The sequence below is a fragment of the Schistocerca cancellata genome, chromosome 1 (assembly GCF_023864275.1).
Source record: "Schistocerca cancellata isolate TAMUIC-IGC-003103 chromosome 1, iqSchCanc2.1, whole genome shotgun sequence".
In the NCBI taxonomy this organism is placed as follows: Eukaryota; Metazoa; Arthropoda; class Insecta; order Orthoptera; family Acrididae; genus Schistocerca; species Schistocerca cancellata.
Window position 1 is genome coordinate 336,814,127 of NC_064626.1, and position 72,089 is coordinate 336,886,215.

A 72,089-nucleotide genomic window follows, 5' to 3' on the forward strand; every position below is an offset into this window, starting at 1 on the left:
ACCTACTTAACGTTTTTGTTCTACACAGTTATCATCCTGTCTGGTACATAAAAATAAACTATATTTATAGTAAAATTGAAAGCGTCAATGTTTAATTCAGCTTAATTCGAAAATTCTTGATTTGTAACGTGAAGTAGAGGGATGACGTAGTAAAAATAAACGAAACAATACTAATATATAATATAATGCCAGAAAAAAGCAATTTTCTACAGAAAAGGCTACAAAACCGCAAAGCAACATTATACCAAACATTGTTTCAAAACTTCGTCGAACTTATATAAAACATGTTTCTTATATTCATAAACAACCATCGCATTTATCAACAATGACAGTAAACTCTGGTCTTTGATCATTATGAGGAACGTCCTACTGGATATACATACATTCGTGCACGTAAATTGCACTTGCATCAAACTGATTGCTTTGCTTACGGAAAAGCGCAGAACTCAGGCGATCAACAAATTTTCATTACGCATTAACTGCTATTTATATATTGTAAGTATGTAAAATACATAATGGACTAACACTGAAAGATGCACGGTTCCAATTGTGTGCTAAAGAAACAAACTAAGAAACAAACAAACAAAAATCAGAGAAGTTGTCGGTTCCCAGTTTCTGTCTTACAGTCATTTATGCTTGTTTTCCTACCAGTGCTACCAATAGTACCGATAATTCCACCGTTTACTACGTCACTTATGCAGTGTTGGTAATAAGCCACTCTCGTCTTGTTGAGCCCTCCCTTGAGGAACTATATTGAGCTGCAAGTTATCTTTTGTTTAGTTCTCATATCTCTACTGTCAAGAAGAAATATTCAATGATTAATCAATTCTTTGTAGAACTGAGCCCACGCAAGCACGAACCACAGCATAAACCCCATCCCAACAAAATCCTATAATGTCTACAATTAATTTACTTCCAACCAGCAAAGCTGGGAAAGATTGTCGTGCATACAGAAACATTACACATATTACCGTATGCATAAATGCTTTATGACGAGAAAAGCATGCTGCAAATGCGTTACCACATGTTGAAGTTAAGATGTGACCGGGTAACAGAAAAATGCAAATAATAGCCTATGTGCTGTATTTCTAATTAGGAACTGTTGGGTAGGTACATAAGTTCATAGCTTTTCTCCGTAAGTGTAATATGCAAAATAGATACAATTACACAGACTTCAGTCATCAATAATATATTCTCCTTCACAGTTTACAACAGACTGCCAACGGTAAGGTAACTTTTCGCGACTGTAGAAATCACGTGGTTTTGAGGTAAAGAACTCGTCATGTTCGGAGTGCTTTTTCATCCCGAAAGGAAGTTCCTTGACGGATGTTCTCTTGACAGAGGAAAAACTGAACATCTGAGCGCGCAAGATTAGGTGAATGAGCTGGGTGCAGAACGACTTCCAAACCCAACTCCTGTCCAGGGCTTTTTGTCAATGCGGGCGGGCGTCATCGTGGAATAGCATCACTTCAGCAGTCCTTCTGGTCGTTGTCCTTTGATTGTCTCTGCAAGTCATCTCAGTTGTTGACCATATATATCAGATGAGGTGGCTGAAACGCGGGGAAGCAGTTCATAGTACACCACACCGTCGCTGTTCACCATACGCGTAACACACTATCTTTTATGGATGCACACAAGAACGTTCTGCGGGGAGTTGCTGCTTTGTTTGGGTTAAACCATACCATTCATTTCCTTACGTTAGTAGAATAAATGCAATTTATCGTCACCTATACGATACAGGATTGGAAAGCTCGGTGTTGTTCACGAGCCAGTTGATGGTGAGTATGCGGAGATGCATACATGACAACTCGCAAATTTTTGTGATTTTGGCTTAGTGCATCTCCATCATTATTGAAGCTTCCTCACTGCATGAATATGTCACGCGATGATGAAATGATGACAGTTCATCAAATTTACCAGTTCTCTCACTGTATCCCGATGGTCGTTTCTCCTTACGTAATTAGGGTGAAATATTTTGGCTTTCGGAGGTGATGTCTCAAATTTAGTGAAAAGATCTTGTCAAACGGAAAACGCCTCAGTTTGAATGATTGGCACCACAACTGGCTAATCATATCCGTGACAGACTTTTACCTACCTACTTTCTCTGTAATTCTCCGATATCCTTTCGCATCCCTATCGGGGAAGGACGGAAAGATAGGCAACTTACGACACTTTGTGATGTACACTGAAGTAACAAAAGTCGTTTGGCACATCCTAAAATCGTGTCGGACTTGCTTCTGCCCTGCGTAGTGCTGCAGCTCGTTGTGACATGGACTCAACAAGTCGTTGGAAGTCCGCTGAAGAAATAATGAGCGATGCTCACTTATAGCCATCCATAACTGCGAAAATGTTGCCGATGCAGGATGTCGTGCACGAACTGACCTTTCGACTTCATCGCATTAATGTTCGGTAGGATTCAGACGCCGCGTGGAGTGGCCACGCGGTTTGCGGCGCCATGTCTACATCTATATTTACATTTATACTCCGCAAGCCACCCAACGGTGTGTGGCGGAGGGCACTTTACGTGCCACTGTCATTACCTCCCTTTACAGTTCCAGTCGCGTATGGTTCGCGGGAAGAACGACTGCCGGAAAGCATCCGTGTGCGCTCGAATCTCTCTGATTTTACACTCGTGAATTCCTCGGGAGGTGTAAGTAGTGGGAAGCAATATATTCGATACCTCATCCAGAAACGCACCCTCTCGAAAACTGGACAGCAAGCTACACCACGATGCAGAGCGCCTCTCTTGCAGAGTCTGCCACTTGAGTTTGCTAAACATCTCCGTAACGCTATCACGCTAACCAAATAACCCTGTGACGAATCCCACACTGATGAGCAATACTCAAGTGTTTCGTGAGCCACCTCCTTTGTTGATGGACTACATTTTCTAAGGACTCTCCCAATGAATCTCAACCTGGCACCCATCTTACCAACAATTAATTTTATATTATCATTCGACTTCAAATCGTTCCGTACTGATACTTCCAGATATTTTACAGAAGTAACTGCTACCAGTGTTTGTTCCGCTATCATATAATCATACAAGAAAGGATCCATCTTTCTACGTATTCGCAGTACATTACATTTGTCTATGTTAAGTGTCAGTTGCCACTCCCTGCACAAAGTGCCCATCCGCAGCAAATCTTCCTGCATTTTGCAGCAATTTTCTAATGCTGCAACTTCTCTGTATACTACGGCATCATCCGCGAAAAACCGCATGGAACTTCCGACACTATCTACTAGGTCATTTACATATATTGTGAACGGACTGCGCGGCCCCTCCCACCGGAATTCCGAGTCCTTCCCAGGGCAAGGGTGTGTGTGTTGTTCTTAGCATAAATTAGTTTAAGTTAGTGTCATTAGTGTGTAAGTCTAGGGACCGATGCCCTCAGCCGTTTGGTCCCTTAGGAATTCACATACGTTTGAAAATTTGATCCATGTCAGCCGATCTGGATGGCAAAATCATTCCCTCGAACTATCAAGAATGTTCTTCAGAACATTCAAGAACGGTTGTAGCCCGGTGACATGCCGCATTGTCATCTACAAATATTTCACCTATGTTTAGAGCATGGTGTCCATGAATGGCTGCAACTTTCCTCCAGGTAAATGAAAATAAGCATTTCCAGTCAATGGGTAGTTCTGTGGGACCAATAGGGCCACTCCATTCCTTGTAAACACAGACGACACCATTATGGAGTCACCACTAGCTTGCACAGTGCGTTGTTGACAACTTGGGTCCATCGTTTCGCTACACTGGAACCCCTCCATTAGCTCTTTCCAATTGAAATACGGACTCAACAGATCAGGCCATAGTTTTCGAGTCGTCAAGGGTCCTACCGATATGGTCACTAGCCAGGAGACGCACTGCAGGCCCACGACCCAAGGCGACGTGCTGTTGGCAACGGCATTTGAGTTGGTCGTCTCCTGTCGTGGACCATTAAGGCCACATTTCGCCACACTTTAGCAACGAATACGTTCCTCGTACGTCCCAAATTGTTTCCTCAGTTTATTTCACGCATGATTGCTTGTCTGTTAGCACTGACAACTCTCGGTCGTTTAGTGAAGGCGGTGAGACACTCCGTTGTGCGTGGTGAGAGGTAACACTCAAATGTGGTATTTTCCGCACACTGTGGATCTCGGGATACTGAATTCCTTAACGACTCTCGAAACGGAATGCCCCATGCGTCTAGGTTCAACTTCGATTCAGCGTTCGATCTCTATTAATTCTCGTTGAGGGGTTCAAAAAATGTTCAAATGTGTGTTAAATTTTGTGGGACTCAACTGCTAAGGTCATCAGTCCCTAAGTTTACACACTACTTAACCTAAATTATCCTAAGGACAAACAAACACACCCATGCCCGAGTGAGGACTCGAACCTCCGCCGGGACCAGCCGCACAGTCCATGACTGCAGCTCCCTAGGCCGCTCGGCTAATCCCGCGCGGCTCTCGTTGAGTGGTCATAATCACGACGGAAACCTTTTCATACGCATCTGAAATGACAGCACTGCCTTCTTATGCCTCGTGTACACAATATCTGTATATTTCCATATCGCTATCCCGTGACTGTCGTCACCTCAGAGTATTGTGTGACCGAATAACGACCCTACACAATATCTGGTGTGTCTGACCGTTCCGTCTTAGTTTCGTACATCAGTCGCAAGAAATAATGCTTTGAAATTAGCGGTGTTTGAGCTGAAATCAATGTGCATGAAGTTGCCGCAGATAAAAAAATGTTATATTGATATACATGTGTCTCACAATTCATGTTACGCAATCCTAGATGTCATAGAGGGAGGTGAGTACATAATATTTGGAATAGGGACGCATGTCCGAAAACGTCATTCACCTACGCTCCGCTGCCTGGGGTAGCTGCGCTATCTAAGGCGCCTTGCCACGGTCCGTGCTGCTGACCCCGTAGGAGGTTCGAGTCCTCCCTCGGGCATGGACGTGTGTGTGTGTGTGTGTGTGTGTGTGTGTGTGTGTGTGTGTGTGTGTGTGTGTGTGTGTGTGTGTGTTTTGTCCATAGCGTAAGTTAGTTTAAGTTAGATTAAGTAGTGTGTTGGCTTAGGGACCGATGACCTCAGAAGTTTGGTCCCATAAGATCTTAGAACAACTCTCCATTTTTCCTACTCCACATAGCGTCAGAGATACAGACGCAGGCGCCTGTAAATGTATGCATATGCAGGTTGATTCAGTAATGGTGTTGCGAACTTTCTGGGGTAAAGGAGTCAGATAAATACATCAATTTGAGGTAAGGGTCCCTGGTTCGGGAACAAACGAATCGAAACTACGAGTGAAAATAATTGTGATACCTCCAACACTGTAATACATGTACCGCCACTGTGGTTGCTAACAGTGTAGAGTTGGTAGTATGGATGAAGACAAGAAAAATGTCTGGTAAACAAGGGCTCTGAAATACATACCTGAGGATCTATGAAGACTTATTCATCTTCGCTAGTGTGAAACACATCTGCTCTATTGAAAAAGTTCTCATAGAGCTTAAGATATGCATTATAGATCCAACGCTTAATAGACATTTTTTCTTCGTTTGGGCAATCCGTACTATTTTAACAACAACGGTACTAGTGGATGTAATTCCACTGTCGGAAGTATCAGAACGCTTTTCAGTTATAACTTTCGATTCGTTCTTTTCCGGTATACGTCACTTGCCTCAGGTTGATACATTTTTCTTCTTCTCGATCATCCTTGGAAGTTAATAACTTCATCACGGAATCACCCCGTGTATATACATGCATTTACAGGTGCCAGTACCAATATATTTGACGCTCTGAAACGTCGTTCGATTTCCGGACATGGGTTTCTATGTGAACCTCGATCTACTACGTTCCCTGTACAACTTCTGGAAGTGTGTAACATGAACTGTGAAACACAGTGTATAATAAAGAATTTCATTTCATTTACTTTTTTGGGACCTCTTGACAGTATTCGGTGTCTCGCAGTTCCTGTCTGACCCCGCGTACTCAAGGCAACTGTAACTTTTGGCAGCTACCCACGACCAGTATAGCTTTCTGCAGCTAAATCTGACCTACAGGCAGTGTGTACGTCCGCCGTGTACGTTGCATGTCACGGCAGCCTCGCCGAATTAAAAGTGTAGGCGGTGTGGGAGCGAGTCTAGCGCAGAGTAGCGCGGCGGATCAATCCGGCGCAGCGGGCGTCCGTCTGGCCGACGCCGGGCGTCGCCTAACTGCCGACGCTCACGGCACGGCCACGCCGCCAGCTGCCGCAAAGTGCGCACCGCCGCGGCGCCGCGTGGCGCGGCCCTGGCCGGGGCAGGGCGGCTGCTGCTGGGGTCCCAGCGTCCAGTGGAACTCGTGTCAGACCGGGTGACGCAAGTCGATGCACCTTGGTGGTTCTGGCGTCAAGGCAAATCGGACGTACCTTGGGTCAGTGGTTTTTTCAGGCTAAAGTCGCATGACCGACATACTGATCGACACTGCGGGATCTAGCTGCATTTTCGCCGAAGCCTATCAATCCCCCCCTCCCCGTCCCCCGCATGAACCACGAACATTGCTGTTGGGACGTTGGTGGCGAGGCTTCCTTGCCTCAGCGACACAGATAGGCGTACCGTAGGTGCAACCACAGAGGAGGGATATCTGTTGAGAGGCTGACAAACATTTGGTTCCTGAAGAGGGGCGGCATCCTTTTCAGTAGTTCCTGGGGCAACAGTCTGGATGATTGACTGATGTGGCCTGACATTAACCAATACGGCCTTGCTGTGCTGGTACTGCGAACAGCTGAAAGCATGGGCAAACTACAGCCGTAATTTTTGCAGAGGGCATGCAGCCTTACTGTATGAGCATGGCGAGCTGCATCAAACCAGTCTGTGGACTGAAGACCACTACAACAACAACCTTATCAACACACAAAGCCCACTGTGAAGTGGTGAGACAGCCACCATAATGTTAGGGGTGGGTGACTACCAGAATCTGGACACACGTCCAGTACACCCATCACTTATTGCTGTTGATGGACAAGCGATGCGCTTGTATACGTAACGTCTTCAAGCCTTTCAAGCTCGTAAATATGTGGCATATACCGTATTTGAATTTTACGTGAACAATTAGCACTTATTCACTGTGTCACGCGAACGTTGTTCCGTTACCAGTGGAACATTAAACAGCAAAAAATGGTTCAAATGGCTCTGAGCACTATGGGACTTAACATCGGAGGTCATTAGTCCCCTAGAACTTAGAACTACTTAAACCTAAGGACATCACACGCATCAATGCCCGAGGCAGGATTCGAACCTGCGACCGTAGCGGTCGCGCGGTTCCGGACTGAAGCGCCTAGAACCGTTAGACCACCGCGGTCGGCCATTAAACAGCATGAACGTCTACATCTACTTGATTGCATTTCACAATGAAATGCCTGACACAGGTAAAACGAACCACCTTCAAGCTCTCTCTCTACCGTTCCACTCTCTAACGGCGCACGGGAGAAACGAGCACTTCAATTTTCCTCTGCGAGTCCTGATTTCTCTTATTTAACGTGATGAGCATTTCTCCTCTAGGTGGGTGGGTGCCAACAGAATGTTTTCGCATTCGGAGGGGAAAACTGGCGACTGAAATTTCATGAGAAGATCCCGCCGCAAATTTAGCGGATTTCTTTAAGTACTCAAGGGAATATCTTCACATTTGTCTTTATTCAGGGTCAATTGCCACTTTTTCCACAGTTCACATATCTTATCCAAATCATTTTGCATTTCGTTTTTGGTCATCTGATGACTTTAAAAGACGGTGGATGACAGAATCGTCTACAAACAATCTAATAGGGCTGCTCAGATTGCCTACTGTATCTTAATATAGATCAGGAACAACAGAGGGCCTGTAACACTTTCTTGGGGAATTCGTCTCTTAACTTTGCTCGTTCGAACAGCATTATGTCTCTTTCACACAGCGACACTAATTTTTATTCCTTAATTCACTTCCTCTCCTTAAGATCTGTCGAAAAAATGAATTAGAGTGCACCACTCACGTAAACATGTAGCTATTAAAAACATAACACGAAAGTGACTTTCACTCTCCTGTACTTGCACGAAGCGCAGGAAACATAAGGAAAAGGACAGGAAACGTAGGAATGCGTAGGAAACATGAGGAAATGGAAACATACGGAAAGTGTTCACCAGCCACTCAGTCAACCACCTTTCGTTGATAGTTCGTCTGAATACAATGTACACCAACGAAGAAAGGTTACGATTGCCACTCTTCTGTGGGCAATTTATGTTAATGGAACAGTAATTGCAGTAACGTTTCCTTATTGATATGCAAAATCATACTTGACTTCTTAGCAACAAGTAACCGTAAGAAAACAGGGAGCATCATGTAGGATACAGGGATTATGGACCTCAAGATCATTGTAGCGAGACTGAATACTTTGACCTCCACACTGACCAAAAACAAACGCAAAATACATATATTTAAGAAAAGCAAATGAACCTTCGCTTGACGTGTTCCTAACAGAAAGTCTCAATTCCTTCTGAACTAGTTTTGTAAGACAAATGGGGCTTTAATTCAAAAAATAGTTTCACCAGCAATTGAGAGATGTACACCGACGAAATTAGTAAAAAGCAGAAGTGAAACCCCATGATACATTAAACACAACGGAAGACTTTTGCAGAAACAACGAAAAGACATGCAAAGTTTAAATGAACATAAAATCCCAACATTGGTGACGTCCCACAGTAGCTCCTAATTTAGGGCGGACTACTATGTGAGATGCTTTTACCAATTTCCGCAACGAAACTCTGTCTAGAAATCCAGCAGAAAACCCACTGATATTCTGGTCGTATGTAAGGTGCTCCAGCGACAAGACACAATCAAAACCTTCACTGCGCGATAGCAATGTAAAGTTACAGAATACAGTGCAGCTAAAACGGTGTTACTAGATGCAGTGGTGAGAAATTCCTTCACCAAATAAGACGAAGTAAATACACTGATGTCAAAAAGAAAAAAATCGCAACGTCATGAAGGAGTTGTGCGACATAAACGAAAGATGTTTGTTTGTCTCTTCAGCCGAAAGATGAAGTCTACTCAAATTCCGCGCCAGTCACGTGAGAGAAGTGCCAGTAGTGCCGCTATGAGGATGCAAATCAGGTGTGCTTTAAATTTGCGCTGCAACCATAGTGAGCGTTAGTTTCCACTGTCTTTAACACGTCACAGACGCCATTATCAACACCTCAGTGAGTTTCAAGGAGGTCGTCTAATAGTACTACCAGAAACTGAACGTTCCTTGTGCAATATTGCGGAAACAGTCTGTAGGAATGTAGCCGGCAGCGGTGGTCACAACAAAGTACCGTCATGAAAAAACAGGGCAGCAGACAGTCACTGAGCACCACCGAGAAGGAAGACCACTATTTACGGCATAAGGCTCCGGCATCTGCAACAACAGCCTGAGCTGCAGCTGGCGTCACACTGGAACGACCAACTGTTACAAATCCGTTATAACAATGACAGCTCCGTCCCAGACGTCCTGTAGCGCGCATTCCATTGACCCCAAACCATCACCATTTGCGACTTCAGTCGTGTCAACCGAGAGTTCATTGCAGTGCAGGATGGAGGTCTGTTGTGTTTTATGATGAAAGCTCGTTCTGCCTCGGTGCCAATGATGGCCGTGTTTTGATTAGAAAGAGGCTAGTTGAGAGGCTGCTCCCAACGCGTGTTCAAAGCATTAGACGTACACCTGGAGATGTGAACTGGGGAGCGATTACATGTGACAGTAGGAGCACCCTAGAGGTTATCCCAGAACCCTGGCTGCAAATTTGTTGGTCAGTTTGGTGATTCTGCCTATTATTCTGTCATTCATGAACAGCAATCCAGAGCGTTTTTCCCAACAGGGTAACGCTCGCCGACATACAGCTACTGTAACCCAGCATGCTCTACGGGGTGTTGACATGTTGCCTTGGCTGACTCGGTCGCAAGATCTGCCTACAATCGAGCACATATGGTACATCATCGGACAACAACTTCAGCGCGATCTAAACCAGCTTTAACCGTCCATGTATTGACCGACAAAGCGCAACAGGAATGCAACTCCATCCTTGAAACTGACGTCCGGCACATGTACAACGCAATGGATGCTGCACTTCTACATGCTTGCATTCAACATTAGGGCGGCTATGGTCGTCATTAATGTATCAGCATTTCACAATTGTCCAGCGTTTAAATTGACCTATGGTTTTGCAGTTAATAACTAACATGCGTTACCTAGACAAATACATTCTCGAAATTACATTACTCTACATTAATTATTGTTTGCTCCGGCGATTTTTTTCGGTCAATGTATTCCAGAATTCGAATCGGGAACAGCTGGCGACTTGAGTAACTCAAAGGTAGGTAACTTCGGTGTAGCGAATCAACTCAAATCATTTAATAAAGCTATGTCTTCCGGCCTAGACTGTATAACGTTTAGATTTCTTTCAAATTATACTGATTCCGTTCGACGAAGGATCCGTATCTAAGGACTGAAAAGTTGCACAGGCCACACCAATACTCAAAAGAGAAAAAAGAAGTAATTCGACAAATTACATACCAATAGCCTGCTGTTGTGGCCGAGCGGTTCTGGGCGCTTCAGCCTGGAACCGCGCCACCGCTACGGTCACAGATTCGAATCCTGCCTCGGGCATGCATGTTTGTGATGTCCTTAGTTTAGTTAGGTTTAAGTAATTCTAAGGTCTAGGGGACTGATGACCTCCGATGTTAAGTCCCATACTGTTTAGAGCTATTTGAACCATTAGAACAAAAAAAGGGTTCAAATGGCTCTGAGCACTATGGGACTTAACATCTATGGTCATCAGTCCCCTAGAACTTAGAACTACTTAAACCTAACTAACCTAAGGACAGCACACAACTCCCAGCCATCACGAGGCAGAGAAAATCCCTGACCCCGCCGGGAATCGAACCCGGGAACCCGGGCGTGGGAAGCGAGAACGCTACCGCACGACCACGAGATGCGGGTTGAACCATTTGAACAGACCAGTATCTCTGACGTACATTCGTAGGTGGATTCTGGTACATATCTAGTGTTAGAAATATTATGAATTACCTCAAAGAAAACGATCTATTGACACGCAGTCAGCACGGTTTCATGAAATAGCGTTCTTCAGCAACTCTTTGACCTCATTAAGTAATGAGTGCTATGGGCAGGACTCTTAAATTGACTCTATGTTTCTGGATTTCCAGATGGCTTTTAGTAGCATTCCTCACAAGCGGCTTCTAATGAAATGGCGTTCCTGTGGAGTACTGTCCCAGTTTTCAGTTGAATTCATGGTTTCCTGTCACTATGATCAATGTTCGTAGTAACTGATTCAAAGTCATCGAGTAAAACGGAAGTGATATTTGGCGTTGCCCAAGGAAGGTTATACGTCCTCAGCTGTTCGTAATATGAGCTGCGTTCTTAGGTCACTCGCAGATTACGTAGTTATTTGCCGTCTAGCAAGATCATCAGAAGATCGAAAACAACGGCAAAATTACTTATACAATATATCTGTATGATGCGAAAGGTGGCAATTGACTCCAAATAGTAAAAAGTTAAAGATAATCCACATGAGCGCTCAAAGGAATCCAATAGATTTCGTTTACACGATAAGCGACAGAAATTCAGAAGGTGTCAAATGCTGCAAAATACCAAGGGATAACAATCACGAAAAATTTATACTGGAACGGTAACGTAGATAATGTGGAAGGTGAAGCAAAGACTCCGTTTTATTGGCAGAACACTTAGAAGATGAAATAAAACCACTAAGCCGGCCTGGGTGGCCGAGAGGTTCTAGGCGCTTCAGTCTGGAACCGCGCGACCGCTACGGTCTCAGGTTCGAATCCTGCCTCGGGCATGGATGGGTGTGATGTCCTTAGGCTAGTTAGGTTTAAATAGTTCTAAGTTCTAGGGGACTGATGACCGCAGATGGTAAGTCCCATAGTGCTCAGCGCCATTTGAACCAAAACCACTAAATAGACTACCTACACTACGTTTGTCTGCCCTCTGTTATCCCGGTATGTTATGGGATCCTTACCAGGTAGGAATTACGGCGCATATCGAGAAAGTACAAAGACGTGCAGCTCTCTTGGTATTATCGTGACTTAGTGTAGACTGTGTCGCAGGTATGATATGCAAGATTGGGTGGGAATCATTAAAACATCATTCGACGGGACGGAATCTTTTCACGAAATATCAGTCGCAAACTAAGATTGAAATTAGGCGTGCAGTGCGTTAAATGTAGACCCATATTTAACATACTGCATAGTGCTGGATGTGTTTACACGACACCTCTTCCAATCTCCAACTATAGATGAACATGACCACTTATAATCGATGCAGTATAATTACGCTTACGTTTGTACACAGTAATTTTAATTTTGACATGACAATTTGTAGTGATCTTCAGGATAATGGGAAGTGTATATGTAATGTGGAATGACTTTCAACACAGATGGACAATACACTGAGGCGAAAAAAGTCATGGGTTACCTCATAATATCGTGTCAGACCTCTTTTTTCCCGGCTTCGTGCAAAAGTTCGATGAGGCATGAACTCAACATGTCGCTGGAACTCCCTTGCATGAAAATTAAGCCATGCTGCCTCTATAGCCGGCCATAATTGAGGAAGTATTGCTGGTGCAGGATGTTGCGCATCAACTGACCTCTCCATTATCTTCCATAAAAGTTCAACGGGATTCATTTCGGGCGATCAGTGTGGCTAAATCATTCGCCCGAATTGTCCAGAACCAATCGCGAACTGTTGTGGCCCAGTGACCTGGTGCACTGTTATCCATATCAATTCCATTGTTGTTTGGCAAAATGTCTTCCACAAATGGCTGTAAATGGTTTCGAAGCAGCCAAACATCCAGAGAGCTCCGTCCTTTCCATGTAGTCACAATCCACATCGTTATGGAGCTACCACCAGCTTGTATATTGTCTTGTTGACTACTTGGATCCCTGGCTTCGTTGGGTATGTGCCACCATGGAACACTACCAGCAGCTCATAATAATTGAAATCGGCCGGCCGCTGTGGCCGAGCGGTTCTAGGCGCTTCAGTCCGGAACCGCACTGCTGCTACGGTCGCAGAAACGCAGAAACTCGGTCATGGACGTGTGCGATGTCCTTAAGTTAGTTAGGTTTAAGTAGTTCTAAGTCTAGGGGACTGATGACCTCAGATGTTAAATCCTATAGTGCTTAGAGCCAATTGAAATCGTGACTTATCTCATCAGGCTACGGTTTCCCAGTTTCCTGGGATCCAACCGATATGGTCGAGAGCGTAGGAGAGGCGCTGCAGACGATCTCGTGCTGTAGGTAAAGGTTGGTTGGTTGGTTTGGGGGGATTAAAGGGACCAGACTGCGACGGTCATCGGTCCCTTTTTTCAAAAAAAAGGTAAAACCACCCAAAGAGAATAAAAAACAAAAACGAACAACAGGAAAGACGTCAGACGACACAGGACAAGAAATACTCCTACAGAGATCAGACGAAACAAATTAAAATCACACAGAGTGTGACAGTGGTTGGCCGACCATAGAGATAAAAAGGAAAAGCCAACCACCGAGAACACATTAAAAACCCAGCGTAAAATCGTAGGCCAATGGCCAGAATCAACACAAAAGAACAGAACAAACACTCAGATGAAAGAATAAAAACTCCCTGCCCTAATAAAACGTAAAACTAAGGCAGCCATACCAGGGTCATCACATAAGAGGGCAGGGAGCGTATCGGGCAGCGCAAATGTCTGCCTGAGCACAGCTAAAAGGGGGCAGGCCAACAAAATGTGGGCCACTGTCAAAGACGCCCCGCAGCGACATACAGGAGGGTCCTCCCGGCGCAGTAAATAACTGTGTGTCAGGTGGGAGTGGCCAATGCGGAGCCGACAAAGGACGACAGAGTCCCTGCGGTTGGCTCGCAGGCATGACTGCCACACAGTCGTCGTCTCCTTGATTGCACGGAGTTTATTGGGCATGATCCGATTGCGCCATTCAGCGTCCCAAAGCGCAAAAACTTTTCGGCGGAGGACTGCCCGCAAATCAGTCTCTGGGAGGCCAACGTCCAGAGACTGTTTACTCGTGGCCTCTTTCGCCAGGCAGTCAACATGTTCATTGCCCGGGATACCGACATGACCGGGGGTCCACACAAAGACCACAGAGCGGCCGCAACGCGCAAGAGTATGCAGGGACTCATGGATAGCCATCACCAGACGAGAACGAGGAAAACACTGGTCGAGAGCTCGTAAACCGCTCAGGGAATCGCTACAGATAACGAAGGACTCACCTGAGCAGGAGCGGATATACTCTAGGGCACGAAAGATGGCGACTAGCTCAGCAGTGTAAACGCTGCAGCCAGCCGCCAAGGACCGTTGTTCGGAATGGTCCCCTAGAGTTAGCGCATACCCGACACGACCAGCAACCATCGAACCGTCGGTGTAAACAATTCCAGAGCCCTGATACGTGGCCAGGATGGAATAAAAGCGGCGGCGGAAGGCCTCTGGAGGGACCGAGTCCTTCGAGCCCTGTGCCAAGTCGAGCCGAAGGCAAGGGCGAGGAACACACCACGGGGGTGTACGCAGAGGCGCCCGGAAAGGAGGTGGAACTGGGAAAAACCCAAGCCCGCAGAGAAGCTCCTTGATGCGTACGGCGATCGGACAACCCGACCGGGGCCGACGGTCTGGCAGATGGACGACTGACTGCGGGAACAGGACACGATAATTTGGATGCCCGGGCAAGCTAAAAACATGGGCAGCTTAAGCGGCCAGCAAACGTTGGCGTCGGAACCGCAGTGGAGGTACACCTGCCTCCACTAGGACGCTGTCCACAGGGCTGGTGCGGAAAGCACCAGTGGCAAGGCGTATCCCGCTGTGGAGAATTGGGTCCAGCACCCGCAACGCAGATGGGGATGCTGAGCCATAAGCTAGGCACCCATAATCCAGGCGAGACTGGATTAACGCCTGGTAGAGCCGCAACAGGGTAGATCGGTCGGCGCCCCAGCGGGTGTGGCTCAAACAACGCAGGGCGTTGAGATGCCGCCAACACGCTTGTTTAAGCTGCCGGATATGAGGCAGCCAAGTCAACCGGGCATCAAAAAGGACACCCAAAAACCTGTGGGTCTCCACCACAGCTAGAAGTTCGTCGGCAAGATAAAGCCGCGGCTCAGGATGGACCGTTCGGCGCCGGCAGAAATGCATAACGCGAGTCTTGGCTGCCGAAAACTGAAAACCACGCGCTACAGCCCAAGACTGCGCCTTGCGGATTGCGCCCTGTAGCTGACGTTCAGCTGCTGCAATGCTAATAGAACTATAGTAAAGACAGAAGTCGTCAGCATACAGGGAAGCGGAGACAGAATTTCCCACTGCCGCAGCGAGACCGTTTATTGCAATTAAAAACAGGCAGACACTGAGGACAGAGCCCTGGGGTACCCCGTTCTCCTGGACGAGGGAGGAACTATACGAGGCCGCGACTTGCACGCGGAAGGTACGATACGACAGAAAATTTCTGATAAAGATCGGCAGAGGGCCCCGAAGACCCCATCCATGAAGCGTAGAAAGGATGTGATGACGCCATGTCGTATCGTACGCCTTCCGCATGTCGAAAAAGACAGCGACCAGGTGCTGACGGCGGGCAAAGGCTGTACGGATGGCCGACTCAAGGCTCACCAGATTGTCGGTGGCGGAGCGGCCTTTACGGAACCCACCCTGAGACGGAGCCAGAAGGCCCCGAGACTCCAGCACCCAATTTAAGCGCCGGCTCACCATCCGTTCAAGCAACTTGCAAAGAACGTTGGTGAGACTAATGGGACGGTAGCTGTCCACCTCCAGAGGGTTCTTTCCAGGTTTCAAAATGGGGATGACAATACTTTCCCGCCATTGCGACGGAAACTCACCCTCGACCCAGAGACGGTTGTAAAGGTCGAGGAGGCGTCGCTTGCAGTCCACTGAAAGGTGTTTCAGCATCTGACAGTGGATGCGATCTGGCCCGGGAGCGGTATCAGGGCAAGCGGCAAGGGCACTCTGAAATTCCCACTCACTGAATGGAGCGTTGTAGGGTTCGGAAGCGTTGGTGCGAAAAGAAAGGCTCCGACGTTCCATCCGCTCTTTAATGGAGCGGAAGGCCTGGGGGTAATTCGCAGAAGCGGAACTCATAGCAAAATGCTCTGCTAAGCGGGTTGCAATGACGTCGGAGTCAGTACAAACTGCTCCATGCAGTGAGAGCGCAGGGACGCTGGCAGGGGTCCGATAGCCGAAGACCCGTCGAATCTTGGCCCAGACCTGCGATGGAGTGACATGGAGGCCAATGGTGGACACATACCGCTCCCAGCACTCCTTCTTGCCTTGGCGGATAAGGAGGCGGGCCCGCGCACGCAGCCGTTTGAAGGCAATAAGGTGGTCCATGGAGGGATGTCGCTTGTGACGCTGGAGCGCCCGCCGGCGATCTTTAATCGCTTCAGCGATCTCAGGCGACCACCAAGGCACAGCCCTCCGCCGAGGGGACCCAGAAGAACGGGGAATGGCAGACTCGGCGGCAGTGACGATGCCAGCGGTGACCGATGTAACCACCGCAGCAATGGCATCAGTTGAGAGAGGCTCAATAGCGGCAGTGGAGGAGAACAAGTCCCAGTCAGCCTTATTCATAGCCCATCTGCTAGGGCGCCCAGAAGAGTGACGCTGTGGTAGTGACAGAAAAATCGGAAAGTGGTCACTACCACACAGGTCGTCATGCACACTCCAGTGGACAGATGGTAAGAGGCTAGGGCTACAGATTGAAAGGTCAATGGCGGAGTAGGTGCCATGCGCCACACTGAAGTGTGTGGAGGCACCATCATTCAAAATCGAGAGATCGAGCTGCGACAATAAATGCTCAACGGTGGCACCTCGACCTGTTGCCACTGACCCACCCCACAGAGGGTGATGGGCGTTAAAGTCGCCCAGTAATAAGAAAGGTGGCGGCAATTGGGCTATCAGCGCAGCCAGGACATGCTGCGCGACATCACCCTCCGGTGGAAGGTAAAGACTGCAGACGGTAAGAGCCTGCGGCGTCCACACCCTAACAGCGACAGCCTCTAAAGCTGTTTGTAGAGGGACAGACTCGCTGTGAAGAGAGTTAAGGACATAGATGCAGACGCCACCAGACACCCTTTCATAAGCTGCTCGGTTCTTATAATAACCCCGATAGCCACGGAGGGCGGGGGTGCGCATTGCTGGAAACCAAGTTTCCTGCAGAGCAATGCAGAGGAAAGGGTGAAGGCTGATAAGTTGGCGGAGCTCAGCTAGACGGTGGAAGAAACCGCTGCAGTTCCACTGGAGGATGGTTTTGTCCATGGCTGAGAAAGGCGTGCCGGGACTGGGACGGCAGATTACGCCGCTGGGTCACCTGCTGCCTCCGATTGAGCACCTGTGCTAGTGCTATTGCTATTCACGGCGTCTGAGGGACCGGCGAAATCGAGGTCCTCAGCGGACGCCAGAATCTCCACCTCGTCCCCAGACGCAGAGCTAGAAGGTTGCGATGGGGTGGCTACCACCGCGCGTTCCTTGGGCTTAGAGCTGCTCTTCTTTGATTTCTCACGCTGCTCCTTGGGTTTAACTGGCTGGGAGGGCTTCACCGATTCAGTCTCCGGGACTGAGGAGGATCGGGAAGCCCTTCGACCTGCAGATTGTGGGCACTTACGCCACTGTCGATCGTCAGCCTTCCCGCCGGTGGAAACCTGGGAAGGGAGGGACCCAAGGGACCCCTTGCGAGCGTGAGAAGCCGAAGAAGTTGGACACTTCTCCGGCTTAGCAGCGGGGACCAACGTCCCCGATGGGGGGGATGGTGTTGCTCCTGAGGTAGGTGGCACAGGAGCAACCCGGTGGGTAGAGCCCCCCACTGGCAAGGGGGCAGGAGGAGTTGTACCACTCGTCGATCCGGCCGGAAGGCCTGAAACTGATGGGGCTAGCACAGGTGTTGTAGCAGCGGCGTAGGAAGTTGTCATTCGCACAGGATGTAAGCGGTCGTATTTCCGTTTGGCCTCAGTATAAGTCAGGCGGTCCAGGGTCTTATATTCCATGATTTTGCGCTCTTTCTGGAATATTCTGCAGTCTGGCGAGCAAGGTGAATGGTGCTCCCCGCAGTTGACGCAGATGGGAGGCGGGGCACATGGAGTATCGGGATGAGATGGGCGTCCGCAATCTCGACATGTGAGGCTGGAAGTGCAGCGGGAAGACATATGGCCGAACTTCCAGCACTTGAAGCACCGCATCGGGGGAGGGATATAGGGCTTGACGTCACATCGGTAGACCATCACCTTGACCTTTTCCGGTAACGTATCACCCTCGAAGGCCAAGATGAAGGCACCGGTAGCAACCTGATTGTCCCTCGGACCCCGATGAACGCGCCGGACGAAATGAACACCTCTACGTTCTAAGTTGGCGCGCAGCTCGTCATCAGACTGCAAAAGGAGGTCCCTATGGAAAATAACACCCTGGACCATATTTAAACTCTTATGTGGAGTAATAGTAACGTTAACATCCCCCAACTTGTCACAAGCAAGTAACCTGCGTGACTGGGCGGAGGATGCCGTTTGTATCAGTACTGAGCCAGAGCGCATTTTAGACAAGCCCTCCACCTCCCCAAACTTGTCCTCTAAATGCTCGACGAAGAACTGAGGCTTTGTGGAGACAAAAGACTCCCCATCAGCTCTCGTGCAAACTAAGAATCGGGGCGAATAACTGTTACCTCCATCCTGGGACTTACGCTCTTCCCACGGCGTGGCCAGGGAGGGGAACGTTTTCGGATCGTACTTCTGAGCATTAAATTGAGCCCGAGAACGCTTAGAGACTGCTGGCGGCTGGCCGCCAGCGAGAGATGATGGACCACGCTTCATTGCGGGTCATCCGCCCTGATGCCACCTACTCCGACCAAGGGCCCTCCCCACGGGCGCCACCCAGCCACAGCAAAGGCCACCTGGCAGGATGGCCGTTGCCGGGAGTCCTGATACCCCAGGAGGATAGGCATCTACTCCTTGGCATACGTGGGGAGTTAACGGCGCAGGCATCAGTAGAGCGATCCCTGTGTTGTCAGGGGGCTACAACCAAGAGGGTACATGGCGGCCCCACCACAACGGACTGGCTACCGTGCTGGATCTTAGGTGCAAAAATGGCCAAGGTCGTCGTCGCAGTTAAAAGAAACACTGCAGAGTGCAGTGTGGTAATCGCCCAAGAGATCGAAAACGAGCGGGACACCATTGCAACGACGAGAAAGACGGCTAAAGGTCTAATTGCACGACGGATACAGTGCACCATGTAAGGCGCCCTTCCCCAATTGGCTCGCTCTTCGGAATAATTTAGAAAGATGGAGGTCAAACCCGAGAGGGGACAATCACATAAGGCCAAAACATGTGAGACTCCTTTTAGTCGCCTCTTACGACAGGCAGGAATACCGCGGGCCTATTCTAACCCCCGAACCCGCAGGGGGGGCTGTAGGTAAAGGCACTAGCTTCGGCCCTCTGCTGTCATAACGCACTAACGCAAAATTTCATAGCTCTGCCCTCACAGATATGTTCGTCGTTTAGTCAGACTAAATCTAATGCCGTTATTTCACGCAATGTTGCTTGTCTATGAGCACTGACAACGCTACACAAACGTTGCTGCATTCGGTCGTCGTTCATAGCGAGAGGTAATACCTGATATTCTTGGCACGCTCTGCACACTGTAGACCTCGGAATATTGAATTCCCTAATGATTTCCTAAATAGAATGCCCCACGCTTTTAGCACCACCTACCATTGCGCGTTCGAAGACTTAATTCCCGTCGTGCTGCCATAATAACGTAGGACTTTTCACATGAATCAGCGGGAGTACGAATGAAAGCTTCGCCAACACACTGCCCTTTCATACCTTTTGTGCGCGATACTACCGCCATCTGTATATCTGAATACCACTATCCCATGACTTGTCACCTCATTGTATGTGTAAACGATTGTAAATTTGTTATCATTATTAAATTATTTTATTGACCTTGACGTGTTACATATAATTTACTTGCTGGACTACAAAAGCTTAAAAATGCTGAGATACAAGTTTTGGGAAAGTTAAATTGTATTCATAGAATTCGTTGGAAAATTTGAACACAAACTTAATACAAATGGAATAGCTTACAACGTACTGTCAGCAGTTATCTCAAAAGAAACGACAAAGATTCACGATTAATTTTAAACAATCCACAACAATTTTTAGAACTTCATTACGAAATCAGCGTATTTACTTTAATAAGAAGGTTGCCTCCAGAGAGCCGAATGCGTTAAAGAGCCACTTCCGGGACGTGAGGAGGCGAGCCATTCGCGGAACGAATTAGCCTCGCGAATTTACGACGGCCAACATGGATGTGGCTTTTAGGCGGTTTCACACAATCGCTTGGATCAATACCTGACTGGAATCCACATCGAGCCTCAGATACACGCTACTTAGATAATTAAACTGAGTTCTCACTCCTACACGTCAGTCACTGTAAACGCAGACATAAGTGGTAAGCAGATAATAATACCGCCCCCCCCCCCCAAATCAGAAACGGGAAACGGGAAACGAAGGGTCAAAGACATATTTTTTAATTTCTTATGGCGCATCTCTGCGTTCCTTTAGGGACTATACCTCATCTTTAATACGATCTCATGTGTCCACTATTCTTCTATACACTTCTTTCATCCATCTTCGTAAATTAGTATCTAACAATTGTTCGGCTGGAAATTTTGTTAGCACTATGGCGACTTGTCTACCAGCATTAATATGTAATACATTTGTTCGGACGACGATTTTCGTTGGCAAATAAATGGTTGAAATGGCTCTGAGCACTATGGGACGTAACTTCTGAGGTCATCAGTCCCGTAGAACTTAGAACTACTTAAACCTAACTAACCTAAGGACATCACACACATCCATGCCCGTGGCAGTATTCGAACCTGAGACCACAGCGGTCACGCGGTGCCAGACTGTAGCGCCTAGAACCGCTCTGCCACTCCGGCCGGCTTTTCGTTGGCACTGGTAGCTGTTGTATATTAACAATTTCTTTATCTTCGTTTTAAGCATAGTGAAGTTTAAGAGAGTTTTGCACCAGTCGTGAATCTCTCTTACTTACAAAGCATCCTCAGCGATGGTTCATCTTAATTACTCATTTCTTCACGCCGAGTTCAGACTATCCGAAAGAAATGATAAACACCATCCATTTGCTGATGGTGCTTTGTAAGCAAAAACAAGAAGTGGCTGCTGCTCTTAAGTTTCTGAAGATTTAAGGCGAAAAACAAAAACAAACAGGGGTGTAAATGGTTCAAATGGCTTTGAGCACTATGGGAATTAACATACCGAACAGTCCCCTAGCACTTAGAACTACTTAAACCTGACTAACCTAAGGACATCACACACATCCATGCCTCAGGCAGGATTCGATCCTGTGACCGTAGCAGCAGCGGGGTTCCGGACTGAAGCGCCTAGAACCGCTCGGTCACAGTGGCCGGCACAATGGTGTAAATTTATTCTGCACTTCACAATCTCAATACCACATTTATTTTTTTGGGTGACTAGTTTTGTTAGCTATTTGATCTTTTTGATATCTACGTGTAGTTCTGTACGGATATAGCAACCTGCTTACACAACTGCATGCGTGTGACGTTGATCAAGAAGTAACAGAAGGAAGCAACTTTGTTGCGGAATCCGCCAATAATGTTACATCCCTAATCTATAGGGTGTGTCAGAAGGAATGGTCAATGTTCAGGGATAAGAAAGGAGCAATAATTTGAAGCAAGAAGTCTATTAAACATGGGCTCTAAAGCGCATACCGTAAGAGTTATGAGTGATTTTCATCTTCTGTATCGTGAAACAAACTTCTTCTAATGCAATTCCTTAGGTTTCCATATTTTGAAACGTCTCCATATAGAGAAAAACAAGAAAAGATATCAAGTAGATATGGGTTCTAAAATGCATACCTTTAAAGCTATGAACACCTGTTTACCTTAGCCACTGAGAAATGCATCGTTTCTAGTGAGAAAAGGGCTCCTAGCACTTAATGTGTGCATTTTAGAGCACATGTCTGCTGGGTATTTTCTGTTGGTTTACTCCATACTACCACCTCTCAAAATATCGAAAAAAAAGAGCAGTAGAAGGGATCTGTTTCACAGTTATCAAATATGAAAAACTGCTCACAGTTCTTAAGGGGCCAAGTTTACTAGACTTCATTGATTTGAACGTTCGTTCGTGTTACATCTCTGAACATTGTCCGTTCCTCCTCGGGCACCGTGTATAACACGGAATTGTTAAAACAGTCATTAGACGACAGTACAGGCTGTTGATGTAATGACTTCCACTGAGCACTAATATTTCATTTTCAGTATTTCGCACAATTATTGATGCATTTAAAAATTTAAAATGCTGTCGTAATCTACTCATAATCTTCCGCTAAGGGTTGAACACATTAAACAACTTATTATTAATTTTTTAATTTTTTATTCATTTATTTATTGTTCCGTGGGACCAAATTAAGGAGAAGTCTCCATGGTCATGGAACGAGTCAATAGATGAAATTATAACACGATATTAGAAACAGATAAAATGAAATATAGAAAAACATATTCAGGTGACAAGTCGTAAGTTCAAATAAAGAAAATCGACAATGTAACACTGGAATTTGCTTAATTTTTTAGCTCTTCCAGGAGCTCCTCGACAGAATGGAAGGAGTGAGCCATGACGAATCTCTTCAGTTTAGACTTAAAAGAGTTTGGGCTACTGCTAAGATTTTTGAGTTCTTGTGGTAGCTTAATGAAAATGGATGCAGCAGAATACTGCACTCCTTTCTGCACAAGAGTCAAGGAAGTGCATTCCACATGCAGATTTGATTTCTGCCTAGTATTAACTGAGTGAAAGCTGCTAACTCTTGGGAATAGGCTAATATTGCTAACAACAAACGACATTAAGGAAAATATATACTCCGAGGGCAATGTCAGAATTACCAAACTATTGAAAAGGGGTTGACAAGAGGTTCTCCAACTTACACCACATATAGCTCTAACAGCCCGTTTTTGAGCAAAAAATACCCGTTTTGAATCAGAAGAATTACCCCAAAAAATAATACCGTACGACATAAGCGTATGAAAATATGCGAAGTAGACTACCATTTGTGTTGAAGTGTCACTTATTTCACATACTGTTATAATGGTAAATAAAGCAGCATTTAGTTTCTGGACAAGATCCTGGACATGGGCTTTCCACAACAGCTTACTATATATCCGAACGCCTAGGAGCTTGAACTGTTGCGTCTCGCTTATAATATGCCCATTCTGTCTGATCAAAATATCGGTTCTTGTTGAATTGTGCGTTAGAAACTGTAAAAACTGAGTCTTACTGTGATTTAGCATCAAGTTATTTTCCACAAGCCACGAACTTATTTCATGAACTACATTATTTGATATTGTTTCAATATTACACACAAGATCCTTCACTACCAAGCTGGTGTCATCAGCAAACAGAAATATTTTTGAATCACCTGTAATACTAGAAAGCATATCATTTATATAAATAAGAATCAGAAGTGGCCCCACACCGACCCTTGGGGAACGCCCCACTTAACAGTGCCCCATTGGAACTGAAGATCACTATCACTCTCAATATTGCGGAGTATTCCCTTCTGCTTTCTGTTGTTAAAGTAAAAGGCGAACCAATTGTTAGCTGCTTCCCTTACTCCACACTTCTGCAGTAATAATGTGTGGTCAACACAGGCAAAAGCCTTCGTTAAATCAAAGAAAACACCTAGCGTTCGCAACCTTTTGTTTAATCCGTCCAAAACCTCACAGAGAAAAGAGAATATAGCAATTTCAGTTGTTAAACCATTTCTAAAACCAAACTGAACATCTGACAGCAAATTATGTGAATTTAAATGCTCCAGTAACCTTGTATATACAATCTTCTCGATAACTTTAGCAGACACCGATGGCACAGAAATAGGTCTAAAATTGTCAACATTATCAATGTCTCCCTTTTTATAAAGTGGCTTCACTACCGAGTACTTTAATCGGTCAGGAAACCGACCACTCCTAAAGGAAAAGTTACAGATGTGGCTAAGACTGGGCTAACATACATAGAACAATACTTCAGTATTCTGCTAGATACCCCATCATATCCATGAGAGTTCTTGGTCTTTAGTGATTTAATTATTAACTCAATCTCCCTCTTGTTAGCATCATGGAGGAGCATTTCAGGTAAAAGTGTCGGAACATCTTTTTCTAAGAGCGCTATATGAATCCCTGTTGGGACTAGGTTTCTATTTAGTTCGCCTGCTATATTCAGAAAGTGATTATTAAATAATGTACATATATGCGACTTATCAGTAACACGGACATTCCCACTACGCACTGATTCTATATCCTCGACCTGTCTCTGCTGAACAGCCACTTCCTTTACGACTGACCATAAGGTTTTAATTTTATCCTGAGACTTAGCTATTCTATCTGCATACAACATACTTTTTGCCTTCCTAATAACATTTTTAAGCACCTTATAATACTGTTTGTAATGGGCTACTGCATTTAGATTTTGACTGTTTCTAACGTTTTGATATAATTGCCACTTTGTTCTACAAGATATTCTTATCCCTCTAGTCAGCCACCCAGGCTGCCTGTTTGTGCTAGTACCCTGTTTTGAACGTTCTAACGGAATGCAACTTTCAAAGAGCACGAGAAAAATCTTGAGAAAAGCATTATATTTATCGTCTACTGTATCAGCGTTATAAACATCTTGCCACTCTTGTTCCTTGATAAGGTTCACAAAGATCTCTACAGCAACTGGATCAGCTTTCCTAAACAGCTGATGATTATATTTAACACGTGTTGCAGCACAAAAATATTTTAGAGTTAAAATTTGTGCATCATGATCTGAAAGGCCATTCACCTTTATGCTAACAGAATGCCCTTCTAGTAATGACGAATGAATAAAAATGTTGTCTATGGTTGTTCTACTGTTCCCTTGCACTCTCGTTGGAAAGAATACGGTGTGCATAAGATTATATGAATTAAGGGGGTCGGGCTTCCAGCATTCTCTTCCTTGCACAATCACTTATACAATTAATATTGAAGTCACCACATATAACTAACTTTTTGTATTTTCTATAAAGTGAACCAAGAACCTCCTCTAGCTTTAGCAAAAATGTTGTGAAATCGGAGTCTGGGGATCTATAAATAACAACAGTTAGAAGTTTAGCTCCATTAAATTTAACCACACTTGCGTACATTCAAACACCTTTTCAGTGCAATACTTTGAAACATCAATTGACTCAAATGGGATGCCGTTTTTCACATACATGGCTACTCCCCCACACCGCAAAGAGCTCCTCGAAAAGCTGCCAGCCAACCTGTATCCTGGTAAAGGAAGCCTCTGAATTATCTCCTTATTTAAGAAGTGTTCAGATATACCAATAATTTCAAAGTCATCATCTATAAGCAGTTCACTAACCTTACCTCTAATTCCTTGTATATTTTGATGAAATATACTAATTCCCTCATTACTCAGATACCTAAGCTTTGTCAAAAGTGGTTCCTTTGTTAAAGAGACTTCCCTTAAGCAGGAATACCTATTAGCTGACTTCAATCTAAAAAAGGTGCAGCTCTAACACCCACTACTGCAGGAATTTTCCCATGAGTGATCCCACCAACCCCACCTATGCTGTCAGCTATAAGATTTGCCAACCTCCCCTTCCCATACCTGTTGAGGTGCAGGCCATGTCTAGTGAAACCCGTCCTGCTGAAAAACTCCACCGACACCAATGAAATGTGACCCATGCTTTCTGTCATCAGCGCACCCCCAAGTCTCATGTTATTACGCCTGACGGCTGTACTGAGATAAGACCGATCGTGACGCTGAAACAGTTCCACGAAATGCACATTCGTGTTGCCAGTCTGAGTGGCTATCTTTTCCAGGTCACAATCTATGTCATACTCCCCATCCCTATCAATACTATTACCAGCCCCACCCACAATCACTACCTGATCCTCTTTAGTAAAATCCCTACATAACCCCTCTATGTTAACAGTCACCTGAGCCAATCTTGCATTTGGCTTCACAATGCTGGTGACCTGATATTCACCCCCCCCACCCCCAGCACTTCCTGCAACTGCTGGCCTACACCTCTACCATGAGAACCACCTAACAGCAGAACCTTCTTCTTCCTCTTCGACTTTGCAACTGTTCTAGCCACCGTAACTACGGAGGTCTGCTGCATGCTTCCTACTACAGCTACTAGAGATTCCTCTCTACTAGACTCTGACAGTTGGTCATATCTATTGTAAACACCAATAGTAAAACTATCTGAAAATCTTCTTCTCCTAGCAGATCTCTTGCCAACAGCCAGCTCCCATTCCCCAACCACCTTCTCCCTCCTCATCCTATCTAGCTCCTCCTGTGCGTTTTTCAACTGCACCTGAAGGGCACAGATCTTACGCTCCTGCTCCTCTGTCAATTTACTCTTGCTAGATAACCTGCAGTTCCAGGAGAGGATCTCACCAGAATGCCCACTGGCTTCCCCACTGCATTCCCCCCAGTGAAAATACTTCGAACAAGTCTCACACCGCAATCCACTACTCACGAACCTACGGCAAAGCCCACACTTCTCACTCATGGTAAAATTTTACTTTTTCTAAGTTCCGCTACTACAATAAGAAGATGTTAAAAACCTGAATACAATAATCACAAACTTATTATACAAGGGAAATAACTGCTATTATTAACAGTATTAATAAACAACAAATGTGAATATAACAAAAGACTAATACAGAAAGAGAATCAAACGTCTAATGACACAGTAACGAAGCTGAAAACAATTCCCAAAAGGTTCTTCTGAAATTATTTCACCAGAAAACACAAAAAACACCGGTTGAAGACTACTAAAGTTCCTAAATATACCACTATACATAAACAATTAATTAGTACTCAGCTTTCGATGCGCCGCTACAGCTGCAACTGGTCAGCGCGGAATGTAAACACAGGTAAGAGGTTACGTTGCTCGATACGAAACACTCACAAATATCAGGTCACAACACAAGAAAGGCAGAGGTGAATGAAGAAACCACTAATAAGTCACTTATATAGTAAGTATAATCACAAAAACCGTTAAAATATGTATCTGAAACCTAAAAATATATAAAAACTTAGAGAGCGATCTCACACGCAGTCACTCGCTTATGACGTCACACCAAAGACAACCCTGTATATGTCTTGAGGCTGCGTAACTCGAGGCGCCGTATTCATGCAGTATTTGAAAATAGGAGGACTGAGCGACTTCCAGGAAACTTTATATGTAATTTCAAACTCTTTCGAAACGTTTTCTCACTGACACGCACCACTAAATAACGAAAGTACAAAAGTTTATTCTTCATTACATTTTCGCTCTTTGTGGAATAAAACATCAGCAACGGGCACGGCGTTTTAATTTATTACTTCTTTACTACTAACTCTATTCTCAACACATTTGGAACGCTATAATAAAATATAGTGCTCAATGTATCTGCGAAATTATATCATTTTACGAGACATACTCTTCATCTACGTGGATACTCCGCAAATCACACTTGAGTGAATGGCAGAGGGATCCTCGAACCACTTTCACGATAATTCTCTATAATTACAATCTCAAACAGCGTGCGATAAAAACGAACGCCAGTATCTTTTCGGGCGAGCTCTGATTTCCCGTTTCTTGTTATGATAATAGTTTTTCCCTACATAGGTCGGCGCCAACAAAGTACTCTCGCATTCGGAGGAGAAAAATGGTGATGGAAATTCCGCCGGAACGAGAAACGCGTTTTAATGATGTCCACACCAAATACTGTATCATATCAGTGATACTCCCTCTCCTACATCGCGATAATGCTAAACGTGCTGCTCTTCTTTGAACTTCCGCAGCTCGTGGTCTCGCGGTCGCATTCTCGCTTCCCGAGTACGAGGTCCCGGGTTCGATTCTCGTCGGGGTCAGGGATTTTCACTTGCCTCGAGATGACTGGGTGTTTGTGTTCTCATAATCATTCTTGAAGGACACGAGACTGGGCTGAGGAAAGGTTGGGAATTTGTAGGGCGCTGATAACCGCGCAGTTGAGCGCCCCACAAACCAATCATCTTCATCATCTTCTTTGAACTTTCTCGATGTGCTCCGTTAGTCCTATCTGGTAAGTATCCAACAGACCGCGCAGCAGTATTCCAAAAGAGGACGGACAAGCGTAATGAAGGCAGTCTCTTTAGAAGGTCTGCTGCACTTTCTAAGTGTTCTGTCAACAGAACACAGTCTTTGGTTGGACTTCTCCACAACATATTCTTTGTGTTCTTTCTAATTTAAGCTGTTGGGAATTGTAATTCCTAGGCAATTAGTTGAATGTACGGTCTTTAGATTTGACCGATTTAACATGTAACCGAAGATCTACTGATTCTATTTAGCACTCATGTGGAAAACCTCACACTTTTCATCGTTTAGGATCAATTGCCAATTTTCGCACCATACAGATATTTTCTTTTACATCTTTTGCAATTTATTTTTGATCTGTTGATGGTTTTACTACATGATAAACGACAGCATTATCAGCGAAGAACCTAAGACGGCTGCTCAGATTGTCTCCTAAATCATTTTTAGAGATAAGGAAAAGCAGAGGATCAATAATACTACCTTGGGGAGCGCTAGAGATCACTTCTGTTTTAATCAATGATTTTCTGTCAATTACTACGAACTGTTACCTCTCTGACTGGAAGTCACGTAACTAAGGCGATATTTCATAAGCACGAAATTTCACTACAAGTCGCTTGTATGGTACAGTGTCAAAAGCCCCCTGGATATCTATAAATGCGGAATCAATTTGAAATCCCTTGTGAATAGCACTCAGCACTTCGTGTGTGTAAAGAGATAATTATGTTTTACAAGAACGATGTTCTCTATATCTGTGTCGGCTGTCTGTCAATTCGTGTCCTGTTCGACGTAATCCTAATCTTCGAACACAATATATGCTCCAAAAGCCTGCAGCATATCGACGTTAATAATATGTCCCCATAATTAAGTGGATTACTCCTACTACCTTTCTTACAATTGGTGTGACATGTGCATCTTTCCATTCCATGGGAACGGATCTTTCTTCGAGCGAGCGATTGTGTGTGGCTGTTATGTATGGAGCTAACGTCGAGAGATGTGACGTCATAAACATCGAAATGCATGAAAAATTACGAGAGAGCTACGAAATATTAGTTAAGCATTATTATGGCTGCCTAGTACCATTTATCGCATGCTCCAGTACACATCAGTTTGAGAAAGATACATGAGACTATTTTTCAACATAGTCACCAACTCTTTGTAAACACAGATCAAAACGTTTTCCGAATCGTTCAATTCCTCCACGAGAAAAATCCACTTCTGTGTCACGGAGGCATTCAAGAACTGCTATGTGAACGTCCTCATCGTTGGAAGTCTCTTTCCCACAGACGTTCTCTCATCTCTCGGAAAAAATGGAAACCGCATCACCCACCTCTGTGCTGCTTGGTCGAACTGTTGATGCCCTTGAGACGTCGCATTGACTACCTACATCGCCAGAATTTCACAGTGAACCTGTGTACATTTAATATCTTTCGCTCATAAGAATCGTACTGGCATGCGTCCTTCATCTTTGAAGTACGTTTCCAGGTGATGATCCATACCACTCTCACACTGTGATACGCGTGTTACGTGTACCGCAGCAGAACTGTACGTGCTCTTTGTTGACGTTACACAAATCTTGTTTCGTAATAGTCTGAGCATGGGGCGACATACGTAGTTTACTTTCTGAAGTCATTAAATAGCTTTCCTTAAAACGGAGAGCAGACTTTACTCATCTATGGGAGTTAGATTCTTTAGACAATCCAATATTTGGGGGAAAGGGGGGAGGGGGGAGGTTACAGGTAATAAGTGATTTGTTGAAGTGCGGTTGAAAGGCAGCCGCACGCATGTGGTGGGATGTGAGTAGGAGCAGTCAAGACAGATGTACGCTGTATTCTGTATAGCCTGAGGAACGTTTCCAAGTAAAAGAAAACTACAAATAATGATGTCCTGCCATTGATTCCATTTCTTTCAAGCGGAGGAAATTACTTAGATAACCTGAAAAATAGAAAAGAACGTATTAATAAGCAATAAAATGAAATTGTTTCGTAACTGCAACAAGTACTTGAAGATATAAGAATAGAAATTGGCTTCAAATACCCATTCTTGTCAGCATTCAGATTCCTTATTTATTGTCTCTGGACATATCAAGTACGAATGTAACAGCTTAAACGACGCAATACACTAACTGATCAAAAGTGTCTATTAGTGGACATTAATATGGGGTGAGTCCAGTCTTCGCCATTATGCGGGCTTCCTCAAGATCCTAAACCAAAGAAAGTGGTTATGTTGGACGGGCAGGTCTATAGCAAAGTCGAAGTTCTAACTGATCCGGCCGGTCCATTTCAGGAATGTTATTATCCACAAACGATTGCCTCACAGATCCAACTGCCTCACAGATGCTCCTCCTTTGTGATACGGTGCATGCCACGATAGTATAAAAAAAAACAACGTTCCAGAAGTGTTCGTCTATTGTAAGTTGTACACAATGCTGTAAAATGTGTTCATATCCTTGCACATTTATCATTTCCTTAAAAGCAATTAGGGCACCACAACCTAAGAGCGAAGAATACCCCCGTACCACTGCACCATCTTCTCCGGACTTCACCACTGTCACCTCACATGTGGCAGGTAACGTTCTCCAGGCATTCGCCATATCCAAACCATTCCATCGGACTGCCGCAAGGTAGATGGTAATTCATCGCTCCAAATCCCTCGTTTCCTGTCATTCATTATACAGTCGCGTCGCTCTTTACGTCACTTCGAGCGCCGCTCAGCACTGATTACGGAAATGTGAGGCTTATGAGAATCTGTTCGACCATTCTACCTCAGAGTTTTTAACTCTCTATCTGCAGTAACTGAACTACCTGGACCAGTGGTAGTATTTTGGGCTTCGCGACTGGCTGCTTACGCTGATGTCGCGTGATTCTTTATGAGCATCCTCTGGAGTGCCCGACGATACCCGTATGTCAGTCCATGAGATACGTGTGGTCTTATCTGAGCTGTGATTGTTTCTTCACAGACACGTCACAGGGTGTTCATTTGGGCAGCTTTATGGGTGATGTGTCAGCACATCATGTAATTCAACCTTTTACACAACGACAGAAGCTCAGCACAATAGGCTGTGGGGTGGTAGGACTGGACCAAGTGACACATCGGGCAACCACTGGACATTTATTTGGCACATTTAAACAAGACAAATAATAAATAAAACCATCAGCACATATTTAAAATTACCATTTATGAGCAAGTTACATCAAAATTTAAACATTCGTAAACCACGGCACTTATGGCCTATTACAAATTTACTGAAATGAGTTAAAGTTATTTACTTAAAAACTATGATCAATCTGAAGAACAATTTACTAAAATTTAACTAGGAAATGTAGTCTTTCGTTACTGCATTGATTAGTATTAGCAAAGTAATTCAGCGTACAGGCAACAACAAATCAGATACCATGGCACACAGCCACGTTACTTAAATGGCAGGCACCCTACAATGCAGGATATAAATAGCATGTGACATAGCAACCTCGTGGTATTCAACAAACTATGACCAGAAGCGGACACCCGCTCACTCAGCTGTTTCCAATACAAGCTCGGCCTGGACCGCCAAAAGGCAGCAGCAACGGTCACGGACAGGCACGAAAAATCACAGAACTAGTGGGTATTTATAACAGATTGACATCTGTCTTACGTAACTAAAAACACAATAATTCACTACAGCACATCATCTGTAGAATTAAACAACCTATTAATGAACGCCAGCTAAGCAGTACAAATCTATTATCTTATGTGCGTAAGACCAACTATACGTTAAGCCGAGAATGAATTACACTCCTGGAAATGGAAAAAAGAACACATTGACACCGGTGTGTCAGACCCACCATACTTGCTCCGGACACTGCGAGAGGGCTGTACAAGCAATGATCACACGCACGGCACAGCGGACACACCAGGAACCGCGGTGTTGGCCGTCGAATGGCGCTAGCTGCGCAGCATTTGTGCACCGCCGCCGTCAGTGTCAGCCAGTTTGCCGTGGCATACGGAGCTCCATCGCAGTCTTTAACACTGGTAGCATGTCGCGACAGCGTGGACGTGAACCGTATGTGCAGTTGACGGACTTTGAGCGAGGGCGTATTGTGGGCATGCGGGAGGCCGGGTGGACGTACCGCCGAATTGCTCAACACGTAGGGCGTGAGGTCTCCACAGTACATCGATGTTGTCGCCAGTGGTCGGCGGAAGGTGCACGTGCCCGTCGACCTGGGACCGGACCGCAGCGACGCACGGATGCACACCAAGACCGTAGGATCCTACGCAGTGCCGTAGGGGACCGCACCGCCACTTACCAGCAAATTAGGGACACTGTTGCTCCTGAGGTATCGGCGAGGACCATTCGCAACCGTCTCCATGAAGCTGGGCTACGGTCCCGCACACCGTTAGGCCGTCTTCCGCTCACGCCCCAACATCGTGCAGCCCGCCTCCAGTGGTGTCGCGACAGGCGTGAATGGAGGGACGAATGGAGACGTGTGGTCTTCAGCGATGAGAGTCGCTTCTGCCTTGGTGCCAATGATGGTCGTATGCGTGTTTGGCGCCGTGCAGGTGAGCGCCACAATCAGGACTGCATACGACCGAGGCACACAGGGCCAACACCCGGCATCATGGTGTGGGGAGCGATCTCCTACACTGGCCGTACACCACTGGTGATCGTCGAGGGGACACTGAATAGTGCACGGTACATCCAAACCGTCATCGAACCCATCGTTCTACCATTCCTAGACCGGCAAGGGAACTTGCTGTTCCAACAGGACAATGCACGTCCGCATGTATCCCGTGCCACCCAACGTGCTCTAGAAGGTGTAAGTCAACTACCCTGGCCAGCAAGATCTCCGGATCTGTCCCCCATTGAGCATGTTTGGGACTGGATGAAGCGTCGTCTCACGCGGTCTGCACGTCCAGCACGAACGCTGGTCCAACTGAGGCGCCAGGTGGAAATGGCATGGCAACCGTTCTACAGGACTACATCCAGCATCTCTACGATCGTCTCCATGGGAGAATAGCAGCCTACATTGCTGCGAAAGGTGGATATACACTGTACTAGTGCCGACATTGTGCATGCTCTGTTGCCTGTGTCTATGTGCCTGTGGTTCTGTCAGTGTGATCATGTGATGTATCTGACCCCAGGAATGTGTCAATAAAGTTTCCCCTTCCTGGGACAATGAATTCACGGTGTTGTTATTTCAATTTCCAGGAGTGTAGATACACGGCCAGCCGGCACGCGCGGGCAAAGGGGGCGGAAAATACACAACAGCACAAGCAGGACACAACCCAGGACCCTGCACGCGCTACTAACACCAACAGCAGAAGTCCCAATAAAACGAAATCAGAATGCAATTAATTAGCGTGCGGTATATCGAGTTAGCCCCCCCCCCCCTCCGACGCAAAACACAAAGCGACTTAAAGCAAATAGTCACACTTAAATTTGTGATTAAAACAGAATTAATTACAATATCCACATACTGACATTGAAGGAATTCTTCTACTTTCATTAGTAGAGTCAGTTTCCAACTATTTAAACAGAAAATAACAACTGACCTCTCAGTAACTCGTAAGAATTTATGAAACTACTCATGTGGAATTAGACACGTGTCTCTCAGACACACTATTACTTCAGGTAGAAACGTAACAGTAATGTTATTGCAATTCACGGCAAAATATATCCAGGGAAAATTTAATCCACGTATATCTATAGCAATTGGCTAGCTTAACTCCGTCGTGTGATGTAAATACAAAACCAGGCGGCACTTAGACAAGGACCAGCCAAACTGTTTTCAATGGCGGTTAATACTGACGGTAGAAATCAACAAACAGAATGTATCAGCACTCCAGGCCCTAGTAAATGTTAATAATCACATCACATACAGCTCACACTAGAAAGTTGCGTACTAAGCAAGATGAAATTAACACATTCGAGGACAGACTCAGTAGGAGTAGGAACGGCCGGTCAAAAGAAAGGTGAAGTCAACAACACTGAACCCAGTAGTCGATGCCGGCCACAATTCACAGCGCAAGCAAGGTCCTTACCCAGTTGCTTGTTCGACGAAGCCAGCCGCGACAGATCCCGGTGCCAGAAGACATGCATGAAGCGAAATACAACAACGGCTTCCCAGTAACGTGATTGCTTCCACGCCGGTGATATTTGCTACGGCGCCGTCACCTGGGCAAACAGCCCCTTTTAGATGTGCTCTTCCTGCTGCCTCGCACGGCGCCTGTACTCTCCACCACTTCCCAAACGACGCTACTGCTAGGCGTCCCAAAGCAAAATCCTCGCTACTTGCTAGAGCTTACCCCTCGCTTCTGTCGGCCCCCGGTAACTGTGTGGTCATCGTGACGGATTGTCTATCCACTACGCCCGGGTTTGATTCCCGGATGGGTCGGTGAATTTTCTCTGCTCAGGGTCTGGGTGTTGTGCTGTCCTCATCATCATCCTATGATCCTCATCGACTGCTGGTCGCCGAAGTGGCGTCAAATTGATGGACCGGCACCCGACGAACGGCCTGCCCGAGGGGGAGCCCTAGCCGTACGATTAAATAAATAAACCCCTCTCTCCCCGATCGGCCCGGTAGGTGACGCCACCGCGCGTTCTGCGCACACCATCGGAAAGATGACCCATACCTGCGGCGGGAATATCGCTGATCGAGCCACGTGGCTCAAAATGGTTCAAATGGCTCTGAGCACTATGGGACATAACATGCGAGGTCACCAGTCCCCTAGAACTTAGAACTACTTAAACGTAACTAAGGACACCACACACATCCATGCTCGAGGCAGGATTCGAACCTGCGACCGTAGCAGTCGCGCGGTTCTGTACTAAAGCGCCTAGCATCGCTCAGCCATCTGCCGGCCCACACGGTTCACTAGAGGCTTTATATACCCTGCGTATTTTTTACTTATGTGACATCCAATCATTGGTCGACCCATTCTGCTCTTACTGCATCTCTATTATCAACACTATACACCCGCCTCCTTTTATACAATGAGATGACAAAAGTCTTAGGACACTGACACGCACATAAACAGACAGCGAGGATACCACGTACACAAGGTATAAAACGGCAGTGCATTCGCGGAGCTGTCATTTTCACTCAGGTGATTCAAGTGAAAGGCGACGATGGTTGTAGCCGCACGATGTGAATTAACAGACCCTGAACGCGGAATGGTAGTTTGAGCTAGAAGCATGAGACATTGCAATTCGCAAATCATTAGGGAATGAGTGCCAAAAATACCAAATTTTAGGCGTTACCTCTCACCACAGACAACGAAGTGGCCGACGGCCTTCACTTAATGACCGAGAGCAGTTGCTTTGGCGTGTAGATGTTAATGCTATCAGACAAGCATCATAGCGTGAAGTATTAATTTTAATTTTAATATCCAACAGCCTCAGTTTTACCGTTTACCTAGAATATACCTAGGTTTCAGTCGGGAAAACCCAACCTTCTTCAGAATAAAAGTAACTACCGTCTGCCCATAGTGGACATCGTCAAGCTAAACCTACAAATGCATAAATTACTGTCAGACTGTAAAAACTTATCAGAAACTGCCTCGGTCCCACTTCGCGACCGCAATGCGGCAGCCACGAGTGATGTACTGGAACTGACTGTAGCGTCATGAGGCCCGCCTAGGGGGACACAATACCTTGCGCCTGCGCATAAACTGTATAATAGTTACTTGTTGGGACAAGACGCGAACCTAACTCCTGACCTTGAATTTACTAGTGAAGTGAAATAAAAGATATAGCTGAGCAAAAGGGCGTATATGTTATTCTGTGCAGAACGTACTTAGATCGACTGTCTTAACGTACTTAGATCGACTGTCTATGAAGTATTCGTTGGTCATAATATGTGGAAGACAACCTGTGCTTACAAGGTACGGCCAGTCTAGGAAAATTTTGTGCTTAAGCACAAAGTTTAATCACCCAAAAAGAACTTAGTAGTGCTAATTTATGGATTTGTAGTTTTAGCTTGACGATATCCACTATGGATAAACGGTAGTTGCTTTTATTCTGAAGAAAGTTGGGTTATCCCGACTGAAACCTAGGTAAATTCTAGGTATACGGTAAAACTGAGTCTGTTGGTTATTAAAATTAAAATTAATATTTATACAGTCGCTGACATGGCCGCGAAATACTGAACATATTCATAGCGTGAAGTAATTGCAGAAGTCAATGCGAAATGTATCCGTTTGGACAGTGCGCGAAATTTGGTGTCAGTTGGCTATGGCAGCAGACGAAAGACGCAGATACTCCTGCTAACAACACGTGACAGCCCACGGCTCCTCTCCTGGGCTCTTGAACATATCGGCTGAACCCTATACGACTGGAAGACCGTGGCCAGGTCAAATCAGTCTGTTTCACTTGGTAAGACCTGACGGTAGGGTGTAACTGTGTCGCAAACCCAACGAAGCCATGATCCCAAGTTGTCAACAAGGCATTGTGCAAGCTAGTGCGACTTCACAATGGTGTGGGTTGCGTTTACATGGAATGCCGTGGTCGTCTTTTCCATCTGAACCGATAACTGACTGGAAATCTTTATGTCCTGTTACTTGGGGACCATTTGCAGCCATTTTTGGATTTAACGTACCAAAACAACGATGGGATTTTCATGGATGGCAATACAGCATGAGGCAGAGCCACAAATGCTCGCGACTGGTTTCAAGAACAATGAGAGAGTTAGAGCGAATTATTTGGCCACCCAGATCGTCCGATATGAATCCGATTGAACATTTAAGGGACGCAATAGAGAGGCCAGTTCGTGCACAAAATCCTGCGCTGGCAATACTTTCACAATTATGGGCGGATATAGGGGCAGCATGGCTCAATATTTCTGCGGCAGCTTAAAAACGACTTGTTAATTCCTTGGTACGTCGAGTTGCTGCACTATGCCGGGGTTATGTGGTCCTAACGATATTAAAAGATATCCGATGATATTCATCACCTCAAGTGCACTGACAGGTTCACCTTTCTTGACATCCAGTGGTCAATCACACATTACATAGAGGTGTCCAGATGCTGTTGATCTGACAGTGTATAAGCTGTAGATGAAGGTACAAACCAGTGCGGTTAGTAATGGCTGGCTGAAGGGTTGGAGCCCTCTAGCAGCAGGTACTGCAGTTGCCGCTGGCCTCCAACTGATGCGCCGCTGAGACACGAGTCGTGGCGTGAGCGGGCCAGCGAGGCACGGCGCGGCGGGGCAGGCCCAGTGCGGTTAGTAATGGCTGGCTGAAGGGTTGGTGCCCTCTAGCAGCAGGTACTGCAGTTGCCGCTGGCCTCCAACTGATGCGCCGCGGAGACACGAGTCGTGGCGTGAGCAGGCCAGCGCTGCCCCGGCGCGGCGCGGCGGGGCACGGCCTGCTGTTGACTCGCGTGATTGGTTTGGCTGGCTGCTGGCTGGGGCGCCCGCGTGACGCGAATACCGCATCACCCCCGGCTGGCGCCCACGCGGCAAATTCTATCTCGCCGTCCCAGGGGCGGGAATATAGGCCCACCTGATATTTCTGGCCTGCGAGGTGAAAGGCCGGAGGTTATCGTTTACTGGACTGATTGGTCAATTCCATTCCGTCACCCTAATCTAAGCCGCTCAGCATACAGCAGTGATCTGCCCAGGAGCTATTATACGGAAACATGATTCTTAACACCGATTGTTGTCACCACATTAAGGAGATATCTCTCAAGAAGTATAGAGTGTCCATAAATTATCTTTATAACTTACGTTACAGTTGCCTACATTACAGTCAGTTTGGCAGTCGTCATCCTGGATTCAGCTCATATTTTTCATATGGGAAGCGAGTTAGGCGACATTTCAAACAGGTAAAGAGTTGCATGAGAAAGGACGGTTCCAAAAATTTCCTCAAGGATGCTGATAATAGTCTTGGCAATACACAGCCTTCTCTTGACTCCACCGTGAACACGGAGCTTTCTGTCATGCAAATTAAGTCAAATGAAAATTGTACCACAGCTTTCATGTTTTTCAATACACTAAGAAAGTTTATCAGTGCCTTTGCAACCTCCCCGTTACTAATCGGCCTATCCTGCTTGCGATATAAAATGTGACCTTGGATCACGTGTGTGCCTAATGGATTTTTATTATTCGGATAAGGCTGTCTTTCCCGAAGAAATAATACCAATAAGTAGGAGGAAAGTGTGCAGATCCTTCTGATGGAAAAGTCTACCAGAATTAAAAGTACTTAAACCGAACAGGGTTATAACTTGGAAAACTGAAAGTTATTTTGTGCATTCACTCACGAACAACACTGGACAGAAAAGGGGCATCACTGATCATGAATCCAAAAATTTCACTAATGGTCGCCATCCCACTAGGGCAATTTACATCCAAAATCCTGTACAAGATGATGGGAAAGAAAAACATGTATTGTAAAACACGGACCTGGCAACTGAAGGCTGTCAAATTTTTTTTACACTAATTTTAAGTGAGTATGTAATGATAAAGGAAACTGAGAAATCACTCTTATGTTACGTTTGTCATTAAATTTTGTAAAAAACAAACAATCGAGTAATGATTTGAAAATATGCAATTAAACTGTATGTTAGTATTGAACTTTATTACGTGAACAATGACTTTCAGTGACCTCAACGTAAAGTCATCAAAGAAATTTAGAAAAAAACAAGCACTTTTTTGGCAGTTACGTATTTTGCAAGTTGGATTTCATATTATAGTCTGAACACCTGAGCCTTTTTTACTGACTTGAACAGAAATAAATAACAGAATACGTGCCAAACCAAACAGCCATGTGCTCCCAGATATCTGTAAAATAAATAAAACTCCCACACTCTTCATTTGTGCCTTTCTTTAGATTTGGATTTTTTTCAGTGATTGATTCTCAAACTTGAAAAATGAAATTGCTTTACTTAGCTCTTAACTGAAACCTCTGTTGTACAACAGTTAATTGAAAGCAGACTGAAGCTAAAATTCTTAAAAGTGAAATTATTCCTTAATTAACTGGCTATAACTATTCAATTTGTTTCTTATGACACTCGGTTAGTATATAAGGGGGAAAAAATGGAACAAGGACCCAGCTTGGTAACAGCGTCTGAGGACAATGAGGACACAATCGCCCTGAGTTTAACTGATTATTATTTAAATAAATTTCATAAATCAAATCACATTCAGTTGTGCTGCTAGGTTAGCCGTTAAAACTTTCTACCAAAGAACAGTCTTACCTCAGTGCTGTGCACATCACGAAACTCGGAGCCAACGACGAATCTGTGTTGCTGGAACTTCTGCTGTTGTTTAAGTTGGTAGCATCTTGTGGAGCACAGATAATTACGGGAACAGGCAATCGTAATTAATATCGCCTCTTCCACCCATCCACTGTCCCTACTCCTGCTACTAGACATCTGGCCGGCGAGCGTACATGATGCCACCGAAAATGGTACTCTCTACTGCGAGAGCGAAACACCACACTTCCGCACACTACCAGTGCTGGATCCAGTCTCCTCCTCTCCGGGTGCTCGGCGCAACAACTCTCTGCCCAAAGATTTTACAACGCACAAGCACTGATACTACCGTTGCTAATCGATGCAAATAACAATTCCTTTCACTTTTTCCCAGAGCTTCTAAGTTTCACAGTAAGACACAGATAAATGCAATGAAATGTCAACAGAATTCTACCAAAATTTACAGATACAGTGAAGCAATGTCCTTACTTTTGAAAAGAAAGCATTTAAATTACAAATATTTACATACAATTCAGCAAAAAAAATTTATACCGGTAGCAGGTGCCATGCTTCCTGAATTTTCGCAAAAACTACTGAAACTGAATCAATTAATGTTTTCACTTCTGTTAATCCCTGAAAAATAAGTAATTCATACTCGTCAACCCGTTCAACAGTTTCGCATTGAACTCAGAGACGGCCCTTTCTGAGGTAACCATATCTAAAGCTAGCTTTTACAATATTTTAATTAGAATACAATGGCCGGCCGGTGTGGCCGTGCGGCTCTAGGCGCTTCACTCTGGAACCGCGTGACCGCTCCTGTCGCTGGTTTCGAATCCTGCCTTGGGCATAGGTGTGTGTGATGTCCTTAGGTTAGTTAGGTTTAAGTAGTTCTAAGTTCTAGGTGACTGATGACCACAGATGTTACGTCCCATAGTGCTCAGAGCCATTTAGAATACAATGCTTTTAGTGTGACTGTTGTTAATTTTAGTGAATATCACACCAGCGGAAAATGGCTCCTGTTGAAGAAAATAAACGCGAATATGTTCCTCTTTGAAACGATTATGACAAAAAAGTGGCGAATCAGATGCCTCAAACCTCATTCCGCCTTCCTCACCAAAAATTTCGGCATGCGGACGTAGTCGCACTCTTTTACACATAACCTTCTAAATCGTTTTACCAACACTTATTTCGTAGTTAAGCCTTCCTAGTCTGTATCTACCACTCTATACCACTGTCTGTACAGGTCTCTATCCTACTATGTCCTTTTTACGAGACTGATTTACAGTAAATCCCACCGCCACTGTCTCCTCTGCCTCTTACACAGTATCCTTTTACCTCTCTGTCCCACTGCCATGGTCTCCACCATATCTTGACAGCATGAACAGATGGAGATTTTAAAACCCACGTAGAGTCCACACTAGACCACACATAACGCAAAACAACCAGTCATCTTGTTCAACTGGTCTGGGCTGTAGAAAGTGTGTGACGTTTAAATTTAGAATCTGTACTGTAGGTTATTTCTTCCAGGAGGTCTACAAAGTGTTTGTAGGCCAAGTGCTACACAAAACGTGTGCCTCCTTGTCTCTGTGATCAATAGAATCAAAAATATGACGCACCTGATAAATCACATTTTCGCGAGCGGCATTTTGGACGGCATTCCTATCTTGCACTGTCATGCACAGGCTGATCGATTACGGCACATTTGTCCATGGATTTCTATTTATTATGCCTCCCAATGAGGGATTTGGCATTCGAGCTTACATAGAGGCTAGTGCATTATTTTACTTGGTACGTCTGGATCTGTTTTCCATTGGCTTCGACCACCATCAGGTTCAACTGCGTTTATGTTGTCACAATTAAAATGGGTTTCTTCATTTCGTTATGACCTCTATAATTCCATTATTTTCTTTATTAACCACTCCTGCCACTGAATCATATTTTGAGCTACACTAACAGTCAAAGGAATCTTCGAAAATTTGGGCAAATTTTTCTGCTGTTATTATTAGCTTCGACGACAGTAGAAGCCTTTTCACTCTTTCACCAGTATCAGCAAGTTAGTACAGGAATTTCAACTATCTCAATAGGGTATTTCTCCTATTTAAAACAGGTGTTACAACTCTTCATTATACAGTGATGAGCCAAAACACCTACAAAATAGGGAGTTGGTTCCCACTTTTCGATTGCATTAAAGCGATAGTCCTCGCATTCATGAATCTAACAACTTCTTGCTAGGTTTTCGAAGTTATGTGGCACCTTATGTTTACGCATAGCAGTAAAGCGACAGTCCACCGTTTCATGAATTTGACAAGTTCTTAGTAGGTTTTCGGAGGTATGTGGCACCAAACGTCTAATCATAGTTTAAACAATTCTCATAAATTATGGGGCTGTGGGATTTTGGTGTAAAGCTAGCACCCGATAGTGTACATACGTGTTCCATTGGAATTAGATCACGAGAATTTGGTGGCCACGACATCAGCGAGAGACCACTATCATGTTTCCCAAACCACTGAAACACTATTTAAGCGTTGTGACAAGGACAGTTGTCATGCTGGAGAATGTTACCACTATCGGGGAAGCTCTAGCCACTATCTTCCGCTGTTGCACAATATTGACCCCTCCTCCCCGCCTTGCAAGTACGAGGCTTCGAGCCACTGTTCGTTTCGATGACGGCGTACACGTAGTAGATGTAGTGTAAATTAAACATGTCTCATTCCACCACACGACATGTTTCCTTTATCAGAAGGGTTCTGTCTCAATGATCCAGAGCCCCAAGGTAACTGCCGATGACGTTGGATCACTATGAAACTATGTAGTGGTCGCTTGCTGCTAAGCCCCACGTTCAACAATGTGCCACAATCCATCGTTACAGTGCAGACAAGCCTCCGGCCTCACATTCCGTTATAAGGCGCACATATTACAATTTTTTTTGCCACACGTTATTGGGTCATCCTTCTACTGCTTTCAATAAATTCTCACTAACAGCCGACGGGCGTCGCCATTTCCGAGATGCTCGTTCCCAGAGTAAAGGAAACTGTTCTAAGAGCTCTAAGTAATTTTGCCCATCAAATCTAATTATTTGGACTCAGAAGGACCTGCTTTACTTTCAAAGTTAATAGGATAAAACTTGTCAGAATTAGGAAATGAACTCAAAGAAATACATATCTTAAAAAAAAATCCCGCAACAAATTTCACAAAGAATGATGGCAGAGGCAGTGATTATGCTCAACTCTACACTGATGAGAAAAAAATCGCAGCACCAAGAAGCATAGGTGAGACACAAACGAAAGTTGATAGACATGTTTCTATATCTGAAAGCTGACGTCTATTTTAAATTTAAAGCCAGTCGCTTAGGAGTAGCGCTAGTAGCGCCATTACCAGGATGCAAATCAGATTAGCTATAAATAGACGCTCTAAAGGTCGTGAGCGTTAGTTACCTTTAATATAGGACGTTATGAGTTGCTATTAGTCAAGAATACCTTCAAGTTAACAAAGACTCCTCACTGAGTTGGAACGACGTCGTGTAATAGAGTCTACGAAAAGTGGATGTTCCTTCTTCGATACTGTAGAAAGACTTGGCAGGAATGTAGCCACTAGACGTGGTTGCTGGCAGCGATGGCCACAGTAAGTTACGGTTGCAAGAAGAGCGGACTTCTTCAGCCACTTGGCGCTACCGAAAGGGAAGCGTTCAACGTATAGCTTCAGCGTATAGTTCTGACATATCGTACTGCATCCGCAGCAGCAACTTGAGCAGCAGTTGGCACCATAATGATACAAGAAACGGTACTTCAAAAAACGGTTACTTCAAGAACAGCTCCGAGCCGGACGCCCTGTAGTATGCATTCCACTGACCCCAAACAACCAACATTCTCAACTTCAGTGATGTCAAGCGAGAGCTCATCGGAGAGCAGCGTGGATGTCTGTTATGTTTGCTGAAGAAAGCTGGTTCTGCCTCGGTGTCAGTGATGGCCGTATGTTGGAAAACACGAGTTGTGTGCCTGCAACCAGCCTGCGAGCTAGACACATTGGAGGTACATATAATGTTATGATCTGGGGTGCGATTTCGTGTGACAACAGGGGCACGGTCGTGATTGTCCTACACACTCTCACTGGTAATTTGTACGTCAATTTAGAGATGTGACCTGTTGAGTTACCATTCATGAACAGCAATCCAGTGGGTGTTTTCCAACAGGATAACGCTCGTCCGCATACCTCTGTCGTGAATCACCATGCTCTATAGTGTGTCAACATGTTGTTTTGGCCTGTTCAATTAAAAAACGGCTCTGAGCACTATGGGACTTAATTTCTAAGGCCATCAGTCCCCTAGAACTTAGAACTTCTCAAACGTAACAAACCTAAGGACCTAACACACATCCAGGACTCTAACCTGCGACCGTAGCGGTCTCGCGGTTCCAGACTGTAGCGCCTAGAACCGCTCGGCCACTCCGGCCGACGCATGTTGAATCATCAGACCTCCAGTCGAGCACATACGGGATATCATCAGGCATGAACGACAGTGTCATCTGTAACCAGCGATAACCCTGTCTGTATTGACAGACCAAGTGCATCAGGCATGGAACTCCCATCCCACAAACTGACCTCCGGGACCGGTACAACACAAAGCATGCACGTTTCCATGCTTGCATTCAACATTCTGGCACTTACAACGTTTATTAATGTACCAGAAATTCGGGAAGTAGTGTATCTTGGTTTTACATTAATCTGTGCTCTTGCAATAATAGTCCTTTAAATATGTTACCAGGACAAATTAATTCCAGAAATTTTATTACTCTAGATCAGTTATTATTTGGTGCTGGTATTCTTTTATAGGTGTAACTGTCAAAGCGAAATAAAATCGCACTTGGTGATGAGTGTACAGTAATTTGACGTTCTATTGAATTTAAACACTGTTTCCGCGGTTGCATAGCTTGAAACGTCTCTGTGAAGACATTTGATAAGACGCTTGTCGAATTCAGTACAACTTATTCACTTTGCTACCTGATTTTAGCTCAGCTCATGAACTCTTCCAGAAAGACTGAGCACTCAGATAAGACCTCTTGAATATTATATGTGTGTTTTAATGCGGGCTTTCTGTTTTGTTTTGTGGGAAACGCTGAGCAGACTATGTTGTTTCTTGTTCGAAGGAGAGCACAGGATGACCAACTTAGGTTTCCTATACCTGAACAGAGAGGTTTACCCATCTTAATCCATGGCTATGTCGAAGGCTGTTTTTGTGTGTGAGGTTGGTGACGGAGGGCTACCCCTCTGGTAGCTTCTGCTGCATGGGGAGCTAGGTAATCTCAAAAGAGAAAGGGGCACTCTTGGGTGAACGCTTGGTGAGTACGGATCGTAGCTCTTAAGGGGGGTTTCAGGTGATAGGAAGCAGGTTGAGTTAGGACTTCGTTATGTTTAACTGTTGATATATTTAAGAACTTCAGCTTAACTGAAGTGTGTGAAGCGAGTTTGATTTTTAATGATTTTAATCTTATATTTTGTGGAAGTTGCTTTTGTCTTTGTTTGTCGATTTTGTGCCACGTGTTTGGTAATCAATGACCCTTCTGGTCCACCACGGCACCGTAATGGGCTTTATTTTAACAGTTTGCTTGTTTCATGAGCTATAATTTCCGCAAGAATATCTGTTCTTTCGTACGCTTCCTACAAAGCTGCACAACAGTTTGATTCGGAACGCACCACGTGCCCTAGTTCGGCCGTTTGCAAGCAGCAGACGCAGTTAGTATGTTGAATAATTATTGCACGCTCTCGTACATTGGTTAAACCTCTGTCCAGGATAGTGCACGCATAGAATCGTAACGCGAATCTCACTGATATTTTTTATGGTATTTACGCAAAGCAGATGGTAGTATCATTGTCTCCCACCCCCGTTTTCTGTGTTTCTTCTTGCTGTAGTTAAATTTTGCTCTGTTACATTCTCACGTAATTCTTACTTAAATATTTCTAGTCAGGCACCAGTTATGTGTAGTTAGAATGTCCAACCAAATACTGAGATACAATAAATAACCTACGTGAGAGTTTATACAATAGTTGTGCATACCTACATTCAGTATTATACGGTGCATTTAACAAAAGCATTACAAAGACGATCAGACATATGCTCAAATTTTGCATACTTAATTAATGAGAGATTAATGTATCAACCCAAATAAAGCAAAAATAGATACGGTATATTTCATGCTGTAGAACAAAACAAAGAGTATTTTAGACCATGACGTTGATATATGTTCAGAGTAAAAAGAAGCAAAAGAAATTTGTTCATCGCAGGTAGCAACACCTCACCAGGTGCCTAGCTACAACAACGTGCACTTTTTCAGGTTCGGTTATTTCAATGGATTTCTCCGTTTTGGGCAGATACTGTCACTAGAACGATTCCTCATTTTCCTCTGCTCCTCTTATATACCGTCAACCGCGGTGACTTTACACAGCACTGGTTACTTAACACGTTACCTGTGTAAGTAGGCTGTTTATGTTTTCTTATTGGCAACGTTACGTAGCGCTCTATATGAAAATCACTGGCTGTGCTGTGTGCAGTCTGTGGCTAGTTTGGATTGTTGTCTCCCATTGTAGTGTTGGGCAGCGGCAGCTGGATGTGAACAGCGCGTAGCGTTGCGCAGTTGGAGGTGAGCCGCCAGCAGTGGTGGATGTGGGGAGAGAGATGGCGGAGTTTTGTAATTTGTCATGAACTGCTATATAAATTATGACTATTAAGGTAAATACATTGTTTGTTCTCTATTAATATCTTTCATTTGCTAACTATCCCTATCAGTAGTTAGTGCCTTCTGTAGTTTGAATCTTTTATTTAGCTGGCAGTAGTGGCGCTCGCTGTATTGCAGTAGTTCGAGTAATGAAGATTTTTGTGAGGTAAGTTATTTGTGAAAGGTATAGTTTAATGTTAGTCAGGCCCATTCTTTTGTAGGGATTTTTGGAAGTCATATTGCGTTGCGCTAAATAATATTGTGTGTCAGGTTAAGCACAGTCGTGTATAAATTTTCCTAAGGGGATGTTTCACCTGCTAAGTTCTTTAAGCGCCGCATGTGGCCGGTTTTGAAAGTTCTTCGTAAAATGGCAGCTTACAATTAGGTACGACAATCGTGAGAGAGTTGTTCGTACATCACCCTGCTGGATGATACCTGTAGTTAACTAAACGGGAGTATCGTTACGTATTTTACGTTGCCGAAAGACATTTATTGCTATGTTACAGTTTTTTTCCCCCATGAACTTTATTGGTCAAACAGACATAGTGATATGTTGTGATGCGAGACACGTTAAGTTTGTGAAGATGGCAGGTGCCTCAACATGCAAATTTTTATGGCCTGATGTTGAAGATATCTCCGGAATCATTTACCACGACACTGTAGACCTACAAGATGAAGCAAGGTATTATAAAGAGGGTGTCTCAAGCTGAAACTACAGCAATCACGTATGTAAATAATCAGTCTATACTGAAGTGAAATTAGGTTTAGTGGTCAAATGGTTCAAATGGCTCTGAGCACTATGGGACTTAACATCTGAGGTCATCAGTCCCCTAGACCTTAGAACTACTTAAACCTAACTAACCTAGGGACATCACACACATCCATGCCCGAGGGAGGATTCGAACCTGCGACCGTAGCAGTCTCGCCGTTCCGGACTGAAGCGCCTAGAACCGCACGGCCACCGCGGCCGGCTGTTTAATGGTCACTCACGCTCTACAGAAGTACCATAATTGTGAGGAGTGACTAAATCGTGCTCCGGACACAGCAGAAAAATAGTTTTCAGTTTACTTCACAAAAATTGAACATTGAAATGACTCGTCATATTTCATATTTTCTTGTAATTTTGTTCCGAGAAGTCAATAAAGCTATGAAAAGTGTCACGCCACTTCACATTTCAGCATTCTCTTCATTTAAAATTTCGAGACGTGTATAAATTTACCCATAATGAGGCAAAACAGTCGAAGAATATCCTGCTAAGTAACGGTATGTTTGTGTAAAGTTAGTCCTTGGACAGGGTAGCTTTACGCACCATCTTTTATGTTTAAAACATGTCATAAACATGATTTTCATTCGTTTTGAGGGTGTAATTGTCCTTAAGAGCCCTATATATTATATAACTTATACAATTACACTTTATATAATCAAGAAAACACATTGATTTTAGTTGTCATGGTTGTAATGAAGCCTGCACCCCAATTTCTTCCCTGCTGTACCGCAGTTCTATCCATGGATTACCTGCGGCCACCATCACATCCCACATACCGGTCGCCATCAGTTTCTGTCTTCCCACGCTCACTCGTGTTCGTATATTTCTCACTTTTCAATGGCCACTTTACTCCATCGAAACAGGCAACGTTTCTTTCCCTTCCCTTTCTTCTATGAGGATGGTACGTCAGTGTCTTCTTTGGGCATATGTGATATGAATTATACGAGTACGCCCATACCAAGAGAACTGCCGTTCTTGTGTTTCTATCCGTAATAGTTTACTGAGTCTGGGTCATTGCCCTAATTACATTATTTCTTACGTGACCTAACCAGGATATTCTACACGACCTTCCGAGATACTCCATTTCTGTAAGTCACTTTGTCTTTAATTTTTCCCATAAGCTCCAATCACTCGCATCAGTAAGTTGTTGTAAACTCTATAATACTTATATAGAGCTTTCCAACTTATCTTATAAGATTATAACAGACGGTTTAGATTCTGGATTCCATTGTTCCCATGGACTACTTGTTGCTGTATTTTCCAATTACTTGTTCCGTCTTCCGATACGATCCCCCAAAATATTTTAATTATTTACATACCTTGATTTGCTAACTATCTACTACTATATTTCCTACACTTCCTCCACTCTCTTTTGAATAGTTATTTTATCATATTATTCTCATTATATTCTTAGAATGAAGCAGACATCATCCTCTTCAGTAGCCACCACTGCCTTGCCTTCTGCGGACAAGAAGCTGTACATACATTGGTCCTGTCTTATCAGAATACCCATTCGCATACATTTCCTACTCCAGAAGTCTATCTCTTTCCAACTGCAAATTTTAAACAATGTAGGAAACACAAAATTCCTTCTTCAATCCTTTTGCAATTTAGAAAGGATGTGACGAGATTTGATTCTCCACATTGACTACAGATTTTGAAAACTTGTACAAGCTGCTTATATCTTCAACGTTACGTCTTTACAAAACTACTCCCCCTCAGGACTTCAGTTTCTACAGTGCCAACTGTGTGGTACGCATTCTACGGATCAATAAACACTATTCCTGTCCAATCTCCTTGCCACTAGTTGGCTTAAAGAAATTTTATCGTTACAAGATCTTCACTTCCGGAATCCAATTTGCTCTTCAGCGTCCTTCAGCATAACCTCTCCCCTGCCTTTTCAGACCCGACTACATATCCCGCTAACTGATTCTACTATTCATTTCACAGAACTTCCTACAAGCATTTTTATAAAATGGACTTACATGCGCCAAATTGCATTCCGTGGGTACCTCTAGTAAGTTTTATTAAACAACTTATTGAAATGTTCCCATAACACTCTCTGCCGATACTTCGCTAAATCTGTTGGTATGTTTCCCCGCCTGGCAGCTTTTTCATTCTCTATTTGTTTCACAGATTTTCCTACTTCTGCTGTAGTTACTACGTATCCATTTCGTTCTCGAAATCCATTTCTGTGCCCTTACACGGTTTCTTTCTTTTGTAAAAGTGTCTTTAAATAATCTACCCCTTCTCTCAAGCTAATAATATGTATATTCCTTCATTCATATCTCTTCTTCAATTTCAATTTTTTTCCGTGGTTCTGATACCTTTGTGGCTCCTATATATCTATATTTGTTCGCATCTTTTCCCAAACGTAGTTTTTCCTACTAATAAATTCTTTTTAAATCTCATTCTTTATTTTCACATACGTTTTTCTCTCCTCTGGGTCTCTTGTTCTCAGCCAACGGTTACACAACTTCTTCTCACTTTTATCTGTTCCCCAGTGCAATCCGTTAACCACGCTAGGCTTTGGATTCTTTCTTCGCTTTGTTGACTCAGCTTCCTGTGCTACCTCATAAATGCTTCTTTTGATATTCTGATATTTTTCTTCAACATTTCCGCAATCATAAAAACTTGGCAACTCGCGAGCCAGTCCATATTATAAATAAATGGAACACTTTCATTTGTGACACTATTTGCATTATATTTAACAGCGTCCCGAATTTTAATGGGGACTCATCTTCCTGAGATACTATTTTTTCAATGGCGGAGAGACGATCTTTGCTCCAGGCAGGAAGTGATGAAGTTACATTTTCGGTCGCTGTATATCCTTACGTTATGCACCCTTCTATAGAATTTTTCTTTTGCATGATGTAATCTATGGTTTTCCTCAGATCTCTTCATTCACTTTGTATGAGTGTTTATAGCATAAGAAACCATTTTAAAATTTAAAATCAAATGGAAGGCATGTATTTTCGTTTATGATATCTTCTCCACATCTTCCAATTTTTTGTCATCTACCTTTATACCTACGCTTACAGTAAAATCTCCCATGAGGGGTAATTCCTTTTAAGGGTGTATCTTCCTTAAGACACCTGTCAGGTCATCATGAAACTCATCTTTGATTTTACTACTAGCGTTGCTTTTTTGGGCATTGGGCATATATTCCTACTAAAGCGCATTCATGTCCATGGTTGAAAAAGTCCAGACATGATTGTATCAATTATTTGTTCCCAGCCCTTCATGCCCTAATGCTCTTGATTGTAATTCTATTTGTTATTTTTGCGTTACGCTTTTGGTAACCGAACTATAACCCATTTCGTGTTACCAAATTCTGTTTCCAACTAAAGCAATGTTTCCAACTAAAGCAATCTGATCCTAAGGTTCTTTAACTTTTTCCTCCGTGGGTGAAGAGTAGTAGAAGCAGTTGTGTTTGTATGACCCAAGTTGCAGCCTTTTTACCATTTTGTCATTTAGTTGTAAGTAGGCTGTTCAGGTTTTTATATTAGTAACGCCACGTAGCGCTCTGATGAAAATCACTGGCTGTGCTGTGTGCAGTCTGTGGCTAGTCTGCATTGTTGTCTGCCATTGTAGTGTTGGGCAGCTGGATGTTAATAGCGTGTGGCGTTGCGCAGCTGGAGGTGAGCCGCCAGCAGTGGTGGATGTGGGGAGAGAGATAGCGGAGTTTTGAAATTTTTAAGACTGGATGTCATGAACTGCTATATACATTTTGACTTTTGAACACTATTGAGGTAAATACATTGTTTGTTCTCTATCAAAATCTTTCATTTGCTAACTATGCCTATCAATAGTTAGTGCCTTCAGTAGTTTGAATCTTTTATTTATCTGGCAGTAGTGGCGCTCGCTGTATTGCAGCAGTTCAAGTAACCAAGATTTTTGGTGAGGTAAGTGATTTGTGAAAGGTATAGGTTAATGTTAGTCAGGGCCATTATTTTGTAGGGATTTTTGAAAGTCAGATTGCGTTGCGCTAAAAACACTGTGTGTCAGTTTAAGCACAGCCATGTACAATTTTTCTAAGGGGACGTTACATATAGTAATCAGTCTTTGAGACACCAACAGCATAATCAGTCCACTGAGTAGCACGTGAGACTGAAATACGACCGAGCGGGGTGGCGCAGTGGTTAGACACTGGACTCGCATTCGGGAGGACGACGGTTCAATCCCGCGTCCGGCCATCCTAATTTAGGTTTTCCGTGATTTCCCTAAATCACTCCAGGCAAATGCCAGGATGGTTCCTCTCAAAGGGCACGGCCGACTTCCTTCCCTAATCCGATGAGGCCGATGACCACGCTGTCTGGTCTCCTTCCACAAACCAACCAACCAACCAACTGAAATACGGTTGTGAGCAGCTGATGTACATTTATTGATCATAGAATATTCCGTCAAAGTTGTCACCTTATCAGGATTGAAAATTGAACTTCCCCATGCAATCTCTGTGCCGTGAACTGGCCATTCACGGCACAGCTCAAGTCCCACACCGCTTGGCAGTTGGCGCCGGTGACAGTGTTGGGCATCAACCATCGTGGAGAATCTGTTTCCATCTGTACATAAAAATATTTTTATTTGATTGCCAGTAACCTATTTATTCTAAGTAAGTCTTCGTTTCGAAATATTTTATCTTATTTTGTACAGAAAATTATTGTAAAGTTCATTTACTTTTAAGTCATTTTTGTAAGAATGTGAGCTAAAGAATTTGAGAGGAAAACTAAAAAAGTTTAAGAGTAGCGGGAGGAAGGGAGCTACATTCGCGTCACAACAATAGTCAACAGAGAAACAGTGTCTTTCATAAATGAAACTGTTTCATACTATGTTGATTACGAAGAGCAAGTAGCTAAATCACGGACATATCGACTGTCTCCTTTTTTCAGTGTACTTTGAGATGTTTGTATCGATATCATTAACAGTAAGCTCCAACACCAGTCAGCCACAAACGGCTTTCCAAATCGTGCATAAGCCGAACGGAAAATTAGTCACAGATTTTTAAATTCTATTTTATTTCTCAGCAACAGTCTGCAATGAGATGTACTAAAGGAATCTATTATATACACTTGGAGTTAAATTGCAAGATTGATGTTACAGCCTACACCATCTCATGAAGTAATAATAACAGAAATATCAGAGAAATTTGTTGATATGCAGTGACTCATCAATAGCGACAATTCTTCCTGCACATCAACTGTTGGTGTAATACCAAGAGACTGAATTTGTCAATTTAAGACATACAGTCTGGAGAATGAGTCCGTGACCATATTTTGGCACTCCATTTTACAGGTTGGTCTTGATCACACGAACTTTTACACTTCACTATTACCTGTTTCGGAAACTGCCATCTTCAGATCATAAAATATTCTAATGTAGTATCAACGACAAACTAAACATGTAGGTACATAGTAAGTGGTCTTACTATGTACCTACATAGTAAGTGGTCTTACTATGTACCTACTTGTTTAATTTGTCGTTGATACTATGTCAGAATATTTTATGATACGAAGATGGCAGTAGCCAAACCCGGTAAAAGTGAAGTGAAAATTTTTGAGTGATCAAGACGGACCAGTCAAATAAAGTGACAAACAGACTGAAATTATACGTTACATAAGAAATACTGACAGTTAGTTTATGGATTTCAAGACGTAGAGGTCATGATGATCTTTAATGATTCTTAAGATCGCAGTATGAGGAAAACTATCCTTCGAAGGCTGTCTCTGGTGCCGCCTGTACCACGAAATACAACACCTAAGGAAAGTTAGATTTTGAGTGGGAAGAGATCATGATTTAGAATTAATTAGAGTATTAATTGAGTTTACGTCCTCGGCCCGACTGCACACTCGCTCATCGGCCCGCCGGGCTTCCTCCTTCAGCGAGCAAGCGGTAAACAAAAGGCGCTCCAAATCCAATTTCCGGGGAACAAGAGATTAAGTCTTAAGTGATTAGAGGCCTCTTCTGGCCTCCTCCCAGGAGGCCCGCGCCTCCGCTAATGCGCTGCCCGCGTCCTATTTCCAAAATTAAATGCAAACAACACCGGAGAGCGCCCGCCTCGGCCAGCCAGGCGTGTGCCTTTCCGGCTCATTTGCTCCGTATCGTCTTCGCGGTTGATGACTGCGACTCACACCTCAGTGGAGTACTACCAGGTATTTCCGTTCATCACTATCTTTCCAACAGTCTCTGTCGCACAATTGTTGGTATGTGTTTACTCTTACGTTCACGGTGTAAAGAAATATCTTCCAGAATAGATATTATATTTACAATTGTCTGTAATTGTTTGATGAAAAGTTGTAAACAGTGTCTGAATTCTTGCACCAGTGAACGGTTGAGTAATCACATTTCCCGTCGACATTAAGGCCACTAGTAAACTCATACCTACATCATCTAAGGAAGCTTCATCTCCGACAACTAATTACTGTCAGATGACGAATGGTTGCCACTTGTGATTTTTATGGTTCGTTCAGACCGATCTCGGTTAATACTTGATACCTGACCCAGCTGAACCTCTAGTGTTAACAAGTATACAAGGTGTCACTTTATCGTCAGCACCATTAGTAACCTTTTCCCCACAAGACTATATGTTTGGGGATGTGCAACGAATACCAACGAGAAGGAGATAGAAAGACTGTCCGCCTCCGGTAGCTGAGTGGCGAACAGTCTGCGTTCGGAGGGCAGCAGTGCGCACCGCGCTCGGCCGTCCACGCCGCTGCGCGCGCGGAGTGTTTTGTTTACTTCCTCGTCACCGCGCATCTTAGTCGAACAACATACACTCCTGGAAATTGAAATAAGAACACCGTGAATTCATTGTCCCAGGAAGGGGAAACTTTATTGACACATTCCTGGGGTCAGATACATCACATGATCACACTGACAGAACCACAGGCACATAGACACAGGCAACAGAGCATGCACAATTTCGGCACTAGTACAGTGTATATCCACCTTTCGCAGCAATGCAGGCTGCTATTCTCCCATGGAGACGATCGTAGAGGTGCTGGATGTAGTCCTGTGGAACGGCTTGCCATGCCATTTCCACCTGGCGCCTCAGTTGGACCAGCGTTCGTGCTGGACGTGCAGACCGCGTGAGACGACGCTTCATCCAGTCCCAAACATGCTCAATGGGGGACAGATCCGGAGATCTTGCTGGCCAGGGTAGTTGACTTAAACCTTCTAGAGCACGTTGGGTGGCACGGGATACATGCGGACGTGCATTGTCCTGTTGGAACAGCAAGTTCCCTTGCCGGTCTAGGAATGGTAGAACGATGGGTTCGATGACGGTTTGGATGTACCGTGCACTATTCAGTGTCCCCTCGACGATCACCAGTGGTGGACGGCCAGTGTAGGAGATCGCTCCCCACACCATGATGCCGGGTGTTGGCCCTGTGTGCCTCGGTCGTATGCAGTCCTGATTGTGGCGCTCACCTGCACGGCGCCAAACACGCATACGACCATCATTGGCACCAAGGCAGAAGCGACTCTCATCGCTGAAGACGACACGTCTCCATTCGTCCCTCCATTCACGCCTGTCGCGACACCACTGGAGGCGGGCTGCATGATGTTGGGGCGTGAGCGGAAGTCGGCCTAACGGTGTGCGGGACCGTAGCCCAGCTTCATGGAGACGGTTGCGAATGGTCCTCGCCGATACCCCAGGAGCAACAGTGTCCCTAATTTGCTGGGAAGTGGCGGTGCGGTCCCCTACGGCACTGCGTAGGATCCTACGGTCTTGGCGTGCATCCGTGCGTCGCTGCAGTCCGGTCCCAGGTCGACGGGCACGTGCACCTTCCGCCGACCACTGGCGACAACATCGATGTACTGTGGAGACTTCACGCCCCACGTGTTGAGCAATTCGGCGGTACGTCCACCCGGCCTCCCGCATGCCCACTATACGCCCTCGCTCAAAGTCCGTCAACTGCACATACGGTTCACGTCCACGCTGTCGCGGCATGCTACCAGTGTTAAAGACGGCGATGGAGCTCCGTATGCCACGGCAAACTGGCTGACACTGACGGCGGTGGTGCACAAATGCTGCGCAGCTAGCGCCATTCGACGGCCAACACCGCGGTTCCTGGTGTGTCCGCTGTGCCGTGCGTGTGATCATTGCTTGTACAGTCCTCTCGCAGTGTCCGGAGCAAGTATGGTGGGTCTGACACACCGGTGTCAATGTGTTCTTTTTTCCATTTCCAGGAGTGTATAATGGCCAACTCTTAAAGGAAGAACATTCTTAAGTTCACCTTCTCAAATGAATACGCACGACCCAAAGCACTGGCCGTCGAAAGCTTCCTACGCGAAGACGTGAAGATCCCCCGTGACGACCTCATCGGCATACACCTATCGATCATTAGCTGCGTCGTTTATGTTAAGATGACTTCCTACGCTGCCTGCAATGAGATTATTCAAAGGACACGACATGGACTAAAATTTCGGCACTCCGACGGAAACGTCGGGCCTGTGGATGTCGACCATGCAGGACTTGGCCTTCGGACGATCCGTGTATTCGAACTGCCTTATAAGGTGAATGAAGTGAAGTCATCGCGGCGCTAAGCCCGTTCGGAAAAGTCCAGAGTCACGTAGCCGAGACATGGGCACAGTTTACGACGTATCCGGTGCTTAATGTTGTGAGACATGTCCGAATCGATCTCAAACGGCACGTACCATCGTACATTTCTATCGGCGGCTGCCGTGCGGTGGTCATTTACGACGGACAACCTCGAACATGTTCTGGTTGTGGCAAAGAAGGCCACGTCCGTAATGAATGCCTCCAACGCCGCATCACACAACTACGGCACATCGACACGAACACCGACAGAACCACAACCACCCTTCCAGTCACCTATGCGGCGACACTGGACGTCCAGCCCTCTCAAGACGCCGTTCATGGGCGTCTCTCTGGTCCGATACACCCGGAGACGTCCCAGCACCTTGACACCGGCGATGCCGCCCGTGAACACATCCAACAGCCGGACACGCCCACGCTAGAAGATCACAAGGATACCAACGAGACTGTTCTGGATAATGACGACCGCATCATAACACCCGTCGCTTTTGTACCGGAACGACGTGAATCTCTTCCTTCCTCAGACACCGAAACTCATTGCCGAAAGCAGAAGTCGCCCAAACGACGAAAAAAACGCCGCAAGACGTCAGAATCGACCATTGAGCCCCCTCCTCAGGACGAAGAGATGGCACATCACTCTGACGGAGAACACGATAACACTTTCTCCTCTGCCACGGAGACGCGTCATCCACAAGACGGTGAACCGTCCAACAGAGATCGTGGGCAAGTCCCAAGCCCAGAAGCCATGGAACATAGCACGCCTGTTGCCACCGACGCAATTGAGCCGACTCGGCCAGCGCTGCCACCTCTCGCCCATGTCAAACCTGGCGGACAGTTTTCATGGGCGGATGACACGGATTTCCCACCTCCATCTGATGCGGAAATGAGATCTGTTCCTCCGATAGACCAACACTAAAATGGGGGAAGTTTCTACGGCGACTCCTGAGACTTCTATGGACTTCACGCATCCACGACGACAATCTTCACCAGCTACGAACCTATCGGCAGCACGGATCTCCCATCAGGCGTACCGAATAGCTACTATCAATACTAATAATATCGGCTCCAACGTTAAACTTCAACTGCTCCGTGACACTCTAAGAGCAGCGGACATCGACATCGCCCTTTTGCAAGAACTGAGGACACCAACTTGGACTGGGTGTTATGGATATGAGACGTACGCCGCCCCTGCAGCTATGGAACACACAGGAGCAGCCATCCTCCTACGAGAAGGGATTGCAGTTTCCGATGTCGCATACCTCCCAACGGCGCGAGGGGTGGCCATAACAGTTGAAGGACTCAAAATCATAAATCTCTACGCCCCATCGGGCACTGATAAACGGAGGGATCGCTCCGAGTTCTATGCAGAAGATATCACGCCTTTATTCCTCGGCCGATACGATCATCTCCTCGTTGGCGGAGATTTCAACTGTGTTCTCGAGCGCACAGACCAATACCCCCATTTCACCACATGTCCGGAACTTCACTTCCTCGTTCGCCGCCTTCGCCTCCTCGATACTTGGCGAGTGGTACACGGCGACCGCCCGCGGTATACACACATCTCGAGCCACTCCGCCAGCCGACTTGATAGAATATACATCTCTGACGCTCTGAAATCAGTTCTCCTCGACGCGGAACGTTGGCCGTCTGCCTTTTCGGATCATGACATCTACATCTGTACCATGAACCTACGTCGACAATCTATATGGCGCAGTGCAGGACCTTGGAAACTCAATGTCACGCTACTGCGGGACCCTGAATGTCGACAACAGGTCACCGACACGTGGCACACCTGTGTTCAACGCATTATGCGTTACGAGACCACTGCAAACCGGCCATCCGACGCACGTTGACACTCTATGGCAGAGCCAAAGCCAGGTGGAATCACCACACAACTGATTTCTACTATAGCGCTCTTCGTGAACTGATGGATCATCGCCCATCCCCGGATCGTCTAAAAGAAGTTCAACGCATCAAGGCAAGATTTTAACCTTGACCAGATGCCGTCTAGAGGGAGCCATTGTACGAGCAGAAAAGATAGGATTAACGGTGAAGAACCTTCTATGCATCATATTGTTCAAAATGTTCGTCGACGCAGACAGGCTTTAATGTCAACTTTAGACCTACCTGATGGACGACGGTGACATCGCAAGCTACCATTGCGAATGCATTCACAACGCACTATAGACTTTTCTATCAAGAAGTACCTGCCGGTGCAGAGGCCATTGCTGAGGTTACCCAGGAGACACTTGGTACTCTAAACGCAGCAGCTGCAGCCCTCCTGACTTCTAAAGTGACCACCGACGACGTCCAAGGCGCTGTGGCCAAAGGGTCTCTGAATCGATCTCCCGGCCCGGATGGTTTACCGCTCGAATTTTACAGAACCTTCCAAGATTTGATGTTGCCACGATGGAGGGTCATGTACTGGGAACTGTTGTCCGGCGCGGCGAACCCACCACCAATGTTCATGGAAGGCTTACTTGTACCAGTCCCGAAACCCGCAGGAGGAAGACGACTCGACAGTTATCGGCCAATCACGTTACTCAATGCCGACTTCAAGATTTTCACACGCCTTCTAGCAGGGCGACTCAAACATGTCTTACGAGACATTGTTTCCCACGAACAAACATCCTTAGGCGGCGATCGTAATATACAGACAGCCCTCAGTGAATATCGAGATGTGATCGCTGTGGCAACACACTCGCGACTGCCAGGCGCTTTAATCTCCATAGACTTCAAACAAGCGTTTGACCGCGTCAATCATGCATTCCTCAACGCAGTGATGGACCGAATGGAAATTCCCCAGCCGTTCACGCAAGTGATTATGCGACTCCTTCATGGAGCAACGTCCAGACTTCTCGTCAACGGCAGACTTACAGAACCTATACGGATTGAACGCTCAGTACGGCAGGGTTGCCCTTTGTCGACGGTGCTTTATGCCATTGCGATGGAACCCCTCATTTGCGGATTACGGCGACGTTTGACAGGTATTCCACTCCGGGATCATATGTTCCGCTGCCGAGCTTACGCGGACGACTTGGCCCTCGTCGTACGTTCAGCGGCCGACGTACAAGCTTGCGATGCAGTGGATTACCCGTTACAGTGCAGGGGAAGGGAGCGCTATGAACGTGGCAAAATCATGCGCCATGAAGATCGGCCGCGGCCTTCCCGCAGACAGCGTAGTCCCATTTCAGCTGGTGGACACTCTTCGTTGTCTCGGATTGGTGTACACGCGAGACATTCGCGATCAATTTTCGGGCGCTACTGCAACGCATCCGGGCCAACATCCAAAATCACGTACTACGCCCGCTGAATATGTGCCAGAGAGTCACCTTCGTCAATACCCATCTGGCAGCCCGGATACCCCATATTGCGCAGATTCTGCCCATCACTGCGACAATGGCGGCCAGATTACAGGCGGCTTTCGGCTATTTTATATGTTCTGGACACATATTCAAAGTCCAGTATGAAGCTCTCACCTTACCGAAGCGGGACGGTGGCCTCGATTTGATTAATGTGAGAGCCAGGACTACGGCACTTTACACCAATGCTATGCTCCGGTTATGGAAAAGCCAAAATGCTACTTTTACTGGAATGTTGACCACTGAGCTCGCGCTTGTTTCGAGACGCCCACTGACGTCTCTGGCACACATCACACCTCCGATGTCACATATCGGCCGTTTCTTTTTGGAGTATAGCTACATATGCACCGAGCTCCCCAGGATCAGGCAGACGACCACCCGCGACATCTATTGCCTTCTCCGAAAGTCTCCACCCCGCAACCCCGTCGAAACACGTCACCCCCAGGTTTCATGGCCTACAGTTTGGAAAGCGATCCACCAACCATATCACACCACTGACACCACCTCTATATGGTACCTTCTCGTCAACGGCAAGTATACTACAAGACAGAAACTGCATCGCATCGTACTGGTGGACTCACCCCTGTGCCTCAAGTGCAATGTCGAAGATACAGATTTACATCGTTTTGAGTGTGGGCCAGCAGCAGCTGTCTGGACCCTCGCACAGAAGATTGTGGCTTTCTACCTCCGATACCACCACATCACGTTTCTCCTACCATGATGATATATCCCGACACGACCTGCTTTCCTTCGGCTAAGTGGCACGCCATCACATGGATCAGTGGCATGGCTGTCAGCTACCTCTTCCGCGACGAAGTCGTCGATCCGGCGGACTTTTGGACACGCCTCCAAGTACATCACCACACCCTTCGCCGACATCGACACTATCGGGCCATTTTCGCGAACTATTTACAGAGTATTTTCACCAACCCGCCTCAAAGCTGGAATCTCAACGACCTGTGCCAGCCAAGACTGGACGATCCCACGTTCCCCTTTAATGGTCAAAGAGAGAATGCATTTTGTTCTGATGCCTCGCCAAAGTGGAGCACGGCGCGGAAAGTATTCCTATTTTATTTCACTTCTCTTTTCTCCTCCTCTTCTAACTTTTTTTTCCTTACACATGTAACAGAAAAAAAAAATAAATAAAAGAAGGCCGTTGCGGAAATATAGCTACCTTTTATGTTTTACGTTTTCAAAGGATATTGTGTTATTTTATGAAGAATGTCATATTTTATTTTCATACGCAAGAGGTTTCTATTTGTTTTCTCCTTACCTGAAAAAAAAATAAAAAAATAATAAAAAAAAGTGATCTAAGGCGTTGCAGTCATGGACTGTGCGGCTGGTCCCGGCGGAGGTTCGAGCCCTCCCTCGGGCATGGATGTATGTGTTTGTCCTTAAGTTAATTTAGGTTACGTAGTGTGTAAGTTTAGGGGAAAAAAAAGTGGTCAGCGTGACAGACTGTCAATCCTAAGGGCCCGGGTTCGATTCCCGGCTGGGTCAGAGATTTTTCTCCGCACAGGGACTGGGTGTTGTGTTGGCCTAATAATCATCATTTCATCTCCATCGACGCGCAGATCGCCGAAGTGGCGTCAACTCGAAAGACCTGCACCAGGTGAACGGTCTACCCGACGGGAGGCCCTAGCCACACGACATTTCATTTTCATCTGAGACTGAATGACAGGTGTGCTGTTGCCTTGGTTTTGCATTTCTTTACTCTCGACTCCGGCAACAGAATATATTACGTTAGCCAGGGTACGTGCTCAGTGTGCCAGAAAATGAGAGTAAAAGTCAGTTTGAGTCACGGTTTCAATAACATCACGTGTGCGTGGTTCAAATGGCTCTGAGCACTACAGGACTTAATTGCTGTGTTCATCAGTCCCCTAGAACTTAGAACTACTTAAACCTAAGTAACCTAAGGACGTCGCACATATCCATGCCCAAGGCAAGATTCGAACCTGCGACCGCAGCGGTCGCGCGGTTCCAGACTGTAGCGCCTAGAACCGCTCGGCCACCCCGGCCGGCACGTGTACGTGAATGTTGCACTCTGGTGCGTCTTAGAACGAGTATTGAGGACAGGGAGTGAATTACCAAATACAAAAATAGAGGGTTATATTTAGAAAAGACGTACTGTTCATCATGTCTTGGTAACGAAAAAAGTTACAGAAAAGGCATTCGTGCTGTTAACTAAACAGCATTTTATTGACTTTTTTTTACTTTCTTTCTAGATAAAAGTTATTTGTTGCTGGCAAAATAATTAGACACTGTGTATTTAACACGATTTAGAGATGCACAATCTGAATAACAAAATTCACTGTGTGACAAATTATTGCGGCCCGGAAATTCTGACTACTCCAGAATTTGGAGGTTTTTTATTACATGACTTTCAAGACCAAAATTACTGACATTATTGATCGATCATACCCAAGTACTGGTACGAAGAAATCGATATCGGTATATGACTGAAATTAACAGGGACATTTGTAGCCTGTTAACAGTTCTGTCACATCTGACACTTTGATTTATTTCTACGACTGTTTAAGTTTGACCCTAGTAGCAGTAATAGTAGTAGTAAAAAATGTAATAAACGTGAAATTAAGAAGGAGACGAAGGAAACTCAGCAAGAGCTGGTAGCTATTCTCTGTATATGCTGTACAGAAAGAGAAAGCAGTTCCTTCTACCAACTGAAAAGTTATTTGTGCTACATTGCCGCTTATCTCAGACTTTGGAAAATCAAGTGTGTAACAATCAGAAAGTACAGGGTGCTTCTAATAGTCTTTCGCTACTTGAGAGGGCCTCCATGAAAAACGAGTGATCGTTGAACGATGGAACTTCGCGGAAACTTTTTCAAGGATACGCGGAAGAGAAATAATAAACAACACTCTGAAAAAAAAAAGAAAACATCCCAGTCACCACATGAGAAGGAAATATTTGTTAACAGCGTACCGTGTTTACGTTCCAGGATATTAACTTTGGTCAATTGACGACCATCTGTATGCACGAAGGTTTGAAACTGCTCTAAGGGTACTTTTCAGAATTGATTGCAACACTTTTCGAAATCATGGGATGTTCAGCTGTTGTGCCACAGTTCGTTTACTGCTTGAAGATCGCAAGTTGTGTCGAGCATTCTCAACCATAAGAACGGTAGGTTAAACAGATTTTGGCGCAATTCAACGCCGGTATTTCCCTGGAACATTTCCTGAGGCGAAACTTAATTCGAACTTCCGAATCATGTTCTTCAAACCGAGGAAGGAGGACCTATCCGTTTGACTTTAACGAGTCGACAGAAGAGCAGCACTGTTGCTATTCCTTTGATAAAACAGTTTACGAGTTAGCCCTGCTCACATTGTCCACATACATATTAACTGTCTGCAGTTGTAATTCACACTGATGCTTGTATTTCAACCCTACGTCGCCGTACCAGTACCGTTACCTAAGACAAATCAATACAGTGACTCTACAAACAATACAAATCCTGCATCACGTAGTGTAAAAATCATTCCCATAAAGTGAGTACCCATAAGGTACATGGTTATCCGTCTACACTGGATAGATAACGAATGTTAAATTGTAGCCACTTGTATTACGAATAACAACAGGAGAAAAAGGAGCTATGTTTTGTTTAGCGTTATTACACTGAAGCGCCAAATAACTGGTATAGGCATCGATATTCAAATACTGAGATAAGTAACTAGGCAGAATATAGCGCTGCGTTCGGTATCGCCTTTATAAGACAACAAGTTTCTGGCGGAGTTTTTAGATCGGTTACTGCTGTTACAGTGGTAATTTTTAAAGAAGATTGATAAAAGGCTGAAAGCTGATATTTGTAGATCATTTGCATTTCGCTGTAAAAATAAGGTGTGTAGTTTTTACGGAAGTTAACTTCAATACTTTTCAAATTCTGGATGAAATGTTCAAATGGTTCATATGGTTCTGAGCACTATGGGACTCAACTTATGAGGTCATTAGTCCCCTAGAACTTAGAACTAGTTAAACCTAACTAACCTAAGGACATCACACACATCCATGCCCGAGGCAGGATTCGAATCTGCGACCGTATCGGTCGCTCGGTTCCAGACTGCAGCGCCTAGAACAGCACGGCAACTTCGGCCGGCTGGATGAAATGTGGATTTTGTCGTAAAAGCGACATAAAAATTAGTAAATTATTCTTCAGTTAGCAATATGCCAGCGTATAGAAAATAAAAAACCATATTCTAGTAATAAACAATTACGACGTACCAAACTAACGAACCATAGTCCGTTTACTGAATTTTACGGAAGTGCAGAAATGACAAATGATTCTATTAGAGCTCAGAGTGCTCTCAAGATTCCATTGGAAAAATCCTAACAGTTATAATTAAATACATATTGAAGTAACATTAAAAGGAAATTACCTTCAAGTTTAGAGTTACCATGGAAAAATTACATAGATCACGCGATGGCAACAGAAGATTTAAAAAATGCCTCTGAGTACTATGGGTCTTAACTTCTGAGGTCATCAGTCCCCTAGAACTTAGAACTAATTAAACCTAACTAAGCTAAGGACGTCACACACATCCATGCCCGAGGCAGGAATCGGACCTGCGACCGTAGCGGTCGCGCAGTACCTGACTGTAGCGCCTAGAACCACTCGGCCACCCGGTAGGAGGCAACAGAAGAACTGATTATTAGCTTAGTAGGCAAGTATCGTGCTTTTTGAGCAAGATTGCAGGAGCCCTATCGTTTTAAATGAGATTGTTCCGTCTCACGGCCCGTTCCAGAAGATACCGAAGATGAGGAACCTCGAAGATAATTCGTAGTTCAAAGCGGACGAAGTCTTCTGCCAATAGTGTCTGTCACTGTCAGCACTGAGATCCGGAGTGAAATGCGTTGCGAGTCCTGCGTCCTTCAGGATGTGGGCGGCATCCGCGCCGGCCGGAGTGGCCGTGCGGTTCTAGGCGCTACAGTCTGGAACCGAGCGACCGCTATGGTCGCAGGTTCGAATCCTGCCTCGGGCATGGATGTGTGTGATGTCCTTAGATTGGTTAGATTTAAGTAGTTCTAAGTTCTAGGAGACTGATGACCTGAGATGTTAAGTCCCATAGTGCTCAGAGCCATTTGGCGGCGTCCGCGAATCATAGTGTTGCCTCTAAAGCAGGCAGCGTCCTTACAGCCTGACTCGTGGTTCCATAGACCATCAAAGAAAGTTGGCGTCCCGAGGGTGGAATTCATAGCCTCATCTCTCGTACGATAGCTGCAGCTGACACAGGGCAGAAACTACACACTGGGCAGTCGGCAATCACCATTCAGTAACCAGACATTTGTTAAGAATCGTGGGGTATTTACGTTGTCGCTTCCAGTGCGACGGTGGGGGTGCCTATGAGGTCGAGTATCCCGATTTTTACTCGCTATCCGCTCTCCTGGAGACTTCAGACATCCGCAACTTCACCGTTCATAGGCTCTTTTATGCTGCTTCAGCATATCAACACTTAAACAATTCGGAGTAGGTATTAAAATACATGGAGAAGAAATAGAAACTTTGAGGTTCGCCGATGACATTGCATTCCGTCAGCAGGGACTTGGAAGAGCAGTTGAACGGAATGGACAGTGTCTTGGAAGGAGGATATAAGATGAACATCAACAAAAGCAAAACCAAGATACTGGAATGTAGTCGAGCTAACTCGGGTGATGCTGAGGAAATTAGATTAGGAAATGAGACTCTTAAAGTCGTAAAGGAGGTTTGATATTTGTGGAGGAAAATAACTGATGATGGTCGAAGTAGAGAGGATATAAAATGTAGACTGACAATGGCAAGGAAAGCGTTTCTGAAGAACAGAAATTTGTTAACATCGCGTATAGATTTAAGTGTCAGGAAGTCGTTTCTGAAAGTATTTGTATGGAGTGTAGCCATGTATGGAAGTGAAACATGGTCGATAAATAGTTTGGACAAGAAGAGAATAGAAGCTTTCGAAATGTGGTGCTACAGAAGAATACTGAAGATTATATAGGTACATCATGTAACTAATGAGGAGGTACTGAATAGAATTGAGGAGAAGAGGATTTTGTGGCTCAACTTTACAAAGAAGAAGGAATCGGTTGGTAGGACATGTTCTGAGGCATCGAGGGATCACCAATTCAGTATAGGAGGGCAGCGTGGAGGGTAAAAATCGTAGAGGGAGGCCAAGAGATGGATTTACAAAGTAGATTCAGAAGGATGTAGATTGCAGTAGTTACTCAGAGATGAAGAAGCTTGAACAGGATAGGGTAGCATGGAGAGCTGCATCAAACCAGTCTCAGCACTGAAGACCACAACAACAACAACAACAATACTTATTGTAACGTTGCACCTAGCCTTCCTCAAAAAACTCTGCTTTGTCCCAAGTAAGACGGTATCTCTTGGCTTCCGTCTTCTATAGTGTTTGCCGTGCAGATTTGCGCGCTCAGTCGTTCCTCTGTGTTGCTGTAGCTTCCGTGTTTATTGCAACTCACTACGAGTTCCATGCTAGTGGAAATCTGCTGGTCATTGACATCAGTGTTTCACATTCTGGGAGTTGTCAAGGTGGAACTAGGACGAATTTTTAGTGTACTCAGGGGATACTGTCCTGGGGGTGACAACAGTAACACAGTGAATGCCATAAAGAAATATCCACAGGTTACGTAGGCCTAAGTACTGTATTGCAGTGGTTAAGACGTGTTAATGAAGAACGGCGAAGAAACTCCTGTGTGGCCATTCTGATTTGGGTTTCCTTTTATATATCTAAATGGTATGCAGTAGTTAGACAGCCGCATGGCGGGTATCACATACGAACATCAAGTTGCACTGTCCAGTCACATTAATGTGACCACTTATCAAAAGCCTGACTAACTGTCTTTTGCAACGTGTACTACTGCGGGGCGTGCAGGAAAAGACTGAGCTATACTGACTACCGTGCCATGGCAAACTTGAGAGTCCGTAGGGCGAACAGCCCGCTGATGATAGTCCCACAGATTCTCGATTAGATTTGAATCCGGTGAATTTTGTGGCCAGGGGAAAACGTGAAAGTCATCCTGGTGCTCTCCAAAGCATCCTTGTGCACTGCGAGCTGTATAACACTTTGAATTATGTTGTTGGTAGATGCCATTGTGCCGAGGAGGAACAAGCTGCGTGTATGTTGCATGTAGTCCTCAAGGATATACTTCAACTACGATTACATGCGAATAGTTTACATATATAGCCGTTTCCGAAATGCTTCATCCACAATCTCTCAATTTCAAACACATTCCTTGTTCTGTAATCTCAGGCCGTTTCTAGTGAATAATTGTTTCACCACAATTTTCTCGTCGGAAACTATTAATCTGGACTCCTTTAAAAAAACAATAAAGAAAGAAAAGGTGATTTATCTCAATGTTTAACAAGACTATGGAAACTCAACGGTCATTTTATACAGTTCCACACTGTCACATAATGAGCACAACATGAAGAGAGGAGTGTCTCTCCAGCCTTGTACTGAAACGCAGAGTTCCTAGTAAACGGAACACAGCATGTCGTTGATAACGTAAAAAATATGCAGAAGTAAACGTGACATTAAAAGTACCTCAGGGGGATGTTATAATACCATGGCTATTTCATAAATGTGGACCTGACCCAGTGGATAAAATTTGATGCTCCCTTTGACTATCTATGGATGATGCTGCAGTATGTAGAGAAATTCGAGCGCTATAAAATCGCAGGAAAAGACCGAAAGACTTGTGGAAGATAGACGCTTCATGGTGAGATAGGTTGCTGAGGCTCGACATTAACAAACGCAACATCTCGTGCGTGAATAGGGGTAAAGAGCCGTAGTCACACAAACCAAATGTCTGTGAATATGGGTACGGACTGGAAAAAGCCTCAGGAATTGTAGCCCATCCACAAAATAGGTTGCCAACGAAATATTTGTTCGACGGGAACAGTGCTCCGCATTCTGGGAACCAGACTAACAGAGACAGAGATACGATCCAAAAAAAGAGCAGGGCGTCTTGTCACCTTTGGTTTAGAAAGCATAAATGGGTCACGGAGATGTTCACCCAGCTCCATGGCAGACGCTACCACAGAGGCATTGTGAATCATACGGTGGTATGCAGTTAAAATTTCGAATGCGTACGTTAACAGAAGAGTCAAACAAAATATCGCTTCATTTCCAGTTATTTCATACTTTCATTACCATGAAGGTCAAAATTAGAGAGGAATTCACGCAAAAGAAAGGGCAGGATTAGAGGTTATGTGTTAAGGTATCAGCGAATAGCTTCCGTGGTAGAAGAGGAAACTGAAGAGGAAGAAAACCGCAAGACTGGGGAATATGCAACAATTATTTGAGGACGCCAGCTGTGATAGCTACTCTGAGTTGAAGAGTTTGGGGCAGGAGAGGAAGTCATGCGTTACCAACAGTCATTCATCCTGCTCTCGGTTTGTGGCGGGAACAGGAAAGAGAGGCAGTGATAGTGGTACACAGCATATAGTCCGCGACACACTCTGAGGTGACTTTGTATAGATAGGTGTGTTTATAAGCCATCCGAAAGGTTCAGTGGAGAACGAAGAATTATACTAAAGTAGAGATGAATGATGAGATGTATTTGAAGCTCTCTGAGGCTGCAGATATTCGAATAAGAATATTGCAGTAGGCGGTACAGTGGGAGAGGAAAGGACATTTGTAAAAAAGGCAATCACAGAAGATGGACAGACAAACATATACAAGAAGGGTAACTGCGAATAAACCCTGAGTAACAGATTCTACATTTCAGTTGATCGAAGAAAGCAGGAAGTAGAAATATGTTCACGGAAATTTAGGGATATAGAAATGTAATTAATTTAGAAGTGAAATAAGTAAGAAGTGCAGAGACTTCAAGTAGAAATGGATGCAGATAAAATGTATGAAAAAAAGCGAAAAATAAATTTTCGTCGGTAGGAATGAGTCAGAATGCAGAAAGAGCGTTAACATGAAGCATATAATAGGATCCACAATATTAACGCAGAGGAGAGATCAGAAAGACAGAAAGAATACATTAAGATTAACTTCTCATGGTTGGGATTCGCAGTCATATATTTCTTAAAGGACATCATAGTCGCCGTAGACTGTATAAAATATTTATTGTTACTAATGCAATTTCGGCCTTATGGCCATTTTCAAGTAACACTGCAGAGTTACATTCTGTCAGAAATTAAAACTATCTGACATGTACTCATGTCAGATAGTTTTATATTCTGACAGAACCGGCTGGAGTGGCCGTGCGGTTTTAGGCGCTACAGTCTGGAACCGAGCGACCGCTACGGTCGCAGGTTCGAATCCTACTTCGGGCATGGATGTGTGTGATGTCCTTAGGTTAGTTAGGTTTAATTATTTCTAAGTTCTAGGCGACTGATGACCTCAGAAGTTAAGTCGCATAGTGCTCAGAGCCATTTGAACCATTCTGACAGAATGTAACTTTGCAGTGTTACTTGAAAATGGCCATAAGGCCGAAATTGCAATAGTAACAATAAATATTTTATACAGACAACGGCGACTATGATGTCCTTTAAGAAATACATTAAGACCTCTACGTTGGGGAAGACTTGCCTGATGACGTGTTTAAGGGAGAAATGGGAAATATTGAAGACATTTGGGATCCGGTATCAGAGTCAGAGTTTAATAGAGCCCTGGAGACTTTGATCCAGTAAGGCAGAACATAGAAATGACATTCGTTCGAAATTTATGTTAGCTGCGAGGTAAGTGCCAAGCAAACGACTTAAAGTCTGGTGACACCAGCTTTCGAAAATATATCACCCACACTATCACGAAGACAGTACGTGCAGTCGCTGACTGAACAAAATTAAGATCTGTTAGACAATAATCAGTTTCGCTTTCATAAAGTAAGGGTGCAAGAGAGGCAGTTCTGACGTTGCGAATGATATTGGAAGCAAGACTTAAAAAGAATCAAAAAAACATTCATAGAATTTGTCGACCTGGGAAAGCATTCGCCAATGTAAAATGTAGCAAGATGTTAGAAATTATGAGGAACATATGAGTGAGGTGTAGGGAAAGATGGGTAATGTACAATTCATACAAATAGCTAGAGGGTAAAGTAAGAATGGAAGACCATGAACGAAGTGCTTGGATTAAAACTGGTGTGACAAAGAGATGCAGTCTTTCACCCCTACGTTTCAAGCTATTTATCGAAGAAGTAATGATGTAAATAAAAGAAAATTTGAAGAGTGGGATTAAAAGTCACAGTGAAAAGATATCAGTGACAAGATTCGTTGATAAAATTCCTAACCTTATTGGGAGTAAAGATGATTTCATAATTTGTTGAACAAATGAGTAAATTGTATGGATTGAAAGTAATTCGAAGAATCAAAGTTTAACCGTAATCTGGAGAAACATTTTTAGGAAGCAGCGTACATTTGGAAGAGAGGAGTGAATCGTGAACTGTGGAAAAACCGGAAGAGAAGAGAACCGAAGCATTTGTGATATGGACCAGCAAAGGGATATTGAAAATTAGGTGGGCTCATGTAGAAGGGGTGATCAAAAAGTTTTCATTCATATGAGGGCGTTGCTGCAGCGTATATGCAGCCCTGTGCATTTCCGAGGCGGTTATACAAACGCCAGCATGTAGGCGAGGAGTTAGTGTTGCCTTCGAACAGAAACTTCTTAATCGCCCCTTATAATACGGAATGAGGGGACTCTTCATACGAGGTGCATTCAAGTTCTAAGGCCTCCGATTTGTTTTCTAATTAACTACTCACCCGAAATCGATGAAACTGGCGTTGCTTCTCGACGTAATCGCCCTGCAGACGTACACATTTTTCACAACGCTAACGCCATGATTCCATGGCAGCGGCGAAGCCTTCTTTAGGAGTCGGTTTTGACCACTGGAAAATCGCTGAGGCAATAGCAGCACGGCTGGTGAATGTGCGGCCACGGAGAGTGTCTTTCATTGTTGGGAAAAGCCAAAAGTCACTAGGAGCCAGGTCAGGTGAGTAGGGAGCATGAGGAATCACTTCAAAGTTGTTTTCACGAAGAAACTGTTGCGTAACGTTAGCTCGATGTGCGGGTGCGTTGTCTTGATGAAACAGCACACGCGCAGCCCTTCCCGGACGTTTTTGTTGCAGTGCAGGAAGGAATTTGTTCTTCAAAACATTTTCGTAGGATGCACCAGTTACCGCAGTGCCCTTTGGAACGCAATGGGTAAGGATTACGCCCTCGCTGTCCCAGAACATGGACACCATCATTTTTTCAGCACTGGCGGTTACCCGAAATTATTTTGGTGGCGGTGAATCTGTGCGCTTCCATTGAGAAGACTGGCGCTTTGTTTCTGGATTGAAAAATGGCATCCACGTCTCATCCATTGTCACAACCGACGAAAAGAAAGTCCCATTCATGCTGTCGTTGCGCGTCAACATTGCTCAGCAACATGCCACACGGGCAGCCATGTGGTCGTCCGTCAGCATTCGTGGCACCCACCTGGATGACACTCTTCGCATTTTCAGGTCGTCATGCAGGATTGTGTGCACAGAACCCACAGAAATGCCAACTCTGGAGGCGATCTGTTCACCAGTCATTCGGCGATCCCCCAAACCAATTCTCTCCACTTTCTCGATCATGTCGTCAGACCGGCTTGTGCGAGCCCGAAGTTGTTTCGGTTTGTTGTCACACGATGTTCTGCCTTTATTAAACTGTCGCACCCACGAACGCACTTTCGACACATCCATGACTCCATCACCAAATGTCTCCTTCAACTGTCGATGAATTTCAATTGGTTTCACACCACGCAAATTCAGAAAACGAATGATTGCACGCTGTTCAAGTAAGGAAAACGTCACCATTTTAAGTATTTAAAACAGTTCTCATTCTCGCCGCTGGCGGTAAAATTCCATCTGCCGTACAGTGCTGCCATCTCTGGGACGTATTGACAATGAACGTGGCCTCATTTTAAAACAATTCCCATGTTTCTATCTCTTTCCAGTCCGGAGGAAAAAAATCAGAGGCCTTAAGACTTGAATGCACCTCGTATAATCGGTAGAAAAAGTTAGATATGGGAAACACAACATGAAGACCCGTGGCAAGACCCGTGTTACGACATCTGGGAACAGCATGCGTGGCACTAGAGAGGGTTGTAAAGAGTATGTGTAGGAGAAGACAATGATAGGAGTAGATAGAACAATTAAATGAGGAAACTGCGTGCAGGTGTTACCTTAAATTGAAGAATTTGACTCTAGAGAGGATTTTGTAGCGGACTGTAACAAACTCGTCAGAAGCCTAATGAAACATACATGCAACAAATTTCACTTGCAACAAACAGTTGAAACTGAAAGACTTCAAAGGAGTAGAATAGTAATTGCTGCATACTTAAAGAGTGTTCATAAACTCACCTGAGCGATTATCTCAGTATAAGTGTACATTTCTTCACCAGTTGATGAATGTTCCTATGCATGCTGCGGAGGCATTTCCCATTTACCCCTTGAGTACGGTTAAAGCCAATTTCAGTAGGCTATGACTTTGGTGTATGCCATCAAGAAATTGAGTCAAAATAGTTCAAAGCCTCATGTTCCTGTCCTGCTACGTCTGTTTAATTAAGGTAGGTTCTATAAGGGGTTATTTAACTCAGGCAATGCTTCGGGATACTTAGTATGTATGTACATCGGATGTATGATGTATGCCTAGAAATGGCGAGTACTGGGCGTCTGAGGCACAATGGGATAATTTGTTGCCGGTGTTGGTAGTATTGTCAAGGAAAAAGTGTTGGCTGTAGAACACACGCACGTTTCTCCCAGTCGACCGAAAACACTTGTTGTAGTGTCGAGCTAAAATGAGTGTCTGTATACGAGGGTTAGGGGCCCAATCCAGTTTCTTCTGACACAGAGAAAAAAATCGTTCAAATGGCTTTAAGCACTATGGGACTTAACCTCAGAGGTCACCAATCCCCTAGGCTTAGAATTACTTAAACCTAACTAACCTAAGGACACCGCACACAGCCATGCCCGAGGCAGGATTCGAACCTGCGACCGCAACAGCAACGCGGTTCCGGACTTAAGCGCCTAGAACCGCTCGGCCAGAGCGGCCGGCTGACACAGAGAAACAATCGTCCAAATCTTTATACAAATCAAACATGCTGTCGGAGATGGTGTGACGAATAGTAAGTAAGTGCAGAAGTGCTGCATAGTGTAAGATCGTCTTGCGTGCGTCTCCTACATACCTGTGTCTTTTGATTAGTCGTATTAACAGAAGCTATGTTTTTCTACCTACATCGAAGTTGTTCAAATGTCGTAGTGACAAACTGGATACACTTTGCTTCCGCTTGATAATGGTCAACTGACCGTAACTGGTAGCACTGGGCATAAAAATAAATAGCTGATGATGATCTTCAACGAATTGTAATGGTGAAAAAAAAAAGGAG